We start from the raw sequence: 72,089 nt of genomic DNA, 5'->3' as shown, positions 1-72,089 counted from the left end.
GAAGTTATGGGTGATTCTGCGTTGTTCAGGATGTCAGAGGGTTTCTATATAGACTCAAACCGCATATTGCCAGAAGCGTCAACGTCAGGCGATGTTAAACTGAAATGAGACGGGGAGAATCAGGTGTGACTGAGAAACCTGTATAATTCAGTGACGAGAGGAATAGGTGTCCCATTTGTCCAATACTCACCATAGCACCACCAGTGGTAGGAGGACCAAAGCAGTCTGCTCAGCCTGTCTAACCATTCCATTGACACATCACTCCCGGTCCAAGACACAGGATTGGTTCCTAAAACAGAATTGCCCACAATATAGCGAGCAGATACCCTGGAGAATCCTGGCCCAGTGTACAATCCATGGAGAGAGTGGAAATGGGCATTGTGTGGCTGTGGGTAGCTGGCCGCGGGTAGGTCAGGCCATGTCAAGATGTTTGGAAGAGAACGACTCAGTTAAAGTGCTTTCATTTACACCTCAAATAATAGCTGAATATTCTGTTAATCTTGTTTGTTACAAAGCAGAAAAATCTGACCAGAACTGTCCTCAAAATGGATAACGGAATGAGCAGTGGAGGAGTTCCAGTGACGTCAACATCGGGAAAGGACACGGGTATGTTGGCGAATTATTTTAATTTATAAATATTGCCTTGACTACGTGTCTGGATTTAATTCAATATCGGCAAGTCACAAAATATTTGTGAAAACTGAGCAGAGAGATGAGAGAGAGAGTTACCATCTCTGGGGGAAACACAGTCACACGTGGAAGGGGTACAATTACCGTCTGCTCCTGCTCCTCCAGAAGATTGAGATACACATTAAAACAGTGAGGTGTTCCAGAGCACAGGAATTCTGCAGATGCTGGAAGTTTCGAGCAGCACAAAGACACACAAAATTTTGGCTGACTCAGCAGGTCAGGCAGCATCCATCGAGAGGAATAAACAGTTAACGTTTCAAACCAGGACCACAAGGAATAGAAAGTAATCTGACAATATCCAGAATTTCTGCCCCTTCATTTCCAGTCTGATGAAGGGCCTTGGCCCGAAACGTTCATTGTTTATTCTCCACCGTAGATGCTGCCTGGCATGCTGAGTACCTCCAGAAATTTGTGAGATATCCCAGAGATTTTCTGAGGAAGGGGTTGACCGGAATTGCAGAAAGTAACCCAGGGCAAAGCAGTGGTGATGGGCAGTACCAGGAGAGTGATGGTGATGGGTAACTACTGTATATTCCCAGCAATAGGCAGAGTCCTTTCCAAACACGGAGGTATATTCTCGGGGACACGAAACAGCAGCCTTCCACAGATGGAACTATACCCCTTTCTACACCCCCCGTGCCCCCCAACACGCAGCCCCCCGGCCCAAGCCCTTTCCTCTTCCCCCCCACCCAACCAATGTATATATATTCGGACTGTATTTGGTGATCTTGTGGGCACATGGCCAAGTGGTTAAGGCATTCGACTAGCGATCTGAATGTCGTGAGTTTGAGCCCCAGCCGAGGGAATGTGTTGTGTCCTTGAGCAAGACACCTAATCACACATTGCTCTGCGATGACACTGCTGCCAAGCTGTATGGGTCCTAATGCCCTTCCCTTGGACAACATCAGTGTCGTGGAGAGGGGAGACTTGCAGCATGGGCAACTGCTGTCTTCCATACAACTTTGCCCAGACCTGCGCCTTGGAGTGTGAACACTTTCCCGGCGCAGATCCATGGTCTCGCAAGACTAACGGATGCCTTTATTATTTGGTGATCTTTAGGTTCCAGAGAGAAAGTTGCTGCCCAATATGGGGTCGGTAAATTCTTTAATTTTCGCCATTGTGCTTCACAGGTCCGAGCTCAGTGATCACCGAGCTCCTGGCAAGCTGGAACGATTTCCAGCTGCTGCAGTTGACGGATTTCTACCGGGACAGGCTGGAGCAGGCGATGGAAGGAGGGATGCACGGAGTGAGCCTGGCGTTAACGGCCGAGAATCAGTTGAGCGGAGAGGAACATCGGGTGAGTGGGAGGGAGAATGGGTTTGAATGTTCACACGTCACAGGACTGATGGGTGTCGGAACTCTGACTCAGCGGATAATAAAGCATAAAAATAAATCAGAAATGAATATATATAATTCTTAAAACTGTGAATTTGAAGGAATGATTAAAAAAGGTGTAAACACTCCAGTGGCGGCTCAATGTTCAGAGCGAGGGGAGCCGGTAACAATTGTATGAGGTAGCAGTAAAGGAGCTTAAATGGAAATATGGTAGGAACTTTCATTCTGGGAAGACTGTACAGCGTGACAGTACGATGTCAGTGAGAGTTGGGACATCAGTCATGGATGCCACAGGAGCTGGAGTGTGTTCTGTTCTGGGTGGAGATGATTGTGTTACAATCTGTAACTGCAAACAGTGTGGATCGGGGAATACTGCCATGTTGTAATGTGTAATCACTGAATAAACCTCCACCAGAAAAGGCAAAGGAAAGGCGTCAGGTGTCAGCCGGTAATCCGCTGTCATGTTGGACACTGGCGGACTGAGGAAATGAATCACAACATCTTTTCTGCAACTTCTCTGAGACTGTTCACTCTGTTATAAAAATCTTCCTAACTTCTTCATCAGTGATCATTATTTTCTGATTTCTGTTTACACCATCTAATCCAGTGAGGAATTATTTATGGATTTTGACTGCTCAGTGTGATCCCGTTACAGAGCACATTATTTACTTCTCATTCTCTGTGTGAATCTGTCAGTCCCCAATATGTTCACCGTTACTCTTCACAGAAAATCTCTGATCTCGCTGATAAGGGAGAGCGGGCGGACAGTTCTAAACTCCTCCTGAGCCTGGTGATGGAGAAAGGCTCCCGCGCCCGGAGGGTGATGTGGGAAACCTTTGTGAAAATGCAGAACTGTGTCCCAAATTTGGACAAAATACTGAAGGAAATACAGATATATGATGAGATAATATCAGCAATTAATTTAAATTTGGATCACAACACAGCACACTTTACAAATTTACAAAAATGATTTCCTCAATTTGTTTAAATTCATCAGGTTGTGATCCCTCCCATCGACCAATTCCCGCTCAACTTTTACTAGAGTTTCTCAGTGAGCTGAAAGGTAAGTGACCGTGCATTGAACATTGCAGAGTATAACGCTGAGATAAGCCATTAGGCCTATCATATTGTGCCGAAACAGCTAAGAAGTAAATCAGACACACCCAAGCTCTAATCTCTGCTTCCTACACCATGTCCATATGCGTCCATCTTCCTTACATCCATGTGTCTATCCAAACGTCTCTCAGAAGTCTCTAACAATTTGCCTCTACCATCGTACCAGGCAGTGCATTCCAGGCATTCACGACTCTCTGATTTAAAAAAAAAACTATCTCTCACATCTCCCATAATCCAACCCCCTCTCACCTTCACTGCAGGCCCTCTAGTAATAGACATTTGAACCCCAGGAAACCTATTCTCTCTGTCTACTCTATCTAAGCCTCTCATAATGTTGTCAACCTGTGTCAGAGCTCCCTCGGCCTCCGATGGTCCAGAGAAAACAATCTAATTTTCTCCAGCCTCTCATGATAGCACATGCCCTCTGAACCAGACAGCATCCTGGTGAATCTCTTGTGCTCCCCCTCTAAAGCCTCAACATCCCTCCGGTAGTGGGGCAATTGGAACGGTACGCAATGGCCCAGATGAGGCTGAAGCAGAGTTCATAATGTTGAAACCTGACCTCTGTTTCCACCAACGGTGGTACTTTACGTCGGGCGGTTAAATTGTTGAGCCACAAAAATCTGACCAGGTAAATGTTGGTACTGTGACAGAGAACACAGTGAGACACAGGGAAACATGTTTCCTAGAGGGAGAGATTTCAAAGAACATTTTGAGGAAAGAGGCAGAGAGCTGGCGAGTTTGACTAGAGTTGTCACACCGCTCTGGGACCTGCAACTACAGATCCCCACCGGAGTCTGGGTGGAGAAGGGGGCGATCCGGAGAATGGAAAAAAAACACACGAAAAAGTCAAAACCTTCTCTTGCCAGCCACTGCCCCCTCCTGAACAGCCTCATCCTTAACCATTTTCTAAACTCCCCCAGTTCCTGCAGATTATCTTTTCTTAGAGTTGGGCGTCCACTGAAGTTCCAGTCACAGAACAGTAATAATAGCATCACTTTAATTAGAAAAGCAGGTAACATCCCAACCGGTCTGTTCAACCACAGAGCAGCATATGAACACCGCTGTGTTTACATCTGCACTCCCTCGTGCAAACACTGCTACAGTGTTAGAGAGGGTGAGATTGGGGGACATATTCCTCAGCTCAGTCTACAGAAGCTGAAATTCCTGTCTACCGGCATTGTGTGATGGACACTGTGGAAGGGTGAGAGATGGGAATTAGGACAGGGAAACTGAGGGTTGTGGGATAGCGACAAGGAAGGTGCAAAGGACTGAAAACATCTATAAATAATATTGTAATTAGTTAAATTGTGATGGTCTGGATGGGAAGCTCACTGCATCCATAAACCCATCACGTCAGAGAAAATAGAGCCCGGGGCAGTGCATGGGCTCAGAGATTGTGAGGCTTCATCACCGCAGACTGAGTTGGACAGAGGAGAGAGTGTAAGAAAGACAAATATCACAAAACTTATTAACATTGCATCAGCCCATGTTTCACTGATTATTCGAACCTCTTAACAGAAATATAAGGAATCTCGGCCAGAATCCTGGTTCAGTCTCTTTCATTTACAAGAACAAATCCCAAAGACAATAATTTAAATCTGGGACCAGAGATAGACGAATCAGGAACTTTACAAACTACTCATGTCTTTGTCACCTCTGTTAATGATGTTCCAGTCCACATCCGGTCAATGAAACCCCTCAGTTTCCCTGCACCATGGGTTTGGTAAATCGCTACAAGCTTGTCCTTCACTAATCCTCATGTTGTTTGCCGAGGGAACAGACATGACAGTGAATTTCCCACAACCATTTCTGAATATCAAACAGATACACTCCCTGATTATTGAAGAACATCATTTCTCCCATTCTCACACTCTCTAAAGTAAATATGTACACAATCAATGTTTTCCTACACTCCCAATCACAGCCAAGTACAGTGAATGGAAACCCCAAACACTCCTGACAGGGTCCTAAAACACTGTGAGACCCCAGACGTCCCTGACAGGGTCCTGACACACTTTGAGACCCCACACACTCCTGACAGGTTCCTGACAGACTGTGAGACCCCCCACACACTTGACAGGTTGCTGACACACTGTCAGAACCCACACACCACTGACAGTGTCCTGATACACTGTGAGAACCCACAGACACCTGACTGGGCCCTGACACACCACACACTCCTGACAGAGTCCTGACACAATGTGAGAACCCACACACACCTGACAGGGTCCTGACACACTGTGAGATAATACATATCCTTGATAGGGTCCTGACACACGGTGAGACCCCACACACCCCTGACAGGGTCCTGACACACTGTGAGACCCCACACATCCATAACAGCGTCCTGACAGACCGTGAGACCCCACACGTCCCTGACAGTGTCCAAACACACTGTGAGACCCCAGACACCCTTGCCAGGGTCCTGACACACTGTGAGATATTACATATTCTTGATAGGGTCCTGACACACGGTGAGACCCCACACACCCCTGACAGGGTCCTGACACACTGTGAGACCCCAGATGTCCCTGAAAGTGTCCTGACACTCTGTGAGACACCAAACACCCCTGGCAGGTTCCTGACAGACTGTGAGACACCACACACACCTGACAGGGTCCTGACACACTGTGAGACCCCACACACTCCTGGCAGGGTCCTGACACACTGTGATACCCCACACACGCCTGACACGGTACTGACACGCTGTGAGACACCACACGCTATTGACAGGTTCCTGACACACTGTGAGACCCTGCACACGTCTGACACGGTCCTGGCACACTGTGAGACCCAACACACCCCTGTTAGGGGACTGAAACTCTGTGAGACCCGACTCACTCCTGACTGGGTCCTGACACACTGTGAGACACCACACGTCCCTGACAGGGTGCTGACACAGCGTGAGACACCACACACCCCTGACAGTGCCCTGACACACTGTCAGAACCCACACACCCCTCACAGTGTCCTTATACACTGTGAGAACCCACACACCCCTGACAAGGTCCTGACACACTGTGACACCCCACACATGTCTGACAAGGTCTTGACACACTGTGAGAACACAATGTGAAACCCCACATTCCCTGACAAGGTCCTTACGCACTGTGAGACACCACACACTCTTTTGGGCGTCCTGACATACTGTGATAACCCGCACACCCCTGACAGGTTCCTGACACAATGTGAAACCCCAGAAGTATGACAGTATGACAATGAGACCCTACACAACCCTGACAGGGTCCTGACACATTGTGAGATACCACACACCTCTGACAGGATCCTGACACACTGTGAGACCGCACACAACCGGACAGGGTCCTGAGACACTGTGAGACCCCAACCGTCCCTGACAGGGTGCTGACACACTGTGAGACCTCGCAAGCCCTTGACAGGTTTCTGACAGACTGTGAGAAAGCACACACACCTTGCAGTGTCCTGAAGCACTGTGATACCCCAGACGTCCATGATAGTGTCCTGACACACTGTGAGACCCCACACACGCCTCACAGGTTCCTGACAGACTGTGAGACCCCACACACCCCTGACAGGGTCCTGACAGACTGTGAGACCCCACACACCCCTGACAGGGTCCTGACACACTGTGAGACACCACACATTCTTGACAGTGTCCTGACATACTGTGATACCCCGCACACCTCTGACAGGGTCCTGACACAATGAGAGACCCCACACAACCCTGACAGGCTCTTGACACACTGTGAGGCACCACATACCCCAGACAGTGTCCTTACACACTGTGAGTCCGCACACGTCCCTGACAGGGTCCTGACACACTGTGACACCCTATACATCCCTGGCAGGTTCCTGACACACTGTGACACCCCACACATGTCTGACAGGGTCTTGACACACTGTGAGAACCCATACACACCTGACCGGTTCCTGACATACTGTCCGGACCCACACACAACTGACAAGGTCCTCACACACTGTGAGACCCCACACACTCCTGACAGTGTTCGGAAACACTGTGAGACACCAAGTGCCACTGTCAGTGTCCTAAATATCCCCAGACAGTGTCCTGAAACACTGAGACCACAGACATCCCTGACAGGGTCCTGACACACCATGAGACCACACACAGTCCTGACAGGGTCCTGACGCACTGCGAGACCCCACATGTCCCTGATATGTTCCTGACACACTCTGAGACCCTGCACACATCTAACAGAGTCCTGACACACTGTGAGACCCCACATATCCATGACAGAGCCCTGACACACTGTGAGACCCCACAAGTCCCTGACAGTGTCCTGACACACTGTGAGACCCCACAAGTCCCTGACAGGGTCCATACACACTGTGAGACACCACACACTCTTGACAGCGTCCTGACATACTGTGATACCCCGCACACTCCTATAAGGGTCCTAAAACACTGTGACCCACACGTCCCTGGCAGGGCCCTGACACACTGTGACACCCCACACAGTCCAGGCAGGGTTCTGACACACTGTGAGACCCCACACACCTCTGACAAGGTCCTAAAACACTGTGAGACCCCACACACCCGTGACAAGGTCCTGACAGACAGTGAAACCCCACACGACCCTGACAGGGTCCTGACACACTGTGAGACCCCACACACCCCTGACAGGGTCCTGAGACTCTGTCGGATCCCACACACTCCTGGCAGGGTCCAGACAGGGTCCAGACACCCATGACAGGATTCGAACACACTTTATGATCCCACACACCCCAACCACCCACCCACAGTGCAGGTGCTGATCAGCATAGCTACCACTTTGTATTTTGAATAAGTAATGGTGAGAGGGGAGAGGGACCTGTGATTGCCCGACCTGTTCCTTTGACAGAATGCCCACTACCTTTTTCTCCATCTCCATACGCCACATCAACACTGGGGAGTAAAAGTTTCTTCCACAGGAATAAATGACAGCTGTGACAGTAGTGGGAGGTTGTCCAGTATGGGACATTTGGGGGACAGTGAACTACCCGGGAAATACTCACCTTCACAGTACAGTTAATTGTGAAAATGTGATGATCTGGTGTTTATCTATACCAGGCCTCCGTCCAGTCTAGGGTCTGTTAATGGAATTTACTTTACTGTTCGAGCATCCATTGATTAATCCAATTAATGCAATAATTTTCAGCTAACTCTTGTGTACTTAAATACTGAGTTCTGAGGTGAGGCATCTAACAGTTTGGTCACTGTCTGTTCCCATGGAAGATGTTCAACAGAAACACAAGGAGACTCTGCGGGCACAAACTGAAACCCTGAGAGTGAACACGATCCTGATGAGGGAGAAGGTGAAGGTTTTCCAGCTGGTTGATCGATACGCTGAGCTCACGGTCATTTCTACTGTTCGAGATCGGAGACTGGTGGAACATGAGCTGCTAGCAAGAGGCAGAGACCACGAGGAGTGGAGAGAGGAACATCTCTGCGGAGAGCTGGAAAAAATCCGCACTGATCAGCTGTTCCAGAGCAGCTTTTCCCGGAGTAATTCCAAATCTGGGAGTTCGGCAGCAGTGGCCGGAGTCCCGGGGATCGGGAAAACAACAATGGTACAAAAGATTGTCCATGACTGGGCCACAGGGAAAATATACCAACAATTCCAGTTTGTCTTCAGTTTCAAATTCCGGGATTTAAACACCATCACTTGTCAAATAAACCTGAGGGAACTGATTCTGGATCAGTATCCGTACTTTGGGAATTTACTCAGAGAGGTCTGGAAGAACCCAGAGGGATTGCTGTTTATATTTGATGGTTTGGATGAATTCAATGACAAAATTGATTTTGCTGGCAGTCAGAGAAACACAGAACCTCGGTCCACATGCACAGATCCTGAATTCAAGTGCAAGGTGTCTGACATTTTGTACAGTTTAATCCAGCACAAGCTGCTCCCAGGGTGTTCAGTGCTGGTCACCACCCGTCCCACTGCGTTACACTTATTGAAAATGGCAGAGATCAGTGTCTGTGCTGAAATCCTGGGATTTGTTGGCAAGGAACAGAAGGAGTATTTCATCAGGCATTTTGAAGATCAGACGGTGGCAGCAGCTGTTTTCAAACACGTGGAGGAGAACAAGATTCTGTACACCATGAGCTACAACCCCTCCTACTGCTGGATCCTCGCTCTGGCACTGGGCCCCTTCTTCACACAAAGAGTCAGCGACCCGCAGCGAGTTCCCAAGACCATCACCCAACTGTATTCCTACTATATTTACAACTTCCTGAAAAACCACGGCCGTGAGATTGAGAACCCCCGTGATGTGTTTCTCAGTCTTGGTCAGATGGCCTTCAGAGGGGTGTCCCAGAAGAAGATTGTGTTTACAGATGGAGATTTAATCAACTACAATCTGCAGCCTTCCCAGTTCCTGTCCGGGTTCCTGATGGAGCTTTTGGAGAGAGAAGATTCTGCCCGGAGCGTGGTGTACACATTCCCACACCTCACCATCCAAGAGTTTGTAGCTGCTATCGCACAATTCCTGACTCTACATCCCGAGAATATCCTGAAATTCCTCACTGAAGCCCACAGCACGACAGATGGGCGATTTGAGGTATTTCTCCGTTTCGTTGCTGGTCTCTCCAACCCAATGACAGCTCGGGGCCTGGAGGAGTTTCTGGGCCCGTTTCCTCATCAAACAACCTGCCGGGTGATTGACTGGGTGAAGGAGGAGGTTAAACGCCAGAGTGGAAACACATGGAGTGAATCTGGTAAAAGGAGTCTCCTGAACACATTGCACTACCTGTTTGAATCTCAGAATCGTGGACTGGCTCAGGCTGCAGTGGGATCTGTGGAAACACTTTCATTCAGTGGAATGACACTGACCCCGATTGACTGCGCGGTCCTGTCTCATGTCATCGGACTCTGTGATAGAATAAAACGTCTCGACCTGGAGTACTGTCACATTCACTGTGAAGGAATCCAGCGGCTGGGACCCGGGCTGCACAAGTGCCGGGAGTTGAGGTAACTTGATTTATCTCTCACTCTGAACTGTGAAACTGTCCCATTGTGTTGTTTCAATGTAAAGGGATTTGGGTAAATCTGTGATAAATCAGATTGAGAAGAGTTGTGACAAACGCCATCCCCTTACCTCCTGTGGGATTTCTCTTAGCTGTTACCCTTCTCCTGTGGGATCTCTCTTATCCCTGCCCCTCCCGACCCTCTCACGTCAGGAACACGTTTCTAACCATCGAGGAATGGGACAGAATATGTGGAGTTTACAGGGTCACACCGACAGACTAAATTACTGACATTCGGTGAATACCCTGGAGCTGGGCACTGAGGGACATTGACAGTGATGGGAACTCCGATCAGTGATTTACTGAAGGGTTTAATGTTTCCTGAAATATCCGAGTGAGAGAAATTCCCTCAGACCCTCGGCTTGAATCACTTTGTTCATCAATTTGTCTGTTTGTGTTTAGACTGAGTGGTAATGAACTGGGAGATTCAGGAGTGAAACTGGTGTCTGCGGCTCTGAGGAACCCGGAGTGTAAAATACAGAAACTGTGGTAAGTACCAGACTGTGGGAGATTGTGTTTACAGTCACTGGGTGTCTGACACTGAACATTAATGTGATCAGTAACTGTGTTACTGATAAACACTGGGGATTTGTACCATCTCCTGTCTCTCTGTGTCCTTCACCCTCACTCTCTCTCATCTCCAGGCTGTGGGATGTCGGTCTCACAGATTCTGTTGCCGAGGATCTCGTCTCCGCTCTCAGTACAAACCCATCACTGACGGTGCTGGAACTGAGATTAAACTCGCTGACAGACGGATCTGTCCCCGCTCTCCGCCGCCTCATACTGACCCTCCCGAGTCTGGAGTGGATCCGGTGAGTGTTTGTGTTAATGTTCAATGTGATAAAATATCAGCGAATCCGCGGGATTTCTGGTGATATTTGTCTGTGAGTGTTGTCCCCTGTTACTGACACTGTTGTGTGATCTGTTTATTTCATCTTTATTCTCCCATCGGTTTCAGGCTGTGGTACAATAGGTTCAGTGAGACCGGGGAGAAGGAACTGAGATCTCTGCAGGAACCCAGACCCGGACTGACCGTGATCTGTGAACATCTGAATGTGTGAACATCCCCGCCCGCGGGATGCCGACAGTTTGGCCGATTCCACGCGCCAGGTTTAATTCCCAACCGTTTTTAACGGAACTAGCTTCACGCTCGCGCTGTGCGTCGTTCGCTGTTCTCCCGTGGTGACGTATTTCCACCTCCTGTCCAGCGGCGCTGCTTCCGCCGGATGTGCGGGTTCGAGACCCCGGGGAATTACACAGACAGGAAGAACCCGGGGGCCGGTGCTCAGTCTGGGACACCGGTGTCCCGGGGTGGGATTATCCCGGGAGTACGTAATGCTGGCTGGCCTGCTGCGTTCACGGGCAACTTTTACGTTTGATGCCGGGGAATTACACAGTCAAGAAGGGCCCGATGATGGCGGGTTTTTTTCTGAGACACGGGTGACTCCTGACCGGCGTGGATAACTGCACTCACATCATCTCTATACTGATTCCACAACCTACGGACTCACTTTCAAAGAATTTACAACTCATGTCATTATTATTTAATATTTTATTTGCACAAATTTCCCTTCCTTTGCACGTTGCTTGTTGATTAGTCTTTGTTTTTGTATAGTTTTTCATAAATTCTGCTATATTGATTTATTGTCCTGTAAATGACTGCAATAAAATGAATCTCGGGGTAGTATATGGTGACAAATAAGAACTTTGATAATAAGCAACAGGCATCAAAGTTGCTGGTGAACGCAGCAGGCCAGGCAGCATCTCTAGGAAGAGGTACAGTCGACGTTTTAGGCCGAGACCCTTCGTGAGGACGAACTGAAGGAAGAGCTAGTAAGAGATTTGAAAGTGGGAGGGGGAGGGGGAGATCCAAAATGATAGGAGAAGACAGGAGGGGGAGGGATGGAGCCAAGAGCTGGACAGTTCATTGGCAAAAGGGATATGAGACGATCATGGGACAGGAGGTCCAGGGAGAAGGAAAAGGGTGAGGAGGGGGATACCCAGACGATGGGCAAGGGGTATAGTCAGAGGGACAGAGGGAGAAAAAAGAGAAATAATAAATAAATATGTCTGGGGCCCTGACTGTCCAATCACACACTCCCGGGGTCAGACACAGCGTGAAGCTCCCTCCACACTGTCTCATCACACACTCCCGGGGTCAGACACAGCGTGAAGCTCCCTCCACACTGTCTCATCACAGACTCCTGGGGTCAGACACAGCGTGAAGCTCCCTCCGCACTGTCCCATCACACAATCCCAGCGACTCCCTTGTCCATTCGTCCCCCCCCCATCCCTTCCCACCGATCTCCCTCCTGGCACTTTTCCTTGTAAGCGGAACAAGTGCTACACATGCCCTTACACTTCCTCCCTTACCACCATTCAGGGCCCCAGACAGTCCGTCCAGGTGAGGCGACACTTCACCTGTGAGTCGGCTGGGGTGATATACTGCGTCCGGTGCTCCCGATGTGGCCTTCTATATATTGGCGAGACCCGACGCAGACTGGGAGACCGCTTTGCTGAACACCTACGCTCTGTCCGCCAGAGAAAGCAGGATCTCCCAGTGGCCACACATTTTAATTCCACGTCCGATTCCCATTCCGATATGTCTATCCACGGCCTCCTCTACTGTAAAGATGAAGCCACATTCAGGTTGGAGGAACAACACCTTATATTCCGCCTGGTTAGCCTCCAACCTGATGGCATGAACATTGACTTCTCTAACTTCAGTTAATGCCCCACCTCCCCTTTGTACCCCATCCCTTATTTATTATTTATTATTTCCTTCTTTTTTCTCTCTCTTTTTTCTCCCTCTGTCCCTCTCACTATAGTGGGTTCACCTCCCCCTTTCTTTCTCCCTACGCGTCCTGTCCTATGACCCTCCCCCTCCTCCATCTCTGTATCCCTTTTGCCAATCACCTGTCCAGCTCTTAGCCCCATCCCTCCTCCTCCTGTCGTCTCCTATCACTTCGGATCTCCGCCTCCCCTCCCACTTTCAAATCTCTTACTATCTCTTCTTTCAGTTAGTCCTGACTAAGGGTCTCGGCTCTAAACGTCGACTGTACCTCTTCCTAGAGATGCTGCCTGGCCTGCTGCTTTCACCAGCATTTTTGTGTGTGTTCCTTGGTTAACGTGGCCGCCAGGGATGGAGTGAGACACAGACTTACAATGGCCACTGTCGCACACAGAATCTATGACGAAGGAACATGCGGTGCCCGTGGATACAATCCCGGGATTGAGTGTGTTATTGATTGTAATAACAGTATTTTAATTTGTGTTTTATATAGTCTTGGGTATTGCATGTATGTTTTAATTCTAATAATTTTCTCATTGAATAAACTAATGTATATTCACACATACACATATACATGTGGGTTTTGGGGAGGAGGGGTGAGGGGTTTGGGAGGAAGAGGAGTGACGGGACGAGGAGTGGACTGATGAGACGGTGACCGTGGCGAAGTCACTGACTCAATAGGGGACGAAAAGGGACAAAAGTTCCTGTCAGAAACTGTTTGCGACGTGGATAATATAGAGAGAGGGTGAGGAGGAATGAAACGACAGGAAGGGAGCGGGAGTGATGGGACTGGGAAGGAGGGGAAGTGATGGGACATGGAGAGAGTGGAAGTAATGGGGCGGGGAGCGAGGGAAATGGGACGTGGAGGGAGGGGAAGTGATGGGACGAGGAGCGAGGGAATCTGATGGGATGGGAAGAGAGGGAAGTGACGGGACTGGGAGAGAGGCGTCTGATAGGACAGGGTGGGGAGGAACAGAATGAGGAGTGTGAGGGAGTGATTCATTCAATAGTAGAGGAAAACTGAGAAGTACCCATGGGGAGGAATGTAGCTACGGGAAATGCTTGGCACCGTTACCACCGCACTCCCAACTCCAAAATACCGCCTGGATTTTCCCTCCTCTCCTCAGGTGGCCTAACACGAATCCTTCAGCTTGTCCCGTGGAGCGGAGAACGTGTCTTCACTGAGGCCTGTCAAAGGCAGGAGTGGGCGCGGGCTGGCTGGAGAAGATGGAGGCGAGGTCTGTCGGTGCAGGCTGGTTAGCAGGGGACAGGGTGAGAGGGAGGGATCAGATTGAGGAGGGGAGGGGAGAAAGAAAAGGTGCGGAGAGGAGACAAGATGAGTAAAACCATCATCGCCTCTGCGTCGTCCATTACCCACTCCCTCAGCATCTCTCTCCCTCACTCCCCTCTCTCCCCCCTCTGTCCCCTTTTCCCTCTCCATATCCTCCCCCAGCTCTCTCTCCCACCCTGTCCCCCAGCCCCACTCACCACCCTTTATTTCGTTTCTCCCTATGTCCCTATCTCTCTCTCTACCCCTCCCGCGCTGTTGCTCCCACCCATCTCTTTCTACCCTCTTTTACTCTCCAGGCCCCCAGTCTCTCTACCGTCCCCCACGCCACCTCGCCCCGTCTCTGTATCCCCGGTCTCATCCCAAATCTCTCCCTCACCCCGGCTGCTCTCTCATCTACGATTCCTCTCCCTCTCCTCCTGGTCTATCTCCCGTCTTGGTCTCTCCCTCTTCCTCACTGGCCTTTCTCCCCGTCTCACTCTCCTCCCTCCCCAGTCGTTCTCTCTCCGCCCTCCCAGATTCTCTCTCTCCCACATTCCCTCTCTCCATCAGTCTCTTTCAAAGTTAAAAGCAAATTTATTTTAGAAATACTTCTATGTCACCGTATACAGCTCTGAGAGTCAGTCAACATAGAACATAGAAAACCTATAGCACAATACAGACCCTTCGGCCCACAAAGCTGTGCCGATCATGTCATTTCCTTGCAGGCATCCACAAAAAACAACATAAAATAATAACCACAATAGAATCAATGAAATATATCTGCTGATGGTCATTAGACAGGGCTTTCTTCCTCCAGGGTCCCTCTCCACTCTCTCCTCACCCCCGTCTGTCTGTCCCAGACTCTCAGTCCCTCTACAGACTCTCTACCCCAGAGCTCTTTCTCTCCCGTCTGTCTCTCTCGTCTCTCTCTCTCTGCCGTCTCCCTCTCTTTCCACCCATCACCTGAACGGTGACTTTGAGGGTGAGAATTGTGGTGGGGGTAAATGTCTCTGTCTCCCTCTCTCTCTCTCTCTCTCTCTTTCTCTCTCGCTCACACACACACACACACACACACACACAGTCTGTCTCCGCAGTCCTTTTCTCTCAATCCCAAACCCCAGACTCTGCCACGGGAGGAAGTGCGAGGAGAGAGAGAAGGATTGTTGGAGAGAAAGATTTCAAGGCAGTTGAGAAAAAAGGGAAGGTCAGTCAGACAGGCAGACAAATACAGGAGAGAGACAGAAAAAAAAAACAACAGAAAACAAACCCGAGAGAGAGAGTGAGAGGGCAAGTCGGAGAGAGCAATGAGTAAAACCGAGGGAGTGAGAGGTAGAGACAGAGACACACAGAGAATTCAAGTGAATGAGAGAGAGAGAGAGAGAGACAGTGAATGTCAGGATCAGTGTCAGTCGGAGACGAGATGTGGACGGAACAGTGACGCGTGACAGGTTCCATTCAGAGCAGCAGAAACTCGCACCGCAGCTCGGGAACAGGAGGAACTGGCGAACGGAGCGAGAATGGGAAACCTCAGACCCTCCCCTTGTGCTGCCTTGGTTACTGTGTTTGGGTCAGAGAGAATGGAACTTCCCACTCCCCTGTCTGAGTGTGTGTAGCTCCCTCACCATCTCCTCTCCTCTGTCCGCACGCCTCACCTCCTCCATCTCCCCATCCTCCTCAGCCGTCACCATCCTCACACAGCAGTATGTCAGTAAATCTCCAGAGAAGCACAATACAAACCACCATTAGAATAGTCGGAAAGTTCTGAGCAATTGAGAAATGAGTGTGCCCGTCCCTCTGGTTTTATCAGCTTAAGCCGAGAAAAACAAAATAATACATATTGACGTGTATAACACATATATCGCATAATACCTTGGTCTGAAACCTATCTGGAAATCTGACAAAGGAAAATATGGACTGAAATGAGGAATTTTAGAAAACACCATGTACACTCGAACCCACCGACATCAACTCCACCCAGGAAAGATGGATGAACAGAATAAGACATAAATACTTTACACAACGGTCAGATAAAACTTCAAAGGAAATATTTTCATTAACGGAAACATGATTAACCACTGCAACGAACATATACTATTCTGATAAGAAGTACACGGAACTGAAATTAAATTAAGGCACAAGGATGAAAAATGAAGGAAGTATCACGACAGAAGAAACTGTTAACCAATGGAAGAGCATGAACTCCAGACCCGGCAACATCCTTGTAAATTTCCTCAGAAATGTATCATACTACTTCAGCGTGACATCCCGTATCCTGTACTTAACTCCTTGATACATGAAGGCCAACGTGCCCAAAGCTTTCTTTACGACCCTATCTAACTGTGACGCCACCTTCAACAAATTATGGATCTGTATTCCCAGCTCCTCTCGTTCTACCGCACTCCTCAGTGCCCCACCGTTCAACCTCCCCTGGTTAGTTCTACTGAAGAGTAAAACCTCGCATTTGTCTGTATTAAATTCCATCAGCCATTTTTCAGCTCATTTCTCCAGCCGGTGCGGATCCCGCTGTAAGTCATTATAGCCTTCCTCGCTGTCCACTACACCTCCAATCATGTTGTCATCGGCAAATTTCCAGTAAACCACATTATCATTCAGATGGTTCATATAGACGAGAAACAAAAACGTACCCAGCACTGATCCCTGCGACACTGTACGAGTCACAGGCCTCCGGTCAGAGATACAACACTCCACCTCCACTCTCTGGATCCAACTACAAAGCCAATGTCTCACCCTGTTTACTACGTCATCGTGAATGACGAGCGACTGAACCCTCGTGACCAACCTCCCACGCGGGAGCTTGTCATCTGGTCACTTACACGGACACAATCACGTGGCAAACTTCATTCACCAAAATCCTGCTTTAAAAGGCAAATTCATAAAAGGTGCCATACATTACTACAAATACAATCCGCGTCCTGTTTTAGAGAGAGTCCGACAATAACATGACGACCGACCCATTATTACGGGTAGGGCAATCCATAATACTTGGGATATCACACCTGGACACCCAGTTGTAAGCAGGAAGTAGAGGTGAGAATACGTGTGGAAGTCAGAGATAGGTATACGAATAACAATAGTAGTAGTAGTAACAATAATAATAATAATAATACTTGATGATCTCCTCACAAATATTGCCCAAGACCTCCGAAGTGCCAGCGATGTAGATTGGGTCAAATCTGCTACGTGCTCCGGGACCGCTTTGAGAAGTGAAATGAAGATGATACTGGCTGTCAGACCGTTGCACTCGATGACTTGCGAGGGAACGAGACGGGTCAAGCGGCTTCGGCGATAGTGGGGACCTCGTTTGGGACGAATGGCCGTCATCCTACTCGTTTCCAGGTTGTTAGAGAGAAGAGAGAGAACAGACACTTCAGTAAAAAAATCGAAATGCTGTGAACCCTACATTCGGTGGCATAAGGAAGGAGCATGTGATCCACATGCAGGAAACAGCGCCCCCTAACGCCTTAATCGGTTAATGGGTTGTGTGAAACTTGGATGGATTCCGCTGCTCGGCATCACTCGCACATTGAGCGAATTCACCGGAGCTACTGCTGACAGGCCAGTGACAGTACTTTATATAGAGCGAAAATGCCCGAGACCTCTCCACAGAACCGTAGTAATTGTATGTAATCCACTGTACTGCTGCCACAAAAAAAGGAACTGATTTCTTGACTTCAGATGGTGACGTTAAATCTGATTCTGATATGGGTGTCCGTTGTCGACTGAGAGTGGAAAGGGGCCAGGGTGAGAGAATCGTAGTTGGGAAAAGCGGGAGAGAGAGGGGAGGGAGCGGGAAGCACCGGGGAGACATTCTGTAATTGACAATAAATTTCAACATCGTTTTCTTCCGCCAGATTTGCAACCTGGTTCTCCGCTCTACGTTGACAATACCGTATTGTGCAAAACGCTTAGGCTACCTAACTAAATATATGTTTGACAAAGACTTTTGCAGAGTAGTGTATAATGATCAGAGGAGGGAGTCTGCCCTTGATCTAAACAGTTATTCTTGCCGAAATTTATCTAGTTGGTTTTAAGTTTCTGTAGAGCTCGTATTTGAAGTTCCATTTACATCTTTCCCTTCAACATATACAAAGTTTCCAATTATCAGTGATCGTTATCTGTGTTATTCACTGCTGTTTCCAGTGTGATATCGGCCCGCAAATATTACGGTTGATTTTTCACTGACTTCACTAACGATTTGATTCTAATAATTGACTTTCTTGATAGACTTCCCGAGGAACATTTATTTACTCATGTGACTAGACACAAAAAGAAACAAATCCGATAAATGATATGATAATGTAGAACGCTTCCAGATGTGTCTCCACTATTTTTTTTTATCCCCCTCACAGTGAACCTGGTGACCATTTTAATCTTGTCCAGAGGAAAGTGCGGTCTCTCCAGAGTTGTCACTCGCTACCTGGTTGCCATGGCAGTGGCGGATCTTATGGTTGTTGTCCTGGACGTGATATTGAGCAGGATTCCGAATATTTACGTGGAAGTGGAACTTCTCATCTGGGCTGCGCATATACCAGTGTGTAAAATCCACGCCGTCCTGCTTTACGCCGCCACCGATTGTTCGGTCTGGTTCACCGTCACTTTCACATTTGACCGGTTTGTGGCCATTTGTTGCCAAAAGCTGAAAACAAAATATTGCACCGGGAAAACTGCGGCTGTGATTCTGGGGACAGTGACTGTAATCAGTTGTTTAAGGAGCATTTACTGGTATTTTCGGCTCTCGCGGTATTATGCAACGCTGATCGCTCCATTTATTTTCTAGATACCGTGTATTATTTCTCTTTATCTGTCGGAATATCAATTGACTTATTTCATTACCTTCTCACCCCTGTTATCCCATTCCTGCTAGTTCTGCTGACGAATGCATTAACTGTCCGGCATGTTCTAGTCACCAGCAGAGGGCGCAGGAGACTCCGGCGTGCTGACCAGGGACAGGGCGACAAGGACCCGCAGATGGAGAGCCGCAGGAAATCCCTCGTTTTACTGCTGATCATCTCCAGCAACTTCGTCCTGTTGTGGGCACCGTTCACTGTGTATTCTGCGTGGAACCGGCTGTCGGTTCTCTCTGCGTTGCTGCATCCTCCTGATTCACTGCGAGGACTGGGCTCGATGCTGCAGCTTCTGAGCTGCTGCACAAACACGGCTCTTTACGCCGTCACCCAGACCAAGTTCAGGGAGCAACTGAAGGACGCGATAAAACATCCCCAGGCTCTCGTTGCTGCCAGGATGTCATGAATTAGTAATGTTTCCCTGCCTGGCCAAATCAATTAACCACTCATTGCAGGCAATCTCTGCACCAATGGAGCCCGGCGTTGTCCTTGTTCATCTCATTCCTCGCCAGTTTTCCCATCGCGCATGATTCCTCACTCTGACTCACTGACGATCATTTCAATCGATTTATTTTCCTGCATTCACCAGTTTATATCCACCTCTCTTCCCCAGTGGAACGAGCTACGTTCTGTTGGTGTAGATCAGCGCCATCGTTGTGACCCACTGTTCTGTCGTCAAAGTCCCACTGTTCATTTTAAAAATCTTTATTAATCATTATTAAAGATCGACACAAAGTACAGTAAGGTAATCAAGTCAATGTATTAATGTGTACAACGAAGAATTAAATTACCAAATAATTGGTTAACAAAATTAAGCATTATGTCAACAATAATAATAAAATATAAAGTATTACGAATATGTTTTAAAGAAAAAGAAAGAAAAAAAAACTACTAACTAAAAAAACATTAGGAGCACAACCTCGGAGCTCTACGTCATCCGAGCTTCCATAAAAGAAAACCATCAATCCGCCAACTGAAATCCATTCAAACAAAATTCGGAATGAAACTCAGGTCAGATGATGGCAGCGAACAAATGAACCTGATCTTTTCTCAAAATCAAACCGAGGCTCAAAAGTTCAACTTCCAATTTTCTCCAAACTCAGACATAGCATCACCTGTGAGATGCATTGCATCAAGGTAGGAGCAGAAGCATCTTTCCATTTCAACAGAATAGCCCTTCTGGCCAATAATGTAACGCATGCAATTACATGCTGGTCTGAGAAAGAAATACCATGAATATGTTGAGGGATTATACCAAACAAAACTGCCAACTTATTAGGTTGCACATTATTCTTTTAAAACTTTAGAAATTGTAGAGAAAATAGATTTCCAAGAATGATTCAAAACAGAACACGACCGAAACATATGTGTCAATGTAGCTGTCTTGGTTTTACATCTATCACACTGATTATCAACATTAGAAAACTCCTTTGTCAAATAGTAAGGATGTACAATTTTAAATTGAATTGAAGAGTGACAGGCACAGACCGAAGAAGAATTAACCAATTTCAAGAGTTGCAACCAGTCCGCTGTTAGCAAGGTCATGTTAAGTTCGCTCTCCCAATCTTGCTTAATTTTAAGTGAAGGATAATTATGCTGTTGTAACAATAAATTATAAATTTTCCCAATAAAACCTTTCACGAAAGGTTTCATTTTTAAAATACGTAATACCTAACAGGCCAGAATCCTGTATATATGGAAAATTACTTAAATATTTTTGTAAGAAGCGTCTGACCTGAAGATATTGCGAGAAATGTGAATACGAGAGAGTATCTACTTACTACTTTCTCAAAAGACATCAGAGGATCGGGACTACAGAGCGTCGTGGGAGCTGAATTCTGAAGGAAGGTTGTTTTGTTTAAAAAACTTCTTCGAGTGCAAGAAGGAGGAGACTGCTCAGGCGCGTGACGTAACAGGACAGCGCGGAGAGTTTGAAAAGGAGACCACCCTATACAGCGGGCAGCGTAGTGAGTGGGAGCAGAGTGTAGGGCTTTGGCTTCAATGGGCTTCGGCGGTAAACAGGAAGAGGTGAGAGCGAAGCACCAACTCTTTTTTCCCCCCCTTGGCGAATCGGCCTGGACAGACAGGAACAGCAGGGCTCTCACAGCTAACGGTATGAGCTAACGGTTTAAAAAGTTCGTCTGTTTGGCGAGGTAAGTGGGTGAGTAGACTTATTTTTCCTGTTTCATTCCTGTAGAATTAGATAGCATGTCTGCAGGGTTAGTGCTTTGTTCAGGGTGTCAGATGTGGGAATCCTGGGAGACCTCCAGCCTCCCTGATGGCCACCTCTGCACCAGGTGCACCGAGATGCAGCTCCTCAGAGACCGTCTCAGGGATCTGGAGCTGCAGCTTGATGACCTACTGCTTATCAGGGAAAGTGAAGAGGTGATAGACAGGAGCTACAGGAGTCAATAGTCATCCCTAGGCTACAGGAGTCAGAACACTGGGTCACTGTCAAGAGAGGGAAGGGAAATGCCCGGATAGTGGAGAGCACACCTGTGGCTGTCCGCCTCAGCAACAAATATCTTGCGCTGGGTGCTGTTGAGGGGGATGTCCTGACAGGGGACGCCCACAGTGACCGGGTCTCTGGCACTGAGCCTGGCGCTGTTGTGCAGGAGAGAAGGAGAGAGAAGAGAAATGAGGTAGTCGTAGGGGATTCCATAGTCAGGGGAACAGACAGGAGATTCTGTGAGCCTGACAGAGATACCCGCATGGTGTGTTGCCTCCCAGGTGCCAGGGTACGGGATGTCTCGGATCGGGTCCAGAATATTCTGAAGGGGGAGGGCGAGCAGCCAGTTGTCTTGGTACATGTTGGTACCAATGACATAGATAGGACAAAGGAGAAGGTCCTGAAGAGAGATTTCTGGGAGTTAGGAAGGAAGCTGAGAAGCAGGACCTCCAGGATAGTAATCTCGGGATTGCAACCTGTGCCACGTGCTAGCGAGGGCAAGAATAGTAGGATCAGGCAGATGAATGCGTGGCTGAGAGACTGGTGCAGGAGGCAGGGCGTCAGATTCTTGGATAATTGGGATCTCTTCTGGGGGAAGTATGACCTGTTCAAAATGGACAGGTTACACCTGAACCCGAAGGGGACCAATATCCTGGCGGGAAAGTTTAATAGAGCTGTTAGGGAGGGTTTAAACTACTTTGGCAGGGGGATGGGAACCGGAATGGTAGAGCGGAGGAAGGGGAAAACAGAAATAAATCTAAGATAGTGAGCAGTAAAGATATCAGGAAAGACTGGCAGGTTATGGGGCAAGTTTGTAGCCATTGGGTTGAGTTGCAGTGCAATAAAGTTGCAGTGAAATCAAAGCAAAAAGTATCAAATACTGGGCTTAAGGTGTTGTACTTAAATGCACGCAGCATAAGGAATAAGGTGGATGATCTTGTCGTACAGCTACAGATTGGCAGGTATGATATTGTGGCCATCACTGAGACCTGGCTAAAGGATGCATGTCTCTGGGAGCTGAACATCCAAGGATACACGGTGTATCGGAAGGATAGGAAGGTAGGCAGAGGGGGAGGCGTGGCTTTATTGGTAAGAAATGATATTAAATCATTAGAAAGAGGTGATATAGGATCGGAAGGTGCAGAATCTTTATGGGTTGAGCTAAGGAACAGCAGGGGTAAAAGGACCCTGATGGCAGTTATTTATAGGCCTCCAAACAGCTGCAGGAATGTGGACTACAAATTACAACTGGAAATAGAAATGGCTTGTCAGAAGGGCAGTGTTCTGATAATTGTGGGGGATTTTAACATGCGAGTAGATTGGAAAAATCAGGTCGGCACTGGATCTCAAGAGAGAGAATTTGTAGGAATGTCTGCGAGATGGCTTTTTAGAACAGCTTGTTTTTGAGCCCACTAGGGGATCGGCTGTACTGGATTGGGTATTGTGCAATGAACCGGAGGTGATTGGAGGCATTGAGGTGAAGGAACCCTTAGGAGGCAGTGATCATAACATGGTTGAGTTCACTATGAAATTAGAAAAAGAGAAGTCGAAATCCGATGTGTCAGTGTTTCAGTGGAGTAAAGGAAATTATAGTGGCATTAGAGAGGAACTGGCCAAAGTTGACTGGAAAGAGACACTGGCGGGAAAGACGGCAGAGCAGCAGTGGCTGGAGTTTATGCGAGAAATGAGGAATGTGCAGGACAGGTATATTCCAAAAAAGAAGCAATTTTCGAGTGGAAAAAGGATGCAACCGTGGTTGACAAGAGAAGTCAAAGCCAAAGTTAAAGCTAAGGGGAGGGCATACAAGGAAGCAAAAATTAGTGGGAAGACAGAGGATTGGGAAGTCTTTAAAACCTTACAAAAGGAAACCAAGAAGGTCATTAAGAGAGAAAAGATTAACTATGAAAGGAAACTAGTAAATAATATCAAAGAGGATACTAAAAGCTTTTTCAAGTTTATAAAGAGTAAAAGACAGGTGAGAGTAGATATAGGACCGATAGAAAATGATACTGGAGAAATTGTAATGGGAGATGAGGAGATGGCAGAGGAAAAGAACAAATATTTTGCATCAGTCTTTACTGAGGAAGACAGCAGGATACCGGACACTCAAGGGTGGCAGGGAAGAGAAGTGTGCGCAGTCACAATTACGACAGAGAAAGTACTCAGGAAGCTGAATAGGCTAAAGGTCGATAAATCTCCCGGACCAGATGGAATGCACCCTCGTGTTCTGAAGGAAGTAGCTGTGGAGATTGCGGAGGCATTAGCGATGATCTTTCAAAAGTCGATAGATTCTGGCATGGTTCCAGAAGACTGGAAGATTGCAAATGTCACTCCGCTATTTAAGAAGGGGGCAAGGAAGCAAAAAGGAAATTATAGACCTGTTAGCTTGACGTCAGTGGTTGGGAAGTTGTTGGAGTCGATTGTCAAGGATGAGGTTACAGAGTACCTGGAGGCATATGACAAGATAGGCAGAACTCAGCATGGATTCCTTAAAGGAAAATCCTGCCTGACAAACCTATTACAATTTTTTGAGGAAATTACAAGTAGGCTAGACAAGGGAGATGCAGTGGATGTTGTATATTTGGATTTTCAGAAGGCCTTTGACAAGGTGCCACACATGAGGCTACTTAACAAGATAAGAGCCCATGGAATTACAGGAAAGTTACATACGTGGACAGAGTGTTAGCTGATTGGCAGGAAACAGAGAGTGGGAATAAAGGGATCCTATTCTGGTTGGCTGCCGGTTACCAGTTGTGTTCCACAGGGGTCCGTGTTGGGGCCGCTTCTTTTTACATTGTACATCAACGATTTGGATTATGGAATAGATGGCTTTGTGGCTAAATTTGTTGACGAGATGAAGATAGGTGGAGGGGCCGGTAGTGCTGAGGAAACGGAGAGTCTGCAGAGAGACTTGGATAGATTGGAAGAATGGGCAGAGAAGCGGCAAATGAAGTACAACGTTGGAAAGTGTATGGTTATGCACTTTGGCAGAAAAAATAAACGGGCAGACTATTATTTAAATGGGGAGAAAATTCAAAGTTCTGAGATGCAACGGGACTTGGGAGTCCTCGTACAGGATACCCTTAAGGTTAACCTCCAGGTTGAGTCAGTAGTGAAGAAGGCGAATGCAATGTTGGCATTCATTTCTAGAGGAATAGAGTATAGGAGCAGGGATGTGATGTTGAGGCTCTATAAGGTGCTAGTGAGACCTCACTTGGAGTACTGTGGGCAGTTTTGGTCTCCTTATTTAAGAAAGGATGTGCTGACGTTGGAGAGGGTACAGAGAAGATTCACTAGAATGATTCCGGGAATGAGAGGGTTAACATATGAGGAACGTTTGTCCGCTCTTGGACTGTATTCCTTGGAGTTTTGAAGAATGAGGGGAGACCTCATAGAAACATTTCGAATGTTAAAAGGAATGGACAGAGTGAATGCGGCAAAGTTGTTTCCCATGATGGGGGAGTCTAGTACGAGAGGGCATGACTTCAGGATTGAAGGGCGCCCTTTCAGAACAGAAATGCGAAGAAATTTTTTTAGTCAGAGGGTGGTGAATCTATGGAATTTGTTGCCACGGGCGGCAGTGGAGGCCAAGTCATTGGCTATATTTAAGGCAGAGATTGATAGGTATCTGAGTAGCCAGGGCATCAAAGATTATGGTGAGAAGGCGGGGCAGTAGGACTAAATAGGATGAAATGGATCAGCTCATGACAAAACGGCGGAGCAGACTGGATGGGCCGAATGGCCTACTTCTGCTCCTTTGTCTTATGGTCTTATGGTCTTATCCCTGGAGTTCGGGAGAATGGGGGGAGGGGGGTATCTCAGAGAAACTTTCCGGATGTTAAAAGGCCTAAAAAGATTAGATATGGCAAAGTTATTTCCCATGGTATGGGAGTCTAGGACAAGAGGGCACGACTTCAGGATTGAAGGACACCCATTTAGAACAGAGATGCGGAGACGTTACTGTAGTCAGAGTGCGGTAAATCTGTGGAATTTGTTGCCAAGTCGTTCGGGTTTTTAAGTGGGAGATAGATATTCTCTTGACTAGCCTGTCATCGTCCGGATCGGGGTCTCTTTAAATTTACTTTGTTTATCTTACGATCCGGACCGTTGACTCCCTGTTTTCCTTTGGTTCCCTGTTTTCCCGTGTCCCTCGGCCTTGGTGATTAGAGGCAATTTATTCTCGGCTGAACCGGTAGTTTATAGTCTCCAGCTTGCAGCTGTTCGGCGCGGGAGCGTCTGCAAAGTCACTAAAGGTACGGATTGCCAATGTCATCTGACCAGAGCAAGTCTGGTCACCGCTCGAAGCGAGTGCCGGTAATTCACCTTTCCTTGCCGGAGCAACCCTGTCAAAGCGAGCCTGCAGTTTCCTCACCGAGGTGGGTCCGTCAGTTAACCCGCTGGGGGAATCAAGAACTGCTGTCTACTGTTCTAAGTTCCGAGTCAAGTCCCGGCCCTGGCGACATCTAAGTTCCGAGTCAAGTCCCGGCCCTGGCGACATCTTAGTTCCGAGTCAAGTCCTGGCCCTGGCGGCATCCAAGTACGGAGTCAAGTCCTGATCCTGGCGGTATCAAAGTACCGAGTCAAGCCCTGGCCCTGGCGGCATCCAAGTACCGAGTCAAGTCCTGGTCCTGGCGGCATCCAAGTACCGAGTCAAGTCCTGATCCTGGCGGCATCCAAGTACCGATTCAAGTCCTGTCCCTGGTGGTCAGTGATCCTTGTCCTACCCCCCTGTTTGAATCCCTTCTCTGCCCCTCTCGCCTCTAGCCCTCGTCTGTAGCCCTCACCTACACCTCAGTCTAGTTCTATCGCCGGAGCTAGATAGGAACTGTCTGTTGTTCGTTGGTGTTTGTCTTGTCTTGTCCTCGCCTCCGTGGGGTAAGTCAGGCCGTCTTACCGTTGCCCTGCGGGGGATCATGTCTTGTCTTCGCCTGCGTGGGGTAAGTCAGGCTGTCTTGCCGTTGCCACGCGGGGGGGGGGGGGGGTCATGTCTTGACTTGTCTTGTCCTCGCCTCCGTGGGGTAAGTCAGGCCGTCTTACCGTTGCCCTGCGGGGGATCATGTCTTGTCTTCTCTTGTCTTCGCCTGCGTGGGGTAAGTCAGGCCGTCTTGCCGTTGCCCTGCGGGGGGGACATGTCTTGTCGTCTTTGCCTCTGTTGGGTAAGTCTGGCCGTCCTGCCGTTACCCAACAGATGGACCTGTCCCACCTTGGTGTGGAGAAGGTGAGTCCCGGCCCTATGTCCTGTACACAAGGAGGGGTCCCGGCTCTGTGTTCTGTCTGTGAATCCCGGCCCTATGTCCTGTACCCAAGGAGGGGTCCCGGCTCTCTGTTCTGTGCGTGAGTCCCGTCCCTATGTCCTGTACCCAAGGAGGGGTCCCGCCTCTGTGTTCTGTGTACGTGTCCATGGTTCCATGTACCTGCTCTTCCGAGACCAAGGCTCTGCTTTTTCCACGTTCCTCCTCTCCCTAGCCCATGTCATGTCCATGCCTGGCTCTGGGGTCCAAGCCCGAGGCAAGACACAGGTACTGGGTCCTTGCCCAGTCTCTGGCTCGGAGTCTATACCGTAGCCTCTTCATGTCGCCTCTAGTTCTGGGATCCGATTCCGAGTTCTAGCCCAAACCTTTAGTCCCAGCCTAGTCGTAGTCCTGAGTCCTTGTCCAGTTCGCTATTCCTGCTTCTGCATTGCTCTGCTGGTATCGAACAATGAACTAAATTTAATTAACCTCACAAGCTGTGTCTTGCATTTGGGTCCACCCTTGCTCCCTATGCCCCCCCCCCCCGCCATTGTGACATAGTCAGGTCATCAAGGGGTGTGGGGACAAGACAGATGAGTGGGGATGACCGGAAGAACTGAATCAGCATATGATTAAATGGTGGGGCAGACTAGTTGGGCCGAATGGCCTGCTTCTGCTTCTGTATCTTATGGTCTTATGCTCATATGGAGCCACAGTTAAATCAGCGCAAGATTAAAATCCTCACAGGGCCTCACTGCGAGGAGCATAAAAAGTTAATGGTTACACATCAGGAAACGTGTCCAAGATCGGAAATACAAACATCAAACAAGTCAACAAATTCAGATATCTTGGCAGCCAAATAACAAGTAACACAGGTGTCAAATACAGAATATCAATGGCGAAAGAAACTTTCCAGTAAATGAAGTCCATATTAACAAGCAGAAAGATGAGCATGTACACTAAAAAGCAGAATACTGCAGATGAATTATGAAAGGACGCTGGCGACTAATATCAAAGAAGATACTAAAACCTTTCTTAACTACATAAAGTGTAGACAGTTGAGGGTAGATGCAGTGCGGAATTTTTAACAACGTACAAAATGACATCTAGTGAGGTCCGCTCATTGTAAAATCCTTCAGTGTTAGTACTTGGAATTAGGGAGTGTCAGTGAGGGCCAATATATGGAAACCCATTGCTCTGGACTGTTTTCCGAGATTAAAACAGAACGAGAGGGAAGTGGGGGGTGGGGTGGGGGGGGAAGAGAGAGAGAGAGATTGAGATTGAAATGTGTTCATTGAAAAGTGTTCTTTGAAATGTGTTCATTTTTCCATTGCGATTCTCCGAGTCTTACGGGGGAAAATCTATAGCTATTGAAATCAACAGTTTCAGGTTCAATTTTGGCACAAGACAAATTCCGAGAGCGGAGATGGGAGCTTGCAAATGATAATTGAGAAAGGTTGATTCAGGCTAGACTTTTAAAGGTCTGACAGCAGGAGATAAAGTTCTCTATATTTCTGTTGGATTGAAGAGAAAGTCTGGCAGGAGTATGGAACATTGGATGGCACGATTTATTGAGTTCGACGCCAGGAGGAAAAAAACATGCGATTCCCTAGGTCAGTTACAGACAGCTGGGATGAAGGGAAGCACTGAAGACGAATATTGGATGCTGCTGCCTTCTCAAGATGGAAATATGGTTTGCCAAATGGATGATGAGATCTTTCCCTTTGAAGATTAACGATACTCAAACAAATCATAAGTGTGTTGTGAAATAATATGTTGAGAGGGAATAAGCCCTCAAAGGCCTACGCTATCATTTATGTGTGGGGTCGCCGCGGGTGAGAATAGTCTTCAGTGTGAATATATTATCTCATAATGTAACCGTCGAGAAATAAATGAACGTACCTAGAATACCTATCTAGGGGGAATCAATGGGATATTTTGGGGTTTCTTGGTCTATGGGAAGAAGTGCTTCATATCTTAAAATAAAGGTAACCAAATCTCCAGAGCCTGACCGGGCGCACACAGTGCAAAGACCAAAATATTCGACACAACACCCTGACGTCTGTGCACATCCCTAAATCTGCGTGTACTGTCTATTTCGAATACTTATCCCTAAATCTTCGCGCAGCTCTAAATTACGGTGCAACCCAAACACCGTGCACATCCCCACATCCGTGTGCACCAATATTAAGTTCAACACCCCCCTCCCCGCAGGTCTGTGCGCACCTCCATATCCGAAAACATCGCTCACATCAGCATGCACACCCATATCCACAGACAGCTTAAAGCGTCTGCTCCTCCAAATCGACATGCAACCAAACAATTCTCTGCCCCAATTTCACCTCGGACACTTCCTCATTCACACTGGATTATTCCTGAGCAAGAATCATTTCAGAATGCTCACAAAATAGTTGCTTCAATGAAACAGCTTCGAGCTTCCTCCTACCTCGAATTCTGCAGATACCCAAAATATGTCCAAATTACACTGACATCCCGAATCCACATGCACACCCCAATACGGGGTCGACCCTAAATCTGCCGAGACACCCGAATCTGAGCTCATCTACTAATCCGTGTAGTATCCGCCCGTTCTTTTGCAACCCTTCTCAGGCCGTTCGGCCCGACTTCATCTGTACCTGGAGCGGGGCCCGTCGATGGCAGGATGGGGGTGGTTTTGATGGAGAAGTTGGATGCGGGTTCTGGGGGTGCAGGCTTGTTAGTGTGGATCAGCACCATGGGCTTCAGGGCGAGAGGGAGGTGTGTGAGAAGCGGGAGAGGTCAGAACGTGGGCAGCAGAGTGGAGAAGGAGAAAAGTAGAAGAAAGTGAGCAACGATGACTAAAACCATACTCACCCTACTGTCCTCCATCATCATCCCCTCTTTCTCCCATCTCTAGACCTTTCACCATCTCTTTCCACCCAAATCTCTCTCCAGACTCTCTTCCCGCTTTCTCCCCATCTTTCTCACATTCCTCTCCCAACTTCTCTCCAACTCGCCACCCATTTTTCCTCACCCCCTGTCTACTCCCTTCCTGCATCAGATACTTTCTCCCACACTCCCCCTCTCTATCACCATTCCCCTCCCTTCTCCACATCTATTGCTCTGCGCCGCTCTCTTCCGCGCTCTCCCACCTCTTTCTCCGCTATGTCCAATCTACTCTCTCCCCATTCCTCCCCACCCGCACCCCATGAACATAAATATCCCACTCCTTCCCCGTTTTACTTTCTTCCATGGCGGTCTGTCTTCTGCTATTGGAACGCGCCCCCCCCCGCCCCCGTCACTTCCCCAGCTCTGCATCTCTTTCACGAATCAACTTCCCAGCACGTTACTTCGCCCCTCCCCCTCCCGGTTTCACCTATCACATTGTGTTTCTCGTTCCCTCCCCCCCCCCATACGTTAACTCTACTCCTCATCATATTTTACAGTCCTGCTGACGGGTTTCGACCCGAAACTTAAACTGTGTTATTTTCCATGGATGCTACCTGCCCTGTTGAGTTCCTCCAGTATTTTGTGGGTGTTCCGTTGTGGCTTGATGTTTCATCAACACATTAAGACACTCTTTTCTTTCTGCATTCCCATAGCTTGTAACTCTCCGTTTTATTTTTCAGATGCGAATTTATTTCAGTTATTCATAGGGAAATCTGTCCACAACAATGCATATCATTAATGTGTTGGTGTTCCTTTTCCCATAACACCCATGCAGGTCCTTTGCTTTCAGTCAGCTGTATTCCCATCCACTCTGTTCACACTCGTCTTGTTTCAGTGTTGTTTTCATTTCACACCAATGTGACAGGGTCCTGAATTACCCCTATGAACTGTGATCGATTACCCCTATGAGCTGTGGTTTTGAAAAGAGAGAGAGAGGTATTTAATACCCAGATGTTGTTTTGAAAAGAGAGAGAGAGAGAGAAAGAGAGAGAGACGAAGACTGACGTTTCGACTGTCACTTTAAAGCACGAGAGAAAACTGACTACCTTTTGGATTTCTGCAGGGCTGGAGAGAGGCAGCACCGAAACAGCTTGTAAGTTGCTATGGTGACCGAGGGCGGCGTTATTTGATGGACAATCGATGTTCTGATTTTTCGGCAGCGTGTTTGTACTTCTCAAGGACATTTGCCTGCTTGTACATTTCTTACACAGAGAAGGGAAGGAGGAGTTATTTGAATGACAGGGGTACCCAGTACGGTAAGATAAATAGGAGGTCAGATAATATAGACCTAAGACGCATGTTTTGGACACTGAATGAGCTTTGTTGTGCCATCAGGATAAGTGGGTTTTTGGAGGATTGATCAGGCAGATCGATCAGTCGCTCTTGCAATGAGAAAATGGAGTGACCGGTGGGGTGTTGTCCATGTGTCCACCCTTGCATGAGCTGATATTTCCACACAGAAAACCGGTCCCCTTTGTCGGTGACATTTGAAGGATTTCGGAGGACAACGAGAAGATCGACGGTGTCAGCTCAACTGAGATCTCTCTCCCTCCCGCCTCTCTCTCCATCACTCCTCAACTCAACACCACGAAATGAACTGAACTGAACTTTACTCATCCTCGTAAGACTGTATATTTTTACCCCAAGACTTAACGAAGCTTGGTTTTTCACATATATTTCCACACTTACTGATTTATTTACTTATATATAATCATTACTAACCTGTTTGATTCATCTACATTTATATTACTGTATTGAGTAGTTGCTAATAAATATTATTAGTTAATAGCAATACTGGACTCCAAAATATTGTATGTGTTTCAACAAGTCTTCCAGCCTTCGTTAGTTTTTTTCATTTCTACTGCATACCCAATGTGTTGTAAGGCAGCTCTCAGGCTTAACACCGAACAATCAATAAAAGACGCCATTGTTGTTCGCCATGCTTGCAACCCAAATCATGTCTACACAAAATACATTAAAAAACCTTCCAGCTCACATTGGATTGACGTGACTTATTAATTGAAAGAACGATGATAGTCGTTTCCAAAGCAGCGGTGGGTGATGGGAACATTTATGGTAATTTTCACCTGTTACCGTCCAACGGGCTGTTTCCCGTCCACCCTGCAGCCATTTCTTTTTTTGTTATTCTGGCATCTTGTCCCTTCCTTCTCAGTCCTGAAGAAGGCACTTGGCCCGGAACTTTATACTTTCGACTTTATTCTTTTCAAATATGTTCCGGAATTGCCGAGATCCTCCAGCATTTTGTGTGAAACAGAGCAGCCCAATAGCAGCATAGCATAAGTTTATGATGAAAATGTCTCTGAAGGCTTGTAGTGGACATGATCAACAATAACAACCATAGAACAGGGCGGGAAGACCGAGAGTGTTTCACAACATTCACTGAATTCTCCAATCGTCACTTCTTCGTCTTTGAGATTTTGCAATCCCTTGTCAAGCTATCACAATTGGGATTTTACTTGAATGACATCATGTTAGATTTTACCCCCGCTGTTGGAAGACACGTCAGATTGTGTAGTATTGAATACTCAGCGTGCTGGAGCGAGTATAAATGAATGAGATTCATCAGCTCAGAGTTTCTTCAGCGAGATCGCGGGCAGCTGGGAGACAGGCTGAATTCCACACAGAATGCTTGAAGCATTTTACAGCATGAGAAAAATATATTACATGATCATTTTCATTATTGGTGTTCCTGGTAAGAACATAGAATAAGTGAAAATTGTTATTCTATGTACACGTTCTTTGGTTCAAACAGTGTTGTGATGTCGGTGGATCGTTGAGTGCACTGCAGACATGATGACAAAACCGTGTTCATTTTCAAGCTCCGTGATCTCGGCTGAAAATAAACCATCAGTTACAACAGGTGTAGAAAGGAAGATCGGGGAGATGGCTTCCTTTTGTGGATTCATGGCCGCCAGTTTTAATGAATTAATGCACTAGTTAATTATTTCTGATTGCATTCCTTGCTATAGTGCGACGGAACCCTCCAGCCCAGAGTAATGCAGAATTTAAAAGAAGCGAGAAAACTGGGGCCCATGTGGGCGGGTGACGAACGGTCAAGGAGGATCTTTTCCGTTTATCTCTGCACAGAGACTCACGGAGCTGCGATACAGTATTTCACTCATTTTTTTTTTGTTTTTGTTTCTCCCCCAGTGAATTTAGTGGCGATTGTGATCCTGTCCCGGGGAAAGTGCGGACTCTCCAAGTGCACCACTCGCTACCTGGTGGCCATGGCAACGGCGGATATACTGACCATCATCTTTGAGGTGATATTGTGGCGGGTCAGTTATTATTACTTCCCCGGGACCTTCCTGGACATCACTCCGGTGTGCAGTGTGATCTCTACTCTGGGAGTAGCAGCCACAGACTGTTCTGTCTGGTTCACTGTCACTTTTACGTTTGATCGGTTTGTCGCCATCTGTTGCCAGAAACGGAAAGCAAAGTATTGCACCGGGAAAACTGCGGCTGTGGTTCTGATAACAATCGGCGTTCTGCTCTGTTTTAAAAATGTGCCCTACTTCTTTCGATATCGTCCTGTGAAAGTGATTGACAATATACCCTGGGACTGTATTATAAAGCCGATCTACTATACGCATCCCGGCTGGGTGGGATATGACTGGCTCGCTACCGTTCTTATGCCATTACTCCCATTCGTGTTAATACTGATGCTCAACGCTCTGACAGTCAGGCACATTTTAGTGACTAGTCGCGTCCGTAAGGGGCTGAGGGGTCAGAGCAAGGCGGAGAACCGCAGTGACCCGGAGATGGAGAGCAGGAGGAGGTCTGTGATCTTACTTCTCACCATCTCCGGAAGCTTCGTCATCCTGTGGTCGGTAAAATTTGCCGAATTCCTTTATTACACAGTTGCCGTTTTGAATCAAAATAATTACAACGATTCGGAATACATTTTCCAACACTCTGGAGAGATGCTGATGCTATTAAGTTGCTGCACAAACACGTTTATTTATGGGGTAACTCAGTCCAGGTTCAGAGAGCAGTTCATCCGCGCAGCGAAATACCCGCTCACGTCAATTATTCTACTCATTAATAAACAAAATATCTAAGTTATTTTCAAAGCCGGTGGGAGCGTTTTCCACTTTGACACTGCAGAACCGGCGGGCATCGGATAACGTAGCAGCTGAAAGAACAAAATTGGTATTAAACTCTTAAGAGCCGCGGCACGGGAACAGACCCTTTGGCACCCGAAGCTCCAGAAAGCGCCTCCTACCAATTATTACAACTGTATTGTTTTTCAGTTGTTTTCCCACCATGTTAACGCTCCCCTCTCCGCTACACACCTTTCGATTATGATTCCCACACTGCAGCGTTAATGCTCACCTCTCAGAGGACCGAGAGGAAATGTTCACCTCTCAGAAATGCTGGCGTCAGGCGGAGAACGATCGGAATACATTCCAAGTCTCCGGGAGATCAGATTGGACCTGGTCCATGCTCGGAGTGAGTAGGCAATCTCGTAAAGAGACTTGTCTTAGTCTATCCAACATTGGCACGTCTTTCTAAACCAAATGAGCAGACAGCATCAACTTTAATTATCCAGTGTACCCGGGTGCAGTGAATTGGTGATGTTTTCCATTAGACCATAAGACATGCGCACGGAATGTCCCCCAAGATCCAATTATCGTGTGTAGAAAGTGGGCCGATGGCGAACTCAGACAGTAATTAAACCACAGGACATAGGAGCAGCATTGGACCAGTCGTGCTTTCGAGTTCTTCCACTTAGGTGATCTGTTCCTCAACCCCAATTTCCGCCATCCTCTCGGAAATCGTTCGCACATTCACCAGTTAAGAGCCTTTCAAACTTTCTCTTAACCACATCCGGGAGCTTGGTCTCCACAACTTCTGTGGGATCAAATTCCACTCCTCTTAAAATAGATGCCATTTGCCTTCGCTGCTACCGAATTAAGCTGCAAGTTCGCTCCAGCGAATCCAGAACCGATGTCCAAATGCATCTTCTATTTTTGAGTTTTCTCTCCAGTTAGAACATTTTCGACACATTCATCATCCCTTCCAAAGCACATACCCCACACGCCCATAACCTGCATTCCAGCTGTCACTGCGTTGCCTACTCGGTCAAACGAAACATTTTTCTGTAGATCACCCTGTCGGCGACAGTACTTGTTTCTGCAAGTAACTCTGGTCCAACTGAATCCCGCCCATGAGCTGACTCGGACGGTCATTAACCCACAAGGCTTAGGAGCAGAATTGTTCAATATAATTGTGGCTGATTTACTCAGGAGTCAGTTCTTCCGCTGCTCTGGTCTCCAATCAAGCCCCCTACACAAACACTGTATTTGCGTGTATTCCAATGCCTCCGATACTCTAGCCGTCACCAGCCTCCCTGGCAAGGATTGCAGGGATTCACCCAGTCTGACAAAAGTAACATCTCTCTACATTGCTTCAAATGACTGTCCCTTAACTGAAACGGTGTCCTCTCCATTATTACCCTCCCAAACGTGATAATACGTTTATATGTACCTTTTTGCCGCTTAAGGTCATGTAGGTCTCAGGAATGTAATTCTTCCACCCGAGGAATACAGACACAGCCTGTTCCGATTCTCTCAGAACACAGCACAGGAACTTCTGGTCCATGATAATCGGTGTCCACCATGAAACCAAATTCAACTAATCCGTGCAACACACATCACAGTTGCTGGTGAACGCAGCAGGCCAGGCAGCATCTCTAGGAAGAGGTAGAGTCGACGTTTCGGGCCGGGACCCTTCGCCAGGACTAACTGAAAGAAGAGCTAGTGAGAGATTTGAAAGTCGGAGGGGGAGGGCTCAACTAATCCGTGCTGTCTGGCATGATACATAAACTTCCATTGGCATCTGGTTATATTAACTTGCCCAACATACCTCCTTTAAACACATCCCCTCTCATCCAATGTGCGTGTCCTCGAGTATTTTTGTTTTTCATTTTCAGGTTGAGAAAATGATTCAGGCTGTCGACAGTAATTTGCGTTCCTGATTTTATAAACTTTTGTCACGTCTCCCCCAGAACCCGAAGCCTTAGGGAAAATATTCCAAGTTAATCTAGATTCTCATGTCTAGCTCCAATTTGCTAGCACTTCTTCGTGTTCTTCACTATCTTGGCGATGCTACGGCACGTCCACTTGTTTATAAAGGGTTGTGAGAGTCTGTCCCATGTCTAACAATGGTCATATCTAATGGCAGTAACCGAGGGGGCAAGGAAACCTTTTTATCCCTGCTATTTACAATAAGCCAAAGGCCGCTGCCTTTTGACACCTCTGTCCTCGGCCCAAGTTGCTGCCATTTAAACCTTTCACTATTTGAATTCCACGGTTATGTTCTGCTCAGCCTGTTCCACGCCAAAGGAACTCAACTCTCAAACTTTTCAATCCCTCCATATAACTGAAGTGTTCCTTCCCAGGCAACATTCAGATATCTGATGTCCGCACACTCAAGAGGTGCCATCATACCTGTAGCGTACTGTCATCACCTGAACTACACATGATACACCCGCAGGGAAACAACTTACCGTATGTTTCATAAAGCAGCAGTGCATCTTCCCTTTCAATATGCGTGTCGTGGTAAACAATGTTTACCTTGTTTGCATTATTCGATGGGCCGGTAATTCGTTTTTCTCCAGGAGCCAAGGAGACTGAAAGGTAACATAATCGAGGTACATTTATCAAAAGTGGCACAGATGGGTCAGATAGTTCAGCTGTGAAAAAGAAATCAGAAGAAATGTAAAGACATATATCATAAGAAAAAAAATAATTGAGTTATGATCAGAGAAACAATATTTTAATAACAGCAGAGAGGAAATGTTCTTGTTTTTTTTCTATGGCAGAGATTTGCCCATATCGGGCAGGCACTGCCAGACGTGGTGGTAGCGATTTCATCTGCGAAGACAGTTTAATTTCTACCTTTGGTGTCTCTTTCTTCCTTTTCTTTCAAGGAGGATGGTTCCTGTCGAAGACCCTGGCCTAAAAATGCACTCTGACTTCAGCTGCTTCTTGTCTACTTCTTCCTCGGCAAAGCGGCCGTCGTTGTCGAAGCCCCTGCACACTCACGTTGTTCTGCTCCCGGCCCCTACAATCATGCAAATGGTACAAAGCTCCGTCAACAGCCCACCAGGGCTCACGAAATTTCTGTCCCATTGTGTAAAGATTAGTGAATAGAGCTCACGCAAATAAATTGAACTTTTGATCTCACAGTCCACCTCGACATGACCCTCGCACCTTATTTACAACCTACTCTTCATGTTCTCTGCAAGTGGAACACGATACAAAGTTCAAAGTAAAATTATAATCAGCCTACAAACATGTCACCACATACAATCCTGATATTCGCTTTCTGCGTGCATACTTAGCACAGCTATAGAGCAGTAACTGTAAACAGAATCAGTAAACTATAAATTTCTGGAACTGTAACCTGTAAACAGACTGTGCACCTGCACAAAATCAATAAATAGCATTTAATAATGAGCATGAAAGAATCCTTAAATGAGTGTTATTTTATCCCCATTTTCCCTCAATGTACTTTCGTAGTGAAATGACCTACATGGGTGGCATGCAGAACGAAGTTTTGTTTTTGTCACTGTAAGTTGGTAGAAGCGACAAAAGTAAAACGGTTACCAATTACCAATCTAAGGAGCATTAAACGTCACCATGGAGACAAGTGATTAAATATTCATAGCGGCAGACAAACACTACGGGCACGCATACTTTGAGGGGGGGGGTGAATGAGAATGAGGGGGTTCTCATAGAAACATTGCAAATTTTAAAAGGCCTAAACAGATTAGATATGGCTAAGGTGTTTCCCATGGTAGGGGATTCCAGGACAAGAAGGCATGATTTCAGGATTGAAGGACTTCCTTTTAGAACTGAGATGCGGAGAAATTACTTTTGTCAGAGGGTGGTAACTCTGTGGAATCTGTTGCCACGTGCGGCTGTGGAGGCCAAGTCATTGGGTGTATTTAAGGCAGAGATAGATAGGTTCTTGATCAGCCAGGGCATCAAAGGGTATGGGGTGAAAGCAGGGGAATGGGGATAACTGGATGGAGTGGATTAGCCCATGATTGAACGGTGGAGCAGACTCGATGGGCCGAAAGGGCTACTTCTGCTCCTAAGTATTATGGTATTACGGTCTTTTTTAACAATGGATGAAATGGTCAGATGGACGGGCTTTCGGGACATTTTGTCTGCAGCTCAGGAAGACATTCCCAGACAGGTGCAAACATTCAAAGAATAGTTTCGACTAGTGGGACCCGTGGACCGTCCACAAAAGTAACAGGCAATTTGCTTCCAAATGGATTGAAATTTCAAATTCATTCTTTTTCCCACTGTTTATCCCCATGATAGGGATGATCATCGTTACTTTCTCGTGAACGCCTGCAGGAAAAAGATCTCAGGGTAGCATAGTGTAACATACGCACTTTGACAACGAATTTTCTTTGCCTGCTTTGAATGTGACTTTCTTATAACAGCTTATATAGGAGCAGAGCTGGACCTCGAGGGGACCCTGGGCTGTAAAGTACCTGGGATTGAAGCTGAGCTCAGCCGAGTGGCAGAGGGACCCGAGTTGCCGAAGGCATGAGTGATGGACCGGGGGAGACCTCGCCATGGAGTATCCCAAGGAACGTCTGAAACTGAAGACATAGATGATGGTACACGGAGGTCTCAAAGAGTCAGGAGACCCCAGATCGGCTGGCCTCTGTAGCACCGGGGGAACAGAGGGTTCAGACTATCCCCCTAGTGAGATATGTCACTACCATTTACAAATGGATTGGAGCTTCCGACATCACGAAATTCCTTTGTAAACAGTGTTATTAACGGTTGGATGACATATTATTTCAAAGTCATGAGGACATGACCATCTTGCTGGGGGCGGGGGGAGGGGGAGGGGAGTGTGTAATGCCCTGGTTCACATTTGTACTGTTATGCTGTATGTATTTCATTTTGGGAGTGATATAAGAGCGCTCTGTTCTGTTTTCATGCTTGTTTGGGTCACTGCTGAAGATAAAAGATAAGACAATGTGTGCCATCTAATTAGGATAGTCAGCTTCAGCCCAGTTACTTTAGAGACCAGGATCCTTTCGAAGTCCAGCTGGAATCCTGCCTGTTCACAGATCGGCCCCCGGATTTCACCTGCCTCTGTGTGAGAAGCGTGAGAAGTGTGAGAAGACTCTTCCTGAATTAGTGGGGAGCTAGCAAAGGGCAGCGTACACCACACCCCCATTTCCTCAGCGTCCGAATCCATACGTCGTTCAGCGGCGGTGGTCGGTCTACTCTTCCCTGCTGCTGATACTTCAGTCTCTCTCATGGGTTTCTGTTAATACACACTGCTCAAGTCCAGCGCCCTGAACCACGTCGCGCCATTCAGGCAAGCCAGCGTGTCCTCGGTGCTCGGGGCTGTTTAGTCGACGGGGACTGGAACCGTGTTCAGAGTCCGATCGAAAACACCTCTCCGTATCTTCCCGTTCTTCTTCCTGGCCACCACTATTGGAGACGCGTAAGGGATTCGGGACTCAATGATGATCCCGGCTTCTTTCATACTGCAGATGCTGCCGAACGTCCTTCCGCAGGTGCCAGTCACCGTGACTTTTCTCTGAGCGGGGTGTCCTCTGTCACCCCGATAGAGTGGCGAGTGTTCTTGAAACAACCCACATCAAACTCGTCAGTAGAAAATGCATCTTTCAGCTTCAATATCTTCTCTATCAACCTCCTCTTCCAGCCTCCAGGTACCGGGGAGTAACCAAAGTTGAATGACTTGGCTGTCAACTTTCCCTTTCCCGGGGAGAAGTTCTCCCCGGCTTGCCTCATGGGAACACTAGACATTACCGTCACCGGAATGAGGTGCGCCATTGGCATACCCCGCCTGAGGGTGACCTCCCGCTCCGAAGTGTTCCTGACACTCTCTGTCATCGTGCTCACCTGTACAACCCAGGGCTTCTGCAGCTCGGGCCTCACCAGTACCCCAGCAGGTAAGCCTGACTCCTCTTCGCCGTCTTCTGGAGCTCACTCTCCGAGAGGTTCCGTCGTTCACAGTCCCGCCTGGTGTCCCTCTTCACCACAGTTATAACAGACGATACCGGCCGCTCCCCTTCTCGCGGGATCCCGGCCACGAGCAGCCCTCTGTGTAGATTGCCCCTTTAGGGGTCCGCTTCCCTATCAGCTCTACCGTACGGAGGAGGGTGAGCGGGTGCGCACCCGATGATAACAACCAGGACATCTCAGTTCTGAACTCTGCCACAAGCTCGTTCACCATTCCTCGGTGTGTGTTATCAGTGATCACCTTAGCCAAGTGGACCGCTACCGAGGACTGCACCCTGTGGACGGAGGCCTCCCGCGCCTCCATCAAGTTTTCTTCCTCTCTTAGATCTCTGATCAGCTGGACAAACGAGGGAAGAGGGCACCTCTTACGAGACATTCGGAAAGCCAAGCGATCAGGTCCGGTGAATGTGCGCTTTTCGCCAGTGGCTCCTCTCAGCCGTTTGAATGGCCCCTGTACGCCGCAAGCAATTTAGCTGCATCTCTCGGCGAATAATGTAGGCAGAACCTCCCGACAGCACCCCTCCCCCGCTCCTGAAACATGTTCTGAAATCCCGTCATAAGCTCCAGTGGGTTTCCCATCGAACCAAACGCCTATTCTAGCATTTGTACGTAGGCCGCAGTGGTAGCTCAGTGGTTCAGTGTCTTTATGGATCTCACTACGTCAACAGCCGGCCCCTTCAATCGCTGTCGTTCTTCGTCATTAGAGCACTGCCCCTTATCCAGCAATTTAGATGTATTCCATGCCCAAGCCTCATACTCCTCTTTCCTTCAGGGGTGGGCTTCATTCCTGACAACAGGCTGAGCCTACGGTAGCTGAGACTTTGAAACTGAGTATCTTGCCTTTTATTCGTCAGGGAGGTAAGGGCCACAAACTCAAAATGCTCAGCCCTCGCTGGAAGACTCATTAGACCCTCTACTCAGACCACTCCTGCCCCTCGCTCCGCAGAAACGATAGCAACTTGTCTTTAAAGTCTCCGACCCCAACTACGGGAAGCTCAGCTTCCGATTCAGCACGCTCGCCTTCACTCCCGTCCTCTCGCAAAGTATGGACAACCCGCGACCGACTCCTGTCCCGGGACCCCAATTGTACCATGCAGTTTTACTGCAGTTACTTCAGTTCTAGTCCGAACTAGAACAAAGTCTTTGACCGCCACTTTATCAAAGCTCCGCTCCACCCGTGCAGCTTCCATAACCACGTATCGTAATCACTTTACCAAACAATAATTTAACACAAACACAGAACCCATTGGATTAGCGCTCAGGGCAATCACACAGCATCCAGCGAAATCGATCCCGGATGAGCCCCTACAATGAAGCACCCTGGCAGAGCGAAGGCAACCTCCGGCCATGCCAAACTCGTGCGATTGAGGCACGATCGCTCCTACCCCAAACCCCGGTTTGTGTGGATGCTGTGTCAATTGCTACCCTGTTACAAATTAATGCCGCGAAATAACAGACTTTGCACAGCACACGTTTAAAGGAATTATATTTAAGAATCTTAACTAAGGGGTTGGTAAACAATAACAAAAAGAAAAGGAACCTTTCTAATTAAACAGTCAAATGTGCAACAAGTTGGAGCTCATCTTGAACTCTGCACCCACGCACTGAGCCCCCGGTCAACGTGAACGCCCACACCACCCTCCGAACGTCGCTCGCAACCCATCTCGAACAAACGGGTCTCCCACCAGATCGTACGCTACGACCGGTTCTTCTCAGCGTCTTCTCTCTTCATCTCCTCTCTAACCAAAAAAACTCAAGCCCAACCTTAATGCCCCTTACCAGAGAAAACCTCCCCTTAATCCGACCATCCTAATTGTATGGCACACATTTCTCCTATCTCTTAACTTCAACAGTAACCCAAACAAATATGAAAACAAGTAGTTCACAAAGAAGAGCACAAAATGAAATGCCTACAGCACAACAGCAAACACACGAAACAGGGCATTACACAAGTAAGCACGACTATCTACCTCACTGTCAACGCTACCAATGCAGTGCATCTGCAAAACAATTGTCACTGTTGTTACAGAGGTAATGAATGCAGATGCTCTGTCGTTTTAAGCAATTGCACCAGTTCGAGGGTCACGTGTAGGGCGATTGAATTATTTATTTCATATCGGTGCAAACATTCAGTGTACCTGGTTCACCACGTGACGGACTGAATCGATTTTGAGCTCACACAAAATGCTGGAGGAGTTCACCAGGTCAGGTAGCATGCATCAAAATGAACAAAAAGTTCACGTTTCGGGCTGCAACCCTGTTCCAGTATGGAATAAAAGGCGCCGAGATGCCTCAATGAGTAAGTTGGGAGGAGGCCGAAAAGGACAAGCTAGAAGGTAATAGGTGAAGAAGATGTGTAGGATAGGTGGCTGAAATGTGGCTGGGGTGATAATGGGAAAAAACAAAGAGCTGGAAAAGATGGAATTTCATAGGAGAAAGTGGATCATGGGAGAAAGGAAAGTAGGAGAGGACCGGAGGGAGGTGACTGGAAGTGAGAAGAAGAGTAGGAGGCCAGAGTGGTGAAATGAAGAAGAGGGACGGGGGAGAGGGAAAACACCGGAATACTGAGATATCTGTGTTCATGCCATAAGACTGCAGGTTCCAAAGGCAGAATGTAAGTTTGCAGTTTACACCTCCAACCTGAGAGTGGGCTCATGTGGCAGAAACGGAGACAATGGGCCGAAATTTCGCACTGGGAATGGGGATTGGAATTGAATTGCGGAAATTCTGCTTTTTGTTGTTGGAGCTGAGGTGCTGGCTGAAGCGTTAATTAATTTGAAGAAGGGAAGCTTGTATGGCGTATAGCTCCGGGATTGTGCTCCCAATGTTTTTTTTCCTTTTCTTTTTTTTTTTGTTAGTGTTTTTTTTGGGTTTGTTTCAGTTAGCAGGGGTTCTTTTTTCCTTCTTTCCTTTTTCCAAAAAAAAAGTTTTAACATTTTGTCCTTTTTTTCTTATTATTATTGATATATCGTTTAGCTTGGTTAATCAGTTAGTTCAACTCTTATTCTACATGTTGATACGTTGACTTGATTACTTTAATGTATTTTTTGTTTATTTTCAATAATAGAAACATAGAAACAGAGAAAATAGGTGCAGGAGTAGGCCATTCGGCCCTTCGAGCCTGCACCGCCATTTATTATGATCATGGCTGATCATCCAACTCAGAACACCGCCCCAGCCTTCCCTCCATACCCCCTGACCCCCGTAGCCACAAGGGCCATATCTAACTCCCTCTTAAATATAGCCAATGAACTGGCCTCAACTGTTTCCTGTGGCAGAGAATTCCACAGATTCACCACTCTCTGTGTGAAGAAGTTTTTCCTAATCTCGTTCCTAAAAGGCTTCCCCTTTATCCTCAAACTGTGACCCCTCGTTCTGGACTTCCCCAACATCGGGAATAATCTTCCTGCATCTAGCCTGTCCAATCCCTTTAGGATCTTATACGTTTCAATCAGATCCCCCCTCAATCTTCTAAATTCCAACGAGTACAAGCCCAGTTCATCCAGTCTTTCTTCATATGAAAGTCCTGCCATCCCAGGAATCAATCTGGTGAACCTTCTCTGTACTCCCTCTATGGCAAGGATGTCTTTCCTCAGATTAGGGGACCAAGACTGCACACAATACTCCAGGTGTGCTCTCACCAAGGCCTTGTACAACTGCAGTAGTACCTCCCTGCTCCTGTACTCGAATCCTCTCGCTATAAATGCCAGCATACCATTCGCCTTTTTCACTGCCTGCTGTACCTGCATGTCCACTTTCAATGACTGGCGTATAATGACACCCAGGTCACGTTGCACCTCCCCTTTTCCTAATCGGCCACCATTCAGATAATAATCTGTTTTCCTATTTTTGCCACCAAAGTGGATAACTTCACATTTATCCACATTAAATTGCATCTGCCACGAATTTGCCCACTCACCCAACCTATCCAAGTCACCCTGCATCCTCTTAGCATCCTCCTCACAGCTAACACTGCCACCCAGCTTCGTGTCATCTGCAAACTTGGAGATGCTGCATTTAATTCCCTCATCCAAGTCATTAATATATATTGTAAACAACTGGGGTCCCTGCACTGAGCCTTGCGGTACCCCACTAGTCACCGCCTGCCATTCTGAAAAGGTCCCGTTTATTCCCACTCTTTGCTTCCTGTCTGCTAGCCAACTCTCCACCCACACCAATACCTTACCCCCAATACCGTGTGCTTTAAGTTTGCACACTAATCTCCTGTGTGGGACCTTGTCAAAAGCCTTCTGAAAATCCAAATATAACACATCCACTGGTTCTCCCCTATCCACTCTACTAGTTACATCCTCAAAAAATTCTATGAGATTCGTCAGACATGATTTTCCTTTCACAAATCCATGCTGACTTTGTCCGATCATTTCACCGCTTTCCAAATGTGCTGTTATCACATCCTTGATAACTGACTCCAGCAGTTTCCCCACCACCGACGTTAGGCTAACCGGTCTATAATTCCCCGGTTTCTCTCTCCCTCCTTTTTTAAAAAGTGGAGTTACATTAGCCACCCTCCAATCCTCAGGAACTAGTCCAGAATCTAACGAGTTTTGAAAGATTATCACTAATGCATCCACTATTTCTTGGGCTACTTCCTTAAGCACTCTAGGATGCAGACCATCTGGCCCTGGGGATTTATCTGCCTTCAATCCCTTCAATTTACCTAACACCACTTCCCTACTAACATGTATTTCGCTCAGTTCCTCCATCTCACTGGACCCTCTGTCCCCTACTATTTCTGGAAGATTATTTATGTCCTCCTTAGTGAAGACAGAACCAAAGTAATTATTCAATTGGTCTGCCATGTCCTTGCTCCCCATAATCAATTCACCTGTTTCTGTCTGCAGGGGACCTACATTTGTCTTTACCAGTCTTTTCCTTTTTACATATCTATAAAAGCTTTTACAGTCCGTTTTTATGTTGCCTGCCAGTTTTCTCTCATAATCTTTTTTCCCCTTCCTAATTAAGCCCTTTGTCCTCCTCTGCTGAACTCTGAATTTCTCCCAGTCCTCAGGTGAGCCACTTTCTCTGGCTAATTTGTATGCTGCTTCTTTGGAATTGATACTATCCCTAATTTCTCTTGTCAGCCACGGGTGCACTACCTTCCTTGATTTATTCTTTTGCCAAACTGGGATGAACATTTGTTGCAGTTCATCCATGCAACCTTTAAATGCTTGCCATTGCATATCCACCGTCAATCCTTTAAGTGTCATTTGCCAGTCTATCTTAGCTAATAATAGTGAATAAAAAGATTTAAAAATGAAATGAAATTCATTTGAAGAAGGCGTCTCGGCTCGAAACGTCGACGGTTTGTTCATCTCCATAGACGCTGCCTTATCCGTTGAATTCCTCCAGCATTTTGTATGTGCTGTGATTGTTGTGATTTCACCAATCACGTCTTTGAGTTTTTGCAATTGCATATTAAACTATCTATACCTCAAATTGGGATTTTACTTGAATGACATCATGTTTATTTTTATCCCAGATGTTGGAAGACACGTCAGCCTTGTGTAGTCTTGTATATTCAGCGTGCTGGAGCGAGTATAGATGAATGACCGTGGAGATCAATCAGCTCAGAGTTTCTTCAGCGAGATCGCAGGCAGTTGGAAGACAGGCTGAATCTCACACAGAATGCTTGAAACTATTTACCGTGTGAGAAAGATACATTACTTGATCATTGCCATTGCCGGTGTTCCCGGTAAGAACACAGGTAAACTAACATTTACAGTTCTATGTGCGCGGTCTTTGGACTCATTCAGTTACTGACAGCGTTGTGATGCCGGTGTATCAGTGAGTGCGGTGCAGACATTGTAATAAATCCTTGTGTTCCTTCAGAAGTTCCTTGCAGTTTCATCCGTAGCCTCGGCTGAAAATAAATAGATAAATAAAGGAAACAGATGTAAAGTGGAAGGTCAGGGAGATTGATGCATTTTGTGGATTCATGGCAGGCAGCTTTGATTTATCAATGCAAGACCCCTGTCAATGTAAACTGCAATAATCCAGCGCGCTCGGCACCTTTACGGGTTACTTGGTGCTTTTTCACCCGCATCAATAGTTCAACACGCTTTGAATTCAAATTTAAAGGACTTGCGCTGGGTTTGGAAAAATGATGCTGCAAGTTTGAAGGGAACGTGATAAGCCAAAACCCGGTGAGATGCACTTGTGCGTTAGATCGTGAACCATCGGGATTTTCGAAAATTGAAATGTGTCCGTGTGTGCTTTAATTTACAAGGGTTTCTTTCCAGGCCATAATATCCATGAAGAGGGGGTTAGCCAACCCAGAGGTGTCTGTTAGATGCCTGACGGGGTAAAGTACATGGTCCGCTCTGCAACAATAAACATCGATCCATTTAAATAATGCGTCTGTAATTTGGAGCAGGTCAGAAGGAATATACCAAAAAAAAGAAAAAAAGATGGGAACTTCCAGATAAGATCTCTTGACATTGTGTGAAGGAACCGCGGCCAAGTGCAGCTGCAGAATTTAAAAGCAACGAGCCTAGCTGGGCACGTGTGGGCGGGTGACAAACGGGAGTTGAAAAGATGAATGCTTGCGAACAGAGGAAGTAAATCTGCTACGAACTTTGAACGTTGTAAATGGACAAAGTCAGAGGCAGTGAGGCGTAGCGACATGCGATGAGTGCCAGAAAATCGTGGGAGTTGCTTAGGTATCCAAACTTTACACATCAGTCGAAAAGTGCCCTTGGCGATCAGTTCAAAGTGCCTCCTTGCCAAATCCTGCTCCTCTTGCAGTACCGAGTGCCGTAACCTTTCTCCCTGCTTGCGCGCATTTGAGGTGTCTGCGAACCCCGATTTACACCTCTTAAACCTCCAGTAAAGTTAGGTTGTTGTCTCTTTACAACTTATCTCTGCACAGAGCGGTGAGACAGTAATTCACTCAGTCTTTCTGCTGTTCCCCCCAGTGAACTTAGTGACGATTGTGATACTGTCCTGGGGAAAGTGCGGCCTCTCCACCTGCACCACTCGCTACCTGGTGGCCATGGCAACGGCGGATCTACTGACCGTCATGTTTGCGGTGATATTGTGGCTGGTCGGTTATTATTACTTTCCCTGGACTTTCATGGACATCAGCCCCGTATGCAGCGCGATCGCTGCCCTGGGATTGGCAGCCACTGACCGTTCTGTCTGGTTCACCGTCAGTTTTACCTTTGATCGGTTTGTCACCATTTGCTGTCAGAAATAGAGAGCAAAGTACTGCACCGGGAAAACTGCGTCTGAGGTTCCGACGACAACCGGTGTTCTGCTCTGTTTGAATAATGTGCTGCAGTTGTTTCTATTGTAACCTATGAAAGTGATTGACAATATACCCTGGGACTGTTTGCAAGTGCCGAGCTACCGTACAGATCCCCGGTGTGTGGGACATGACTGTCTTACTACTGTTCTACTGCCAGTACTCCCGTTCGTGTTAATAGTACTGTTCAACGCTCTGACAATCAGACACATTTTAATGACAAGTCGCGTCCGTGAGGGGCTGAGGGGTCGAACAAGGCGGAGAACCGCAGTGAGCCGGAGATGGAGAGCAGGAGGAGGTCTGTGATTTTACTTCTCACCATCTCCGGAAGCTTCATCATCCTGTGGCCAGTAAATTTTCTGACTTCCTTTATAACAAAATTGCCGGATTGGATCAAAATAATTACAATGATTCAGAACACATTTTTCAACACACCGGATACATGCTGATGATATTAAGCTGCTGCACAAACACTTTTATTTATGGGGTATTATGAGAGCAGTTCATCAGCGCAGCGAAATATCCGCTCACGTCAATAATTCAAATAATTAATAAACAAAATATCTAAGCTCTTCTCAGTGGGGGTTATGGTGATTTCCATCTTAACACTGCAGAACTGACACCGGAGAACATGGCAGCGGGGAGAATAAAACTGGTTTGGAGCCCGAGAGAGGCACGACACAGGAAAATACACATTCACACCTTCAGCCCGCGACATCCACCTCCTATCAATTATTGAACTCACCCTACCTTTTATGTTTATTCTCCCACCATATTCCGGCTCCTGTCACCGCCACAACCCTTTCGGCAATGACAAAGCGGGAGAGGATCCGGGGACAATCAAGTCCTAATCGGCAACATTGCATCTTATTTGTTACGTTAGTCTTTTGCATCAGAACGAAATGAACAAGAAAGCTTACTCTGCTGCAAGGAAAAATGTCACCTCGCTTCCTGATTTTTTTTTCATAAATTTCCGACCGTACAAACTGCACGTTGAATCTCCCCTGCATTCTCCGCAGTACAATCGTATGGTTAACGTTGTTTTATTTTTTTTCTCAGTTAAAACTGGTAAAACGTTGTCTATGGACATAAACAAAGAACTCATTTCTCAACTGCGATGAATATATGGACTATTCTAGCGGTGTTTATTATTGTCCTGCAGGTCTAATTGTTTAATGTTATTCTGTAGTGACTTTGGGATGATACCAGTCGTGTATATTACAACCGGGACAATTGTTCATGTATCACAGACTTTCATTTTCCTCTTTCAAGTCAGCATATTTTAGCTGCTTTTCACTTACTGATTTCTACGTGTTGTATTTGTCGGAATGGCTATACTGTATCCATCAAGTAAATTGTCTTTGCATGCTTATCCTGTGATATTATATCCGGACGAGGATCCACTCGCTCTAATAATGGATCGGTCGTAATTTAATTGTAAGGCTCCGGCTCCAAAACAGGATCAGGCTTGTATTTACAGTAATCTATAGTATCTTTCATGACTTTGCATCTTAAAACAAGATTTTGATGAATGATGCTTGCCACTTGATGACGCCTGTGTAAGTAACTAGATTGAAATCAAATGCTGTTGGATAGGTTCTCGTTTCAATTGGCAGATTCTGTTTCAGAGCCCGAGAGAGGCACAGCACACTTCGTAATGAATTTGTTAGTCTTTCAATGTGTATTTTTGTTATTTCTGTGTCAACCGCCTGGTCCCTATTTACACAAGGAACCACTCAGTTTCTGGGAGGAGGTCTCCAGCTTTGAGGCTGCCGTTGGACGCTTTCCTCATTTGCTCAGATCGTGGGGATCTCATCCGCGGACGATTTTGCTCATCTATTGGCTAGCTCTTTCTTCTATAGCAGTGTTTCCCAACCTATTTTAGCCCGAGTGCCGTGAGTCAAGGTGAACTGTCGAGCACCCTAGCGGCTAATTTATGCATCCCCAACAACGTCTGTTAGGTTGGTAAGGTCGGACGAGATTGCCGAGTGTCAGAGTCGTTGTGACGACGAATGTTCACTGCCTGCAGTGCTCTGCTTCTTCCTGTGTCCCAGCGCCACGTCTTTTTTTGGAAGTGTCTGCTCTGCTAACGGTCAGTCAGGTCTGGTGCCTCAAGTTAGAGGCAGCTTACCGCTCCATCAAGAATCTTGAACGCCCCCCGGCGAGTGTTATTTGTTCCTAAAGCCGTCTTAGGATACGTAACCACCCCCAGAGGGAATAACTGTTCTATTGTGATAGTTTCTTCATGTTTCTGGGTTGACCTTACATTTCAGTTCAGAATAGCGCATGATCGGAGCTTGTTGAATCCTGTTTTCGTTGATGCAAATACATCCTTAGAAAAGTTACCGTCAGTGGGACAGAGGGAATGGAACTCCCTCAACATCTTGCTACCTCCTCTCTCTATAGTGTGCTCACCGTATCTGTCACTCCTTTTCTCCCTACCCTTCACCCTCCTCACTCCTCAAAACACCTTCCTCTGTCTCTCTCCTCCATCTTCTCTTACTCTCCCTCTCCCCTCTTACCCTAATACACCCTCTCCCACTTCCTCACCTCCTTGTCTTACTCCGCTCACCCCAACTTTTCCTCACTCTCACTTCTCTTCTCCCCTTTCTGTGTACAAACCGCACCGCGCACCCCGACACTGAATCTCGGCCCGAGTTCACTCCAGGATAGCATCCCGTCCTTTTTGATGTGCGATTGTGACAGCAACAAGATAAGTAGCCTGGGTAACAGCGGAATTTACTGGCATTTGGAGTTGGATGAAGCACAGGAGGGAGAGAAAGATTAGATTAGACTATAGGGACACACAGTCCTCTTTTATTGTCATTTAGTAATGCCTTTGCATTAAGAAATGATACAATGTTCCTCCAGTGTGATATCACAGAAACACAAAACAGACCAAGACTGAAAAACTGACAAAAAACACATAACTATAACATATAGTTACAACAGTGCAAGCAATACTGAAATTTGATAGAGAACAGACCATGGGCACGGTAAAAAAAAAGTCTCAAAGTCTCTCGAAAGTCCCATCATTTCACGCAGACGGTAGAAGGAAGAAAACTCTCCCTGCCATGAGCTTCCAGTGCCGCAAACTTGCCGATGCAGCATCCTGGAAGCACCCGGCCACAGTCCGACTCTGAGTCCATCCGAAAACTTCGAGCCTCCGACCAGCCCTCTGACACCGAGCACAGAGCACCATCTCTGCTGAGCACTTTGACCCCAACCCCGGCCGCCAGTAACAGGCAAAGCCGAGGATTTTGTCCTTCCCCTCCGGAGATTCTTGATCACACAGTAGCAGCAACAGCGAACCAGGCATTTCAGAAGTTACTCCAGACGTTCTTCTGTGCTTCTCACGTCTGTCTCCGTCAAATCAGAATTGTGCACGGCCCCTACTTACAAATACCGGTATCATACACCGGAGAGGCTGCGCGCTGCGTTGCACCACCATTTTCTCCTCCCCAGAGATCTAGAGGAAGAGGGAGAAGGAGAGAAGGGAAAGTGGGAGAGAGAGGGGGAGGGAGAGAGAGAGAGAGAGACAGAGAGAAAACAGGCTGAGTGGTGGTAGTGAAAGTGAGGGAGGGAGAAACTGAGTTACAGAAATAAGAGGCCGTTGGAGTGTTAGCCAGACAGACTGAGGAGAGATGGGAGGGAAGTAGCGGAGGCGAGAAACAGAGGGGAGAAAGATGGTGGCAACAACCAGTGAGGGGAGAGAATGGCGGGAAATGAGATGGATGTGGGAGAGAAGTAAACGGGAGCGAGTGAGGGGACAGAAAGAGGCGCGGGAGAGAACGACGGAGGAGAGAGATTGGAGGGAATAGAGATGGGGAAATAAACCGGGATAGAAAACAGGGATTGAGGCATGGGAGATAAACGAGGGAAAGGGATGGGCTCTTTGACATCTCTGCTGATCAGTGAGAGAGAAACGGACAGGGATCGAAAAGGGCTGCTCATTTTAAATGGAGACGTATGGAAATTTCTGAAATTCTAAATCTTCCATGTAAATTCCTTTAGGATCAGTGAAGTGTCTATCTATCTGAGAGTAAGCGGGTGGCTGGGTACATTGAGGTGGAGATAGAGGGGGATGGGAACAGATGCATAGATTAGACATGGCCGTGTTGAATAAACATAATATCATAAGACTTCCTCCTCCTCTCTCTTCTGAATTGATTTCCCTGTAGTCTGAGGGTGTACCACCAGTCCTGGGCTCTGCATTATGGGAAACGTCCTCTCCACATCCTCTCTATCTTGGCTTCTCAGTATTCAGGAAACAGCGCCCCCCCCCACCCCCATTATTCTAAACTCCAGTGGGAACAGGCAAAGAGACACCAAACACCATGAGTTGTGGTCTTGTTAATCAGCGTCAGGTGCAACACCTTGTTCAAGACCATCTGAAAATCCAAACAAACAACACCCACTGCCTTTCTCATTTCACCAAAGAATTCCAACAGATTCGTCTGAGAAGATTTCTCCTGAGGAAAACCATGCTGACTTTGGCTGTACACGGGAGGATTTAAAAGAACTGTCATGGAACAAAATCACTGGCAGGGTCCAGCCGGCCTGAGCTGACTCGCTACTGCAGGGGTCCCCAACTTTTTTGCACTGCGGACCGGTTTCATATTGACAATACTCTTGCGGACTGGCCAACCCGGGGGTGAGGGCGGTGGGTAGGGTTGCCAATGGACAAGAGTAGAGCCAAATACATTGTTTACAGAGACTACAATGACCATGAAGCCTTGCGCGGGCACCAGTGCGCATGCGTGTACCTGCCGATTTCTTCTAGAAATCGTTTTTGGCGATTCTGTTCGGGGGGGGGTGGGAAGGGAGGTGTGAATCACAACCGGAATATAGGTGATAAGTGGCTACTACACTCAATTTTGTTTCTAAGAGCGTTTATCTAACGAATTTAATATTACACACACAGTGCATATTTTCCTCGCATGAATATAGCAATAAGTCAATTACCGTATCAGGGAAGGACAGGGGAGCTTGAAGTAAGTGTTGAACGAACTTCCAGTAGAAATGGTATAGGCAGGTTCAATATAATTTAAAGAAAAATTGGATAGGTATATGGACAGGAGAGGAATGGACTAGGTCAGTGGTCCATCGTTGGTGGGACTAGGTGAGAGTAGCGTTCAGCATGGACTAGAAGGGCAGAGATGGCCTGTTTCCATGCTGTAATTGTTATATGGTTATATAAGTCAATAGCATCATAACATTTTAAGTAACATTTGGATATTAAACACACAGCACATATTTTCCCCATATGAACATATAAATCATTGCAACACACCAATATTGCTGAATCAGTGGGAGCCCTGGGCTTGTTTCCCTGCAACCAGATGGTCCCATCGAGGGGTGATGGGACACAGCGATACTTGAACGGGGTTCCTTATGTCCAGTCCATTACACAATTTGGTTTTCGTTGCATTCATTGCAGAGATATGTTGGAAATGGGAGCAACATTTTCAGTGCTTTCGTGGCTTTCTCAGGATATTCAGCCTTGACTTTGATCCAGAACGCCAGCAGAGATGTTATGTCAAACATACTTTGCAGCCCATCATCATTTGCAAGCTCGAGGAGTTGATCTCCTTCCCGCGCTGACATGGATGACGTGCGGGTAATGACCTCGCGTGCGTTCAAGCTCAACAGTGCGTGACAGGGAATGAGGAAAGGTGCAGCTGACTCATATCGCCAAATCATATCATTTCCTCGCGGACCGGTAGCGCATACTTTGCGGCCCGGTGGCTGGGGACCACTGCTCGACTGTACACTAGGTGTGTTATAAATTTACTAAGTACCAGAGACGGAGTTTAAAATAGAACTGACTGATTTGTCTCAGGTCAAGAATATTAAAACTCCAGTCCCATTAAAGGTGAATGTGCAGCAGAGGAAACTCCTCCCATGCCCAGTGACCAGGGTGCAGACTGGGTGTGGTGAGCAGCAGCAATAATTGCAGAGTTCAGCACCGACAGTCACTCTCGAAATAGCATTCAGCAACAGTGATGGACAAATATCCAGCATGCAGCTTATTGAAACTTTCTCCCCAGTGTGAATCCCGTAGGGTGTCATAAGGATAGATAACTGAATGAATCCTTTACCACATTCACAGCCGGTGAACAGCCTTTCCCCAGTACGAACTCAATGATGCACACTTGGTTGATTTGGCTGAGAGAATCTCTTCCCAAAGTCCGAGCAGGTGATCAGCCACTACCCAGTGTGAACTGACTGGTGTCTCTGTAGTTGACTTGACCAAGTGAATCCCTTCCCACATACTGAGCAGGAGAACAGCCTCTCCCCAGTGTGAACTCGCTGATGTACCTTCAGGTGAGATGACTGAGTGAATCCCTTCCCGCAATTTGAGCAGGTGAATGGTCTCTCTCCAGTGTGAACTCTCTGATGTGCCTTCAGGTGGGATGAGCAAGTGAATCTCTTTCCACAGTCTGAGCAAGTGAACGGCCGCTCCCCAGTATGAACTGACTTGTGTGCTTGCAGGTGGGATAACTGGATGAATCCTTTCCCACAGTCTGAGCAGGTGAATGGCTTCTCTCCAGTGTGAATTCGCTGATGTTCCTTCAGTTTAGATGAGCAAGTGAATCCCTTCCCACAGTCCGCGCAGGTGAACGGCCACTCCCCAGTGTGAACTGACCAGTGTGCTTGTAGGTAGGATGACCGAGTGAATCCCTTCCCGCAGTCTGAGCAGGTGAACGGCCTCTCTCCAGTGTGAACACTCTGATGTACCTTCAGTTTAGATGACTGAGTGAATCCCTTCCCACACACTGAGCAGGTGAACGGCCTCTCCCCAGTGTGAACTGAATTGTGTAGCAGTAGTTGGGATGACCGAGTGAATCCCTTCCCACAGTCCGAGCAGCTGAACGGCCACTCCCCAGTGTGAACTGACCAGTGTGCTTGTAGGTAGGATAACCGAGTGAATCCCTTCCCGCAGTCTGAGCAGGTGAACGGCCTCTCTCCAGTGTGAACACTCTGATGTACCTTCAGTTTAGATGACTGAGTGAATCCCTTCCCACACACTGAGCAGGTGAACGGCCTCTCCCCAGTGTGAACTGAATTGTGTAGCAGTAGTTGGGATGACCGAGTGAATCCCTTCCCACAGTCCGAGCAGGTGAACGGCCTCTCCCCAGTGTGAATTCGCTGATGTACCTTCAGTTTAGATGAGCAAGTGAATTCTTTTCCACAGTCTGAGCAGGTGAATGGCCTCTCCCCAGTATGAACTGACTTGTGTACCAGTAGTTCAGATGACTGAGCAAATCCCTTCCCGCAGTCTGAGCAGGTGAATAGCTTCTCCCCGGTGTGAAGTCGCTGATGTACCTTCAGTTGGGATGAGCAAGTGAATCTCTTTCCACAGTCTGAGCAAGTGAACGGCCGCTCCCCAGTGTGAACTGACTTGTGTGCTTGCAGGTGGGATAACTGGATGAATCCTTTCCCACAGTCTGAGCAGGTGAATGGCCTCTCTCCAGTGTGAATTCGCTGATGTTCCTTCAGTTTAGATGAGCAAGTGAATCCCTTCCCACAGTCTGAGCAGGTGAACGGCCTCTCCCCAGTGTGAACTCGCTGATGTACCTTCAGGTGAGATGACTGAGTGAATCCCTTCCCGCAATTTGAGCAGGTGAACGGCCTCTCTCCAGTGTGAACTCGCTGATGTGCCTTCAGGTGGGATGAGTAAGTGAATCTCTTTCCACAGTCTGAGCAAGTGAACGGCCGCTCCCCAGTGTGAACTGACTTGTGTGCTTGCAGGTGGGATAACTGGATGAATCCTTTCCCACAGTCTGAGCAGGTGAACGGCCTCTCTCCAGTGTGAATTCGCTGATGTTCCTTCAGTTTAGATGAGCAAGTGAATCCCTTCCCACAGTCCGTGCAGGTGAACGGCCACTCCCCAGTGTGAACTGACCAGTGTGCTTGTAGGTAGGATGACCGAATGAATCCCTTCCCGCAGTCTGAGCAGGTGAATAGCTTCTCCCCGGTGTGAAGTCGCTGGTGTACCTTCAGTATAGATGAGCAAGTGAATCCCTTCCCACAGACTGAGCAGGTGAACGGCCTCTCTCCAGTGTGAACTCGCTGATGTATGTTCAGTTGAGATGAGCAAGTGAATCCCTTCCCACAGACTGAGCAGGTGAACGGCCTCTCTCCAGTGTGAACTCGCCAATGTACCTTCAGTTTAGATGAGCAAGTGAATCCCTTCCCACAGTCTGAGCAGGTGAATGGCATCTCCCCGGTGTGAACTCGCTGATGTATCTTCAGTTTAGATGAGTAAGTGAATCCCTTCCCACAGTCCGAGCAGGTGAACGGCCACTCCCCGGTGTGAACTCGTTGGTGAGCCATTAGGCCAGATGACCAAGTGAATCCTTTACCACAAGTTCAGCGGATGACCAGCCTCTGCTCAGTATGAACTGACTCATGTGTCCAAAGGTGGGTAGACCGACTGAGTCCCTTCTCACACACAGAACAGGTGAATTCGCTGATGCACCTTCAGTTGAAATGACCAAGTGAATCCATTCCCACTGCCTGAGCAGATGAACGGCCTCTCCCCATATGTAAAATGACGGGCATGCCAGTCGGTCAGATGACAATCCCTCCCCACAGTCTGAGCAGGAAGGATGATCGAGTGAATCCCTTGCTCCTCTTCTTAAGTATCTGGACAGAGACAGCAAAACTGGCGTGTTGTGTTCGAGATTCACGTAGACAAATTCCTTGCCATTTTTAACCTGTAAAAAGATTTACAAAATCCATCAATAGGTGTAGGACAACATTTCAGATGAGATTACTTGAGTTATCAAGGTGTGATCTGGCATCTCACTGTTACAGTGAAGTTCAACCCAAGTTGGAGAGAGAAATCATCTTCTAACTGGGCACAGTGCTGGTATCTGGAGTGACCATCAAATTCTCTGATGCTCTTCCTGTCTCTGTAAGAATGGGGCATTTCTGCCATCTCCAACCAGTGACCTGGCTCAGTTTGACTCTCTCCATTGGTATTATTCCCTGTTCTCATTGAGCTGCATGGGTTCCTGGCCCCACAGTAACTGAAACACTCACACACAAATAGCCGGCAGTGCATTCCACGCACCCACCACTCTCTGTGTAAAAAAACCTACCCCTGACATCTTCTCAGTATCAATTTCCAAGCACCTTAAAGCGATACCCCCTCGTGTCCACACGATTAATGCCCCTCATCATCTTGTGCACCTAAAAAAGGCTCTAAACATCAACAAGGAAATTATACATTGCTCTGAGGATTTGCCAGAAGTACTGTATACAAAATTATGAGGGTATAGATAGGGTAAATGCAAGCAGCTGTTTCCACTGAGGTTGGGGGGGTGACAACCCGAGGTCATGGGTAAGTGGGGAAGGTGAAAATTTAATGGGAACATTTGGAAAAGCTCTTTACTGAAATGGTTGTGAAAGTGTGGAATGAGATGCCAGAACAAGTAGCGAATATGAGCTCGGTTTCACTATTTAAAGGAAGTTTGGATGGGAGCCTGGATGGTAGGGGTAAGGAGGGCGATGGTCCCGGTGCAAGTGGTCGTATAAGACAGCTTAAATATTTTCTTCAGCATTGACTAGATGGGCCAAATAACCTGTATCTGTACTGAACTTCGCCATGTTTCTATGACAGAGAGGCTGGTCAAACTTGTTTGGAAGGGAAAAGGTAGGAGTGACAATGGAGCAGCAATGGCTGGAGCTTCTGGGAGCAATTTGGGAGCTGAGTGATCGATACATCCCAAAGAAGTTGAAGCATCGGAAAGACAGGAGGACACAACTGTGGATGAAATGAGAAGCCAAAGCCAACATAAAAGCCAAAGAGAGGGCAAACAAAAGAGCAAAAACTATTGGGAAGCTTTTAGAAACCAACAGAAGACAACTAAAAAAATGTCAGATGAGCTCAGGGCGTGGAATTATGATATTGTAGTCATTAATGAGTCTTGGTTGCACCCAACAGTCTGAGGCATTTGGAGGAATAAAATGTCCGGGTCCTCAATATCTTTTGAAAACCAAGGTACCCTGCATCAGCCATCTTTCAGCTTTTATTCTGGCAGGCACATACAAACTTGACACCCTCAAAATTTCACTTCTGAATGCCTCCCACTTACCAAGTACTCCTTTGCCAGAAAACAGCCTGTCCCAAACCACACTTGTCAGATCCTTTCTGATACCATCAAAATTGACCTTTCTCCAATTTAGAATCTCAACCCATGGCCCAGACCTCTCTTTTTCCATATTTACTTTGAATCTCATGGCATTATGATCACTATTTTCTGTCACCAGCCCTGGAATATTTCCGAACAGGTTATTGCACACTTCTACATCCGAAATTCTACGTACTGATTAAGGGCACATTTGACAACCTCTACCCCATCTAGGCCTTTTACAGTATGGGAGTCCAGGTCAATATATGGAAAGTTAAAAGCACTTACTGGATCAACCTTTGTTTCTTGGCATGGTTTGTGATCTCTCTACAAATTTGTTCCTCTAAATCCTTCAGACTGTTGGGTGCAACCAAGTCCCAATAATGGCTACAATATCATAATTCCCTGTCCTGAGCTCATCTGGATTTCCTACGATGCTTCTTGCATTGTGATATACACAACTAAGCACATCATCACACCATGCTCAACTATTTGATTGCTGACTCTATCTGAGGTCTGAACAACATCTGACTGGTGTCAAGAAAACAACCTCTCCCTCATTGTCACAAAAACAAAGGAGCTGATTGTGGATGACAGGAGCAATGGAGACAGGCTAACCCCTATTGACATCAATGGATCTGGGGTTGGGAGGGTGAACAGCTTTAAGTTCCTCAGCATAAACATCACCAAGAATATCACTTGGCCTGTACATACTGGCTGTGTTGAGAAAAAAGCACAAAAACACCTCTTTCACCTCAGACGGTTAAGGAAGTTTGGGATGGGGCCCCAAATCCTAAGGACTTTCTACTGGAACACAACTGCGAGCATCCTGATTGGCTGCATCACTGCCTGATATGGCAACCGTACTTCCCTTAATCGCGGGAACCGTACTTCCGTTAATCACAGGAACCTGCAGAGACTGGTGCGGACAGCCCAGCACATCTGTAGATATGAACTTCCCACTATTCAGGACATTTACAGAGACATCTGTGTAAAAAGGGCCCAAAGGATATTGGAGACCCAATTCACCACAACCACAAACTGTTCCCACTGCTACCATCCAGGAAACGGTACCACAGCAAAAGGACCAACAGGCTTCGGGACATCATCTTCCACCAGGCCATCAGACTGATCAACTCATGCTGATACAATTGCACTTGTATGTTATTCTGACTGTCCTATGAACAAATTATTTGTTATAAGGTACTATAAATTACATATTGCACATTTACATGTAGACGTAACGTAAAGATTTCTACTCCTCATGTATATGAAGGATGTATGTAATAAAGTCAATTCAATTGATTTCACCCTCTCCACTATCTGTTCTGTCATTCTGGCTCCCATTCCTCCTACAACTTATTTTAACCATATCACCCCATTCCCCCCACACTAGCAAGCCTTACCACTAGGATATTAGACCCCTCTTGTTCTGTTCCCCTAACTAACGAATCCCCTATCATCCCTTTGATTTTCCCCTGTCAGTAATCCTCCTCCCCCAACAGTTTCTAAAGCGGTCCACCTGTTGTTGTGTGGGATAGCAACAAAAGTACTCTGCAATGGCTATTTAACCTCATTCCCCTTCCCGACTCGCACCCAGTTTCCTGTGTCCTGCACCTTGGCTGTAACTCACCTCCCTTCATGTCATATTTATCACCCCCTCCAACTCCTGGATGATCTGGAATTCATCCATTTCAAGTTACAGCTCCTTAAAGTGCAGGGTTACAAGCTGCAGCTGGATGTACATCTTGTAGGTGAGGGCATCAGGGACACTGGAGGTCTCCCCACCTTCCCACCAATGTCCCCTCTAATTTGTCATGACCAGTGTGCACATCAATCTTGTACCGTATATTTTTTACCCAGTAACAACATGTGCATAGTGAATTTTATATAGAGAGGTATTCATTTTAACAGCTAGCAAATCACTGTCTATAAGAACTTTGATCTCCTCTGGGTTTGTTTAAGTTCATCTGCACTCTCACGCAACCCATGTAGCAGGCCTGTAACAGATAACGAAGGATTTTCTCATCAGAGCTTTTGCACATTATCCATATATGGCTTGCTTGCTAAATTATGCTTTAAAAAGTCAGATTTCCAAGTATCACTCCACTTCTTCCCAATTGTAAATTCTCCAGCAACTTTTGCATCACCACAATACACACAGGTGACACCGGTTTCTACATTGCACATAAATATTTCCCCTGAACCCTCCGAGGAATTGAGCATCTATAAAAAACCTATGGGGTACGTAACAGCATACTCTAGGGGAAGAGATGGGGAAATACATATGCCAACTAACCAAAATTTTCCAAGCATTACATTCACAGGTACGACAGGCTTGCAAGGAAGGGAACTACCCCGCAGAGAGGAGTGACTATCCCACCATAGAACCTGGGGATTTTGTCCTGATGAAGAACTGGGATCGAGGGAATCTCGGACCTCGGTGGAGAGGACCACATCAGGAGTTACTGACCACTCCCACGGCTGTGAAACTGAAGGGGCAATCTCGGTGGATACAGTGAACAGACACCAAATTTGTTACTGACGGAACTGAGTAGAAGGACTCTCTCGGACAAAAGGAAAATGTATTGGCTGATAGTGGTGTTTGTGTTCATGTCTTTGAGAGGGCTCACCCCAGCATCCGGGGGCCCCCATGTTAACATCTTTCTGTCTCTCTGTCACATCTAAGCCAAACAGGTAGAACTAGGTGTCTGCTGGGTTTGTACTGAAATTCCCCAGCATGGTAAAACTATGATTCCAATGTCAGTAATCCCGCTCAACCAGAGCGAGGAACTCTCAGCCACGGCTTTCATAAACAACACCCGGGGAAGAGGGGTGAGGAGCTATGTTCTAGTCAGAGATGACTGTGGCTGTCAGTGTTTTGAGGGATGCTATCTCAGGCCCCCACCAAACGGAACTTCCTATACTGGGAAACATGCATCCTGGCCATACTTGCAGGTGCCCAGCATTGCAGAGGAATAACTGAGACCGAGCGATTTTGGATGATTGCTTTTCTCTCCTATGAAGTAGCCAGGAATTCACGAGAGATAATCAATTTGGCTACAGCACTTGAGGAGCTGGCCACAATACTGCAGGGGCCCTGACAGAAACACAGGCCCAAGTAACAGAAATATCCACTGAAATGACTGCAATCCGGCACACAGTCCTACAGAATTGTATGGCTTCAGATTTTATCCCAGCTGAGAAAGGGTGAACCTGTGCTATTATTGACACAGAATGCTACACCTATATCCCTGATGAGTCTACTAACATTACATCCCTCTCCGAGCACACTGCCGAGGAGACTGCAGCATTAAGAAAGTTGGACAGGATTTACATGGGGTCACCAAAGGGTCAAAATGATGGTCTTCGAAGGCCTGTTCGGTGATATGTGGGGCATGATATTGCATTATGGCCTAATAGTTCTACATGTCATTGTTATAATTACTGTTGTACGCTGTTATTACCCACTGATATGTCAATGCTGTACTCGGTTGCTTTCTCTGTGAAAAATTACTGCTTTGTTGATCATGTAATGATCAAAAGGAGGGAATGATAAAGTATGTAAAAGGGTTAACACATGGTTAAACGATAGCAGCCTGTTTTTCTGAAAGAAACTGCTGATGGTCAACAGATGTGCTAAGCCACGCTGAGCCATATTTCTGCTTGAGGGTAGCTAGCTGGGGTTTCAGGATGCTTATCTCCTTGTGCACTCATGTGTAGAGATAGGACAGATTCAGTCTGTTCTGTGTGTGTAAGCCATTATGACTATTTTGTAATTTGTCTTTAGCAAATAACTTTGACTCCAGCCTGTCTTGTGTGGGGGGTATCTGGACGGATATATCTGTGGTGTAAGGGGAATTGTTAGTCAGTTAGTGGATTGGGCAGGAACAGTCATGGACTGTTCCTGTTTGAGCGAATAACTGAATAGCCCCGGGTGCTTGGAATAAATAGTTTGTACTTATACGATCTCTGAGTGACTTTATCCGGATTCAACTTCCACAGAATGGGAGTGGTTTTAAAGGGCTGGGCTGCTGGAAGCACATTACCAGACCTGGAGTGATTGCAACTGGGTCTGACAGAGGCATAACTGGCTCTTCTGGGAACATTCAGTCTCACCCCAACTATTTCCTACCATCCTTTGTACAAGTATGCAACGTCTAAAAGACCAGTGTTTGAGTAAATGAGACTCACCAAACTTTCCCCTGACTGAATCACTGGATTCTCCGAGTCAGATGGATCCTCTCCAGCTGATGCTCTCAACCCTCGGGCTGATTCTCTTGTTGCTGTTCCCTGATCTTCAGTAGTGGTTTGCTTCCAGTTGGGGTTTTTCTTCCAATAAATCTCTCACCGCAGGTCTAACTTTAACGTGAAAGATAATGAAGCACAATAACAATAAAAAGGAGAAAAAAACATTTCTGTTTAATGTTACTAAGAACAAAACTCACTGAAATTTAAACATTGAAGGCAGATATAATGATCTCAGTGAACAATCTATTATTGTCCCTCACACGTCACAAAACGATGTGGGATAAGAACAACCCATCATTCAGTCATGGTAAGACATAAGACACAGGAACAGAATTAGGTGAGTCAATCCATCTGGTCTGCCTCACCACTCAACCATAGCTGATTTTTATTCCAACACCATATTCCTGCCTTCCTCCTGTAACACCGAAGTTACTTAGCAATCATGAATATATTAATCTCTGTCAAAAATATACCCGAATGGCAGCCTCAACCAAAATCTGTGGCAACAAATCCTACAGATCAGACATCTTTTGGCCAAAACATTTTTCTCATGTCAGTCTTAAAGGGAAGCATCTTTATTCTGAGACTGTGCTGTCAGATCACAGACTCTCCGTCTAATGGAAACATCCTCTCCATGTCCACTGTATCCAGGCTTTTCAGCTTTCAAGAGGTTTACTTGACCATACATCCCTCCACCACCCCAACTGTCCCTCTGAACTACATCCAGCACAGGCCCAGAACCATGAAATTCTCCTCATACATAATGCCGATCATTCCTCAGATTATTCTTGTAAATCTTGTTTGCAACAACTGTACAAACACATTTCCAGGAATAATAGACAAATTGGTACCAGGATAATTTAGGGGGAAATGTTGTGCTTTCTTTACTGTTTTACTGTTACATACCTTGTGGGTATCTTGTGACTGTCTTATGACCATGAAGTAATGGAGTATCTTGTGAGCATGATGTAATTGCGTTGTGATGGTGGGGTCAAGTAATTTTCCTGCCAGTGTGAGGCCATGTGATGACCTGTTCCAACAGGTATACATGGGGAAACCCCTGTTGTTACGGAGTTAGTTCATCAGTTTTGGTTCGTCAGTTAGTTTTGCTGCGTAATCATCTCATGACGTAGTTTTGTTTCAAAGCAAAGTTTTACTCTCTATTTTAAGGTAAAACCGTTGTTCTGGCAGTTTCGCCAATCGCTGCCAGGTTTTGTTTGTTTACCTTTGCAGTCTAGTGTCGGAGAGTGAAGACCTTTACCAAACTACAGGAACCTGAAGGATTGAGTAAAGGTTGTGTCATTTGGCGGTTTCATAAAAGATCGACCTTATTGAATCTTCGTTCAGAATTAGTGATCTGCATCTGAGATAACCCCTGCAAGCTTGGGAAAGGTTTGTGCAGTGTTCAGCATCCAGAAAAAGGTCAGTTCCTTTAATCCGTTTTATTTCCTTTGACATGAATCCTTTGGACAGAATCAGCAGTAACGTCACATCTTTGAAGAAATCCGTTTCCAGAGAAGTCTCTCCTTATTGACTGCGTAAATCACTTGGACTTTCAAATTTACCACTTTAAGACTGTGTTTGAATTTACCTCTTTAAGAACTGTTCCAGAGTTTGGCTGTTTGTTAAATTGCCATATAGCAGTTAACTTCCGGTTAAGTTAGTCGTTAGTTTACTTTTCACTATTGTTGAGCAGAGTTTAATAAATATTTCAGTTTGTTTATAAAACCTGACTCAATTCTATATTCATAGTTGCTGACCACATAACACTGCGATCACAAAACAAGCCATTTCCGTTTCCAAGTGAAACCAGGTTTATTTCAGGAAATATAAACCAGTCCAGGGTGAATGTAATAAAAGGAAACTGGAATTACCAGAAACACTCAGCAGGTAAGGAATAGCTGTGGGGACAGGAACACACTTTACAATTCAGGTTAATAATGTTTCATCAGAATGACTTCAAACATTTTCAGTTTTTAGTGCCAATCTCCAGCAACTTGAGATTCTGTCTGATTTCCACTGAGTGACAGACAGGGGGGATTTCCAAACACAGTTTGAACACCAAACTCATGGGTCTATTTCTACTGCTGTAAACACAGAATAGTCCATTTACTCATAGCCTCTCCTCAGATTAGCAGTCATTGCTTCCAAAGGAACTCCAGAAATAAACATCTGATCCCAGACCAGAAATACTCGCTCAACACCTCATAAACCCAAGCAGCTCGATCCCCGGGTCCATTTTACCTGGAGCAAAAACTGTGATACCCCAGGATTCAACCTCACACAGCTGAACCTGCCACTCACTGACCCTGAAAATCTCACACATCACCCCCGCAACTCAGACTGGGTAGTGCATTCTGGGATTTCCACACAACCAATGTCCAGCTGCTCGAAATTTCTGCTTCATTGCAGAAGGACGACCATCCTGCCCCATCTGTAGAAGCACTAACCAAAGGCAAAACCGAAACAGCGACAGTTCCATATGCCTGGAATGTAGATCACAGGACTCTCCCAGTACTCTTTGCTGACAGGAAAATGCTGCAGTGTGTCAGCCAGTCACAGTTCAAAAACCAGCATCTCCACACCAATGCACAACACAACTAGTACCTGATGACCCTCTGGCATTCCAGCTAACAAAAACTGATTCTGGAAATAACTCAGCAAGGCCAAAGGTGCAAAAGAACACTTCACAATAACAAGGGTTAGAAGAAAAATTGCTGATATACAACATTGAGGAGGTGGGACACAGGGTGACCGAGGTTGACCCAGATGGTTGATGTATATCGCTGAAGCGGGACAGTGGGGTGGGGTTAGGAGACTGGACAGAGGTTGAACAAGATGGGCAGGGATGAGCACATGGAACCAGGTGGGAGAAGGGATCAAAGACAATCATTGATGGTCCTCCAGCAAGACACAGATACTGAATTAATAGTACATACTACTGTATAAAAGATCCTAAAATGACAAAGTTAGAACAAACAACAAGAAATTTGCCATATATACTTTGACCCTCACCAAATTTTTATCAACACACCACAGAAAGTTTCTCATCCGGACACTTCACATGTTTCCATGGTAACTGCTCCGCCCGTGACTGTGATGAACTCCAGAGACCTTTGGATACAGATCAACACATCACAGAAACTATTCTGCCCCCTAGACTTCCCAGTCCCTCGGTAAAGCAGGCAGTGAAATCAAAGATCCCCACAACCTGGGACGTTCTCCTTTCTCACCCACCCCAATCGGGGAGAAGTCTACAGCCGAAAGCTGAGGGACAAATGCGAGGGGCCTCAGGAAGCGAGGCGAGTTGGGGGAAGTTAACGCGACTCAGTGGCCAACATTAGATTTCCCCAACACAACGTAGAGGAAACGTAGAACATAGAATTGTACAGCACATTACAGGCCCTTCGGCCCACAATGTTGTGCCGACCCTCAAACCCTGCCTCCCATATAACCCCCCACCTTAAATTCCTCCATATACCTGTCTAGTACCCTCTTAAACTTCACTGGTGTATCTGCCTCCACCACTGACTCAGGCAGTGCATTCCACGCACCAACCACTCTCTGAGTAAAAAACCTTCATCTAATATCCCCCTTGAACTTCCCACCCGTTACCTTAAAGCCATGTCCTCTTGTATTGAGCAGTGGTGCCCTGGCTATCCACTCTACCTATTCCTCTTATTATCTTCTACACCTCTATCATGTCTCCTTTCATCCTCCTTCTTTCCAAAGAGTAAAGCCCTAGCTCCCTTAATATCCGATCATAATCCATACTCTCTAAACCAGGCAGCATCATGGTAAATCTCCTCTGTACCCTTTCCAATGCTTCCACATCCTTCCTATAGTGAGGTGACCAGAACCGGACACAATACTCCAAGTGTGGCCTAACCAGAGTTTTACAGAGCTGCATCATTACATTGCGATTCTTAAACTCTATCCCTTGACTTATGAAAGCTAACATCCCATAAGCTTTCTTAACTACCCTATCCACCTGTGAGGCAACTTTCAGGGATCTGTGGACATGTACCCCCAGATCTCTCTGCTCCTCCACACTACCAAGTATCCTGCCATTTACTTTGTACTCTGCCTTGGAGTTTGTCCTTCCAAAGTGTACCACCTCACACTTCTCCGGGTTGAACTCCATCTGCCACTTCTCAGCCCACTTCTGCATCCTATCAATGTCTCTCTGCAATCTTTGACAATCCTCTACACTATCTACAACACCACCAACCTTTGTGTTACCGGCAAACTTGCCAACCCACCCTTCTACCCCCACACCCATGTCATTAATAAAAATCATGAAAAGTAGAGATCCCTGAACAGATCCTTGTGGGACACCACTAGACACAATCCTCCAATCTGAATGTACTCCCTCCACCACGACCCTCTGCCTTCTGCAGGCAAGCCAATTCTGCATCCACCTGGCCAAACTTCCCTGCATCCCATGCCTTCTAACCTTCTGAATAAGCCTACCGTGTGGAACCTTGTCAAATGCCTTACTAAAATCCATGTAGATCACATCCACTGCACTACCCTCATCTATATGCCTTGACACCTCCTCAAAGAACTCTATCAGGCTTGTTAGACACGATCTGCACTTCACAAAGCCATGCTGACTGTCCCTGATCAGACCATGATTCTTGAAATGCCCAGGGATCCTATCTCTAAGAATCTTTTCCAACAGCTTTCCCACCACAGATTTAAGGCTCACTGGTCTATAATTACCCGGACTATCCCTACTACCTTTTTTGAACAATGGGACAACATCCGCCTCCCTTCAATCCACCGGTACCATTCCTGTGGACAACGAGGACATAAAGATCCTAGCCAGAGGCTCAGCAATCTCTTCCCTCACCTCGTGCAGCAGCCTGGGAAATATTCTGTCAGGCCCCAGGGACTTACCCATCCTAATGTATTCTAACAACTCCAACACTTCCTCTCCCTTAATATCAACATGCTCCAGAACATCAACCTCACTCATATTGTCCTCACCATCATCAAGTTCCCTCTCATTGGTGAATACCGAAGAGAAGTATTCATTGAGGACCTCACTCACTTCCACAGCCTCCAGGCACATCTTCCCACCTTTATCTCTAATCGGTCCTACCTTCACTCCTGACATCCTTTTGTTCTTCACATAATTGAAGAATGCCTTGGGGTTTTCCTTTACCCTACTCACCAAGGCGTTCTCAGGCCCCCTTCTTGCTCTTCTCAGCCCCTTCTTAAGCTCCTTTCTTGCTTCCCTATATTCCTCAATAGACCCATCTGATCCTTGCTTCCCAAACCTCATGTATGCTGCCTTCTTCCACCTGACTAGATTTTCCACCTCACTTGTCACCCATGGTTCCTTCACCCTACCATTCTTTATCTTCCTCACCAGGACAGATTTATTCCTAACATCCTGCAAGAGATCTCTAAACATCGACCACATGTCCATAGTACATTTCTCTGCAAAAACATCACCCCAATTCACACCCACAGGTGTGAGCTTTATAGCCTCATAACTTGCCCTTCCCCAATTAAAAATTTTCCTGTCCTCTCTGATTGTATCCTTTTCCATGATAATGCTAAAGGCCAGGGAGCGGTGGTCACTGTCCCCTAGATGCTCATCCACTGGGAGATCTGTGACCTGACCCGGTTCATTACCTAGTACTAGATCTAGTATGGCATTCCCCCTAGTCGGCCTGTCCACATACTGTGACAGGAATCCGTCCTGGACATACTTAACAAACTCTGCCCCATCTGAACCCTTGGAACTAATCAGGTGCCAATCAATATTGGGGAAGTTAAAGTCACCCATGATAACAACCCTGTTATTTTTGCACCTTTCCAGAATCTGCCCCTCAATCTGCTCCTCTGCATCTCTGCTGCTACCAGGGGGTCCCGGAGAATCGCCACCCATCGGGGAGTGTGAGCACACACCACGTGATCTTGCGTCACAAAGCGGAGGGCGGGGCTAAATAGCCTCACGTGGCCTGCTGACGGGACTTCCGTTTCAATTCTGCGGAAAGAGACAGCCTGGGCTCCTGGTTTGGGTCGTTCAATGCAGATTAAGTGAAGTCGACACGTTTCTGACGAGCCCAGATAACTGGGTACTAAATGAGTAATTGGCCCGCCGTTCGGGGCTGGCGGCCAACATCAGATCTCCCCGCTCGGGATCGGTCTCAGTACTCACCGATGGGAAAGTGATATCTTCGGCCCGCAGACAGTGATCCCGACCCCCGGCTCCCCGACCTGGGAGGCGATCGTCCCTTCCCGATCCCGCAGACAACCCGCTTCAGCACTGAGCGGAAAGGCAAACACCGTCCGTCTGGCGACAGTGAGCATGCGCGGAGAGATTATTGCGTCATCCGGAGGGCGGGGCCTCGGGAAAAGACGCGCTGCTGCTGCCCGTCTGCGGTTAAATGGGCGGGGCGAACAGGATCACGTGACCGGTGGGTCCCCACAACCCAGGGAGAGACTCCAGCGACCCGCCCGTCACTCTGTGTTATGTACCGGCAGCGATAGACCACAAACTCAGTCTGTATTAGTATAAACTACTATCTGTATTAGTATAGAGACAATTAAACAAACTACTCTTCTAAACAGAAGTTAACAGTGTTATGCGTTTGTGGCTGCAAAAATGTCAAGTTTAGGAACAGTTCTGAAAGTTTCAAGATGGCAAGTTTCAGTTTTCCACGGAATGGGGAAACTTGTAAATCCACATTAAAATGCAACGAGGAAGTAATCACAAAGAATTTCACAGGTTCCGCGCTGGGAAAACGAAATACAAATCACAGAAGATTTTCAGTCGTCGAGCCGTATTCCAAAATCCACGAAGGTGACAGTGACAGGAATATTCTTTAGAACAAGTGGTCGCTGCACAACACCCGAATCCATGCAAGGGTTAACGAAAGTGGTCGCCACAGAAATACTACAACAATCCACGTATGGATCAAAACAGTGACAGTCACTGCGTGCCGCTCCTTCACCCAGTCCTTTTGGGCATGGGAAAGGTATCAAACTGTTACCCATTACTTTAGCAAACTACAGCTTGTAGTCCGCTGGCCCTCTGTGTGTGTCTGTGTGTGTGTGTGTCTGTCTCTCTCTCTCTCAACTCCAGCAGTCAGTGTACTGACGTCATACTCCCGCCTCCTGCAGCCTCTCACAATAACACCCACAGCAAAATGAAACCTCTGATCTCGTAACACTTGCCCCTCACATCTCCTCTCACTCTAAATGTATTAGACATTTCAAACCCCAGGAAAAATATGTCATCTGTCCGCTCTATCTATTCCTCTCGTAATCTTATAAACGTTCATCCAGTCTCACCCCAGCCTGCGCCGCTCTGGAGAAAACAACACGTTTGTCCAGCCTCTCGTTACAGCTCTCTTAACCACCCGATCAATCTGTGCAGTCTCTTTCAGGGAGCTGTGAACTTGGATCCAAATCCCTCTGCTCATCGACACTGTTCAGGGACTTTCATTCAACAGTGTACTGTCCCTCTACATTCAACCTACCGAGCTGCCAAGGTGATCATCACTAATCAAATCTCACTGAGTTTTCTCAGGTCCTGTTGAATTTATTGCCAAGTGCACCAGTGCGGGAAGGTACAGGGACAGAGAAACACTGACTTCTGGCAGCATCACAGACAAGTAATTGAGATAATCTATAAATATGTTTTGTCCTGATCAATATTGAAATGTGCATTTTGTGTCAATAACAGACGTGGAAATGTTGAATTTGGTCCCTGTCTCCATTCCTCCTGTAGTCCACAACCAGCTCCTTTGTTTTTGTCACCATGAGGCTGAGGTTGTTTTCCTGACACCACTGTGTCGGGGTGATGACTTCTTCTCTGTCGGCTGCCTCGTTATTATTTGTGATTCGGCCAACCAGTGTAGTGTTGTCAGCAAATTTACTCAGCAGATTGGAGCTGTGGGTGGTGACACAGTCATGGGTGCACAGTGAGTAAAGGAAGGGGCCAAGGAGACAACCCTGTGGGGTGCGTGTGCTGAGGGTCAGAGAGACAGAGGTGAGGGAGCCCACTCTTACCACCTGGGGGCCATCTGACAGGAAGTCCAGGATCCAGCTGCACAAGGCAGGGTGAAGGCCGAGGTCTCTAAGCTTCTTGTCGATACTTCACGTCTTCGGATGGCTAAAGCTCTGCCCATGACTGCAAGGAACTGCAGAGAACTTTGGTCTCATCTGGAAACATCGTAGAAACAAGCCTCCCCTCTATGGACACTTCCTGCACTTCCCCTGCCTCGGGAAAGCAGGCCGTGTACTCAAAGATGCCCACAACTTTGGACATTATTGCTGCAAACCCAATCCTCCATCGGGGAAGACATAGAAAAGCCTTAAAGCGCGTACCACCAGGCTCATGGACAGCTTCCTGTCTGCGGTTGTCAGCCAAATTAATGGTCTCCAGTCCAATAGAATGAACTCGACCTCACAATGTAACTCGACGTGACCCTGCCCCATATGTCTATCTGCACTGCACTTTCTCTGCAGCCATAATGCTTTGTTACAGTTATTGTTTTGTCATATATTAGCTCAATGTGCTGTTGTAATGTATCGATCTGTGTGGATGGTACGTCAGGCAAGATTTTCATTGTAGCTCAGTACGTGATAAGAATAAGCAAATTCCCCATTTTAATTGTGTGGAAATATTAGACAGACTAAGCTTCTGCTTTGAAACCACAGAGGGCAACTTAACTGTTGTCATTTCTGAGGAAAGCAAATAAGTAGAAAAGGCTTCAATCTCGCATTACGATCTGCGGTAACTGGGATCAGGTGACCGGTGGTGGGTCTCCCAGACCAATTATCAGAATCAGGTTTAATAGCACTGGCTGATGTCATGTAATTTGTTGTCTCTGCGGCAGCAATGGAACCTAATTCATAACAATAGATTTTAATCATTGTGATTTAAAATAAGAACATACATATTAAATAGTTAAATTATATAAGTAGTACAACATAAACATTTTAAGAATGTAATACTGTAAACTATTTTAATTGTGTGGAACTATTTGACTGACTGGGTTGTTGCTTTGGAAATTCTGGAGTGAAGCTGAATGAAACTGGACACATTTATGAGAAGCTCAGATAAATACAAAAGGCTAAATTCTCACATAAATGGGTCAAACATCCAGAAACATTGGCTGCACTTCAGCAGGTAAAAACAGTGGAATGAGGCCTAGTCCCAGGCCTCGGCCCAGCGGTTATGGTCTGAGGCCTGGGACTAGGAGAGAGTAAGCATTCGGCACGGACTAGAAGGGCCGAGATGGCCTGTTTCTGTGCTGTAATTGTTATGTGGTTATATAGAAACATGCTGAAAATATTGCCGAAAAAAAATCATTGTCCATCCCCAACAAGAGGACGTGACAGATCCGGATCTCACTGCCTTGTCGGAACGGGCGAAAGACGAAGCTACATGGACACGTAGAGCAGTGAATTACAGATGCTGTAGATCTGTGGAAAAGCGTGAACAGGAAATGGGATCACATGATTCGTGGAGTGTCTCCCATCTGAACCGGTGACTCTGCTCCTCGCCCCTCACACGCTGTCTGACCCACATCATTCCATATTTACACCAGATACGTATTTACTTTTTCCCTCCAAATCATCCCTGTCCCTTTCCCTCCACCCCAAGGTCACAGAGTCACAGGCTCGATTCCCATCCCCGTCCAACACACAATTCAGACCCAAACTGGAAATGTGCAGTTTTCATTTAAATCTGTCCATGTTTATAAACACTAATTTCTATTCAGATTCCTCCAGCCTCACTGGACAGGACCACTGAAACATCAAGTGAGAAACAGCAGGAGGTGGCCATTCAGCCCCTCTAACCATCAACAAGATGACGGCTGCTCTCCCATCTCAGCCACATGTTTCTGCCCGATCCTCATTTCCTCGATCCGTTCGGTCTCCACACATCTGCCGGCCTCTGTTTTATGTGAGGATGATCACTGAGTCTTCACCGGCCTCTGTGGTGGGGATTTACAGACATTCACCACCCTCGGAGTGGAGACATTTCCCCTCATCTCAGTCCCAGACAGTCCACCCCCTTTTTCAGAGACTGGGATCCCTGGTTCAGCCGGGAATGATGTTGTGAATTTCAATGTGTTCACCTCTCAGTCCTCGATTCTATAAATGAAAGGGTTGTCACATTTGATCTTTCTACATATGATGACCCCACCACTCCAGGGATCAGTCTGGTGAATCTTCATTGCACTCTCTATAACAAATACTCTCTAACCTCTTTGTTAATCCTCTATGGAATTAATTTCCATCTTCTGCAGCCCCGTGTTGCCCCAACCACTCACCTCCCACCCCCGTCACTATTTCCACCTTCCCACCTCCCCCTCACCTGGATCCACCTCTCACTCCCCAGCTCTTGCCCCATCCCCACCCCTCACCTCTTTTCTCGGACTATTTCCCGTCCACTCTCAGTCCAGAGGGAGGGTCTCGGCCCGAAATGTTGACGGTCCATTTCCCTCCACAGATGCTGCCCGACCCACTGAGTTCCTCCGGCAGTTTGTTCTTTGGTCTGTGTGACCCGTGTTAGTGTGGGGAGCGGGATTTTACACCATATTCCCGGTACAGTCTCAACAAAACACAAATAATTGTCACTTTGCCCGGACCATTGGCCCCGCTTGCAGGGCAACAGTCTGCCGGTGTTTGCCCCCCAATGTGGTGAATCGCCACCACCGTG

General features: G+C 46.9%; 3 protein-coding genes across 4 annotated transcripts in view; 2 read left to right on the top strand and 1 right to left on the bottom strand.

The window, feature by feature from the left end:
* Positions 1–11,234, top strand: part of LOC140208253 (NACHT, LRR and PYD domains-containing protein 3-like) — a 228,195-nt gene extending 216,961 nt beyond the window's left edge. Inside the window, 8 exon segments of the mRNA XM_072276800.1 lie at positions 519–606; positions 1,821–1,987; positions 2,753–2,923; positions 3,022–3,088; positions 8,360–10,097; positions 10,556–10,652; positions 10,655–10,965; positions 11,112–11,234. Coding sequence (XP_072132901.1) covers positions 519–606; positions 1,821–1,987; positions 2,753–2,923; positions 3,022–3,088; positions 8,360–10,097; positions 10,556–10,652; positions 10,655–10,965; positions 11,112–11,214 — 2,742 coding nt within the window. The 3' untranslated portion in view covers positions 11,215–11,234.
* A 21,036-nt stretch (positions 11,235–32,270) lies between these two features.
* On the top strand, positions 32,271–33,769 carry LOC140207462 (probable G-protein coupled receptor 139). Its single transcript, XM_072275982.1, has 2 exons — positions 32,271–32,400; positions 32,859–33,769. The coding sequence occupies exons 1-2, from the start codon at positions 32,334–32,336 to the stop codon at positions 33,767–33,769; spliced, it is 978 nt and encodes a 325-aa protein (XP_072132083.1). The 5' UTR covers positions 32,271–32,333.
* Positions 33,770–49,787: 16,018 nt separating this feature from the next.
* LOC140208240 (uncharacterized) lies at positions 49,788–67,740 on the bottom strand. 2 transcript variants are annotated; one of them, XM_072276767.1, is made up of 3 exons: positions 67,572–67,740; positions 61,340–61,507; positions 49,788–55,726 (listed from the first exon to the last, which is right to left on the bottom strand). In XM_072276767.1, exon 3 carries the CDS (start codon positions 55,341–55,343, stop codon positions 53,214–53,216), a length of 2,130 nt encoding a protein of 709 aa, XP_072132868.1. In that variant the 5' UTR covers positions 55,344–55,726; positions 61,340–61,507; positions 67,572–67,740; the 3' UTR covers positions 49,788–53,213. The 2 variants fall into 2 exon arrangements, with proteins under 2 accessions (XP_072132868.1, XP_072132869.1); XM_072276768.1 differs by having other exon boundaries at positions 61,340–61,503.
* Between the last annotated feature and the right edge of the window lie 4,349 nt (positions 67,741–72,089).

This window comes from Mobula birostris, chromosome 13 (assembly GCF_030028105.1).
Source record: "Mobula birostris isolate sMobBir1 chromosome 13, sMobBir1.hap1, whole genome shotgun sequence".
Taxonomy (NCBI): domain Eukaryota; kingdom Metazoa; phylum Chordata; class Chondrichthyes; order Myliobatiformes; family Myliobatidae; genus Mobula; species Mobula birostris.
This window is presented reverse-complemented; position numbering and strand designations above follow the sequence as displayed.

Excerpts from the sequence above, each read along its gene's own strand:
- LOC140207462 (XM_072275982.1), top strand. The coding sequence starts at position 32,334 with ATGCTTGAAGCATTTTACAGCATGAGAAAAATATATTACATGATCATT. Across the intron at positions 32,401-32,858 it reads TTTCATTATTGGTGTTCCTG|TGAATTTAGTGGCGATTGTG; the intron begins GTAAGAACATAG and ends TTTCTCCCCCAG.
- LOC140208240 (XM_072276767.1), bottom strand. The coding sequence starts at position 55,343 with ATGGCTCACCAACGAGTTCACACCGGGGAGTGGCCGTTCACCTGCTCG.